The sequence below is a fragment of the Mustela lutreola genome, chromosome 4, assembly GCF_030435805.1.
Source record: "Mustela lutreola isolate mMusLut2 chromosome 4, mMusLut2.pri, whole genome shotgun sequence".
Classification (NCBI taxonomy): domain Eukaryota; kingdom Metazoa; phylum Chordata; class Mammalia; order Carnivora; family Mustelidae; genus Mustela; species Mustela lutreola.
In genome coordinates this window covers 47,183,064-47,255,152 of record NC_081293.1, presented here as the reverse complement: position 1 = coordinate 47,255,152, position 72,089 = coordinate 47,183,064, and positions in this window count along the sequence as shown.

The window sequence follows — 72,089 nt, the reverse complement described above, 5'->3', positions numbered from 1 at the left end:
TCTAATTTCACGATCAGGACTGAGCTTTGTGACTTCAAATGGCTATAGGACTTTATAATAAGCAGAAATGACCAGGAAAGTCTTGGGAATTAATCCTAGGGGCAGATGAAAAAACTAATCCCACTGAGCAAATTTAAAGGGCATTAGACAATTTTAGCTAAGGGAAAGCAATTGCTGTTTTATGTAGGTTTTGGTCTGGATTCAGACAGAGCGTGGATCGAAAACTCCAGGAACTGTGCACACTTGGGTCTGGGTTTTGTCATCTTCTCCAACGTCGGCGATGATGTCTGTAGAAGGTCATGGTGCCCGAGAACACACATGTGTGGTCTTCATGTAGCAAATTGCAGATGCTGATGTTAATCAGATCATGGTATCATGTTAATGTAACGATGACGTAGGGATTGGATCGGCTGTCAGCAAATAGTGACTGAGGACAAGCTACACGTCAAGTCCTAGAATGAGTTCAGAGGACTTGGAGGAAGGTCTACAGGATTGAGAGGGAGAAGGGAGGGGGAGAGGAGGAGATTATGCTTGTACCTTGTGAACTGTGCCTATCAATAAGCAGGGCACTCGCAGGGGACCAGCAGTAAAACTTGAACGTATTCGGAGCCTGGGGGCATGTGTTTAGAGCAATGTCCCACGCAGCAGCACGGGTTGTGTGTGTGCTGGGAGGCAGGTGTCCTCAGCTCCTGGGAAGGTGAGGATGGCTGAACCCCCTGGGCTGTGAGGAGGACCAGCTCCTCTGGACCTATGTAGAGAAGATTCTGCCTTTACCAGCCCCACTGGGTGGCCACAGTTCCACTCTGTCCAGCCGTGCGGGCCCCAGGACTTATTTCTGTTCTCAATTCAAGGGGGAGAAAGGGAAGGAAGGAAAGCAGAAGGATCTCAGAGGAGATCGTCTCAGCACATCACAAAGCAACAAAATTGAACTTAACCCTCTGAGGTCTATCTCCTGGAAAGGTCTGCAGAATACACTAGAGAGAAATCCCCAACCTGCCACGCTTACTGTTAGGAAATGCTGATTATGGACTCCAGGGAAATTCATATCTGGGCTCGGCAGTCCACAGTGTGGTGAAAGGTTTGCCTTGATGGATGGGAGGGGTCCCATGGCAAGTCTCGGTCTCACGGTGTGTACTCAGGTGTGCAAGGAAGTATGATTTTATTTCTAAAATGAGTTTCATTTAGAGCCTTTGCCCTATTGGGCAACTGGGAACCCTAATATCACGCCTTCTGGAGATTTCCTGACATCCAAAAATTAAGTTGAAATCCCAGGGTTTCCATAGGCCCAATGTGTGGCAGTGGGTGTCCACCTTGTCCTTGCATGGTTTGACCTTGGAAGGCAGGTAATCCTGGTCACTGAGGTTTTCACAGGGCATGGCCTTCTGGGTCCTGCCCTCTGCTTTGCACCCGTGTGCCCCTTGCTGCATACGGTCCTCTTGGGGGCCTGTCCACTCTGGCCCATAGTCAGTTCTTTCTGGGGCCTTTCCAGGACTGGCCATTCTTTCTGAATGCCTCCTGCCTTGGGACCCACCGATCATGCACCTTTTCTCACTGTTCATCCTCTGCAGACTCGATTTTTAGTCTGGAAGTGGTCACAACAGGTTTGGGGGAACCTTGCTCTAGAAACTGAGCTTTTGGAAATAAACTCCGGGAAGGCTCACAGGTTAGTTTTCCTTCTGATCCTGCTACAAAGAAGACTAGCTCTCCTCGTAGAAATTATGGTAAGTCCCAATAGGCAGCCTTCTCAGAAGCAAGGGCCCTGTCTCCTATTTGGAATGGCCACAAATTAGGCTATTCCTCAGCTGATTTGCAGCCTCTCCTTACCCTGACACACCTCTGCCAGCCGAAGGGAGGACGACTCTCCGATCGCACTGACCTAAGGAATGATTATATATCGGATTCAGCTGAAGTCTTTTTCCTTTGAATTTCATTAATAGTGTGATTAGCAATGAAATAGTTCCGTTAGACATTTTTATGTAGTTTTTTTTTTTTTATTACAAAGTTAATCGAAACACATTGTGGAGAATTTAAAAACTGGGAAGGGAGAGGGACAAGGAAAGAAGGCAGGTAGAGGGAGCAATGAAGACAACTAGAGACAAATAATTCAGGAACACTTCTTGTGTGCTAGACTCCTGGGTGTTTTCTGTGCCTACTTATTTAATCCTCACCACATCCGTATGGGGAGGGCTGTTATGAGCATTTTGCCATGGCGAGAACACTGGAGCACAGAGAGGTTTGGTAACTTTCTCGGGATCACACAGGTCCGGGCAGTCTGACTCACCATCAAGCAATACAGACTTCCAGATGTTCTATTCCCACGTCAGTTGGATTTAATTCTATTCTTTCTATCTATTTGAAAAATAATTTGTAGCTTTGATTTTGACTTCCTTTTTAATCTAGCCCAAGAGATTTTCATAACTTTCAAGAATTCTATTTTTTTTAATTTTTTTATTTTTTATAAACATATATTTTTATCCCCAGGGGTACAGGTCTGTGAATCGCCAGGTTTACACACTTCACAGCACTCACCAAAGCACATACCCTCCCCAATGTCCATAACCCCACCCCCCTTCTCCCAAACCCCCTCCCCCCAGCAACCCTCAGTTTGTTTTGTGAGATTAAGGGTCACTTATGGTTTGTCTCCCTCCCAATCCCATAAGAATTCTATTTTTTTCCCAAGATTTTATTTATTTATTTGACAGACAGAGAGATCACAAGTAGGCAGAGAGGCAGGCAGAGAGAGAGGGGGAAGCAGGCTCCTTGCTGAGCAGAGAGCCTGATGCGGGGCTCGATCCCAGGACCCCGAAATCATGACCTGAGCCGAAGGCAGAGGCTTTAACCCACTGAACCATCCAGGTGCCCCAGGAACTCTATTTTCCTATGATGATATTTGAATTGTTGTTTTGAGTCATGGTCAGACTACAGTTTGTAGATTTTTCAGTTTCACCAAGCTTTACTTTTGGCTAAAGACGGAATAAGTATTTTAAAAGTGTCCCTAGTTGTAAGACGGGAGTCAACCAACCAATCAATCAATGAGGATATCCTTAACCAAATCTTAATCCTTTGTCATTTTTTGCCAACTTAATCTGTAATATTTTAAAGGCATATTTATATTTTAAATTCAAATTGAGCTGGACTCAAGTTTTAGCATATTTATAGAAGATTTTGATTCAGATGCTACATTATTTGCTCTAAGGCATATATGACTTTTATAATTCTGTTTTGGATTTCATCTTTTACCCTTATACCATCTACCCTGGGGGATGCTTTAGACTTGAAATTGAGATTTGTTTGATGCTGAGATTACTGCTATTGCCTTTTGTTGGCTTGCATATTTTCATTCATCAGTACTCTTTCTGTCTCCCTCGTGTTTAACATTTGTTGCTCTCCTCTAGGGGTTTCTCATGAATAACACAGGATATGGTGTTGTTTTTAACACAGCCTAATCATCTGTGTATCAGTCTGGAAATTCCAGGTCATAGGTGGGTGATATCTTTGATTTTATTCCTGTTGCTTTTTTTAGAAAAAAGATTTTATTTTTTTATTTATTTGAGAGAGAGGGCACACACATGAGCGGGAGGGAGGAGCAAGGGGAAGGTGAGGGAGGCTGGGGTTGGGGGGGGTGTGGGGAGGTGGGCGGGTGGCATAGGGTGTGTGTGGGGGGTCAATCTCATGACCAAAGATCACCAACCGAGCTAAAACCAAGAGTTGGGTGCTCAACTGATTGAGACACCCAGGTGCCCCAATGTCATTTTATTTAAAGATTACCATTTATTTTATTTTACTCTTTCCTTTTTCTCAGTCTGTATTTCGGCTGACTCAACAGAATGTAGTTCTTATTCTCCTGTTCCCTCATTTTAATTGGGAAATTCTGGTAGACCCTTACATTGTCTACTGCTTTCCCTCTCCATTCTAAGGGAGATAGTAACCCTCCCTTCCTATTGTTTTTCCCCAACAATCGGGGTGATTTTAGACACTGGAATACCTTAAAATTTTTGATAAAATTTGATATAAAATTTCCCCCAAACCGCATGTATGCTTGTTTCAAGACCCTCTTGGGAAAGGGGGTGCCCTGTGAGAGGGCCCCATCCGGCCTGACTGTTCCGTACTCTGAGGAATAGGGAGAAACAGTGACCTCTTCTTAAACTGCTGTCTTTAAAGTATTAAAGTACTAAAATTAATTTTCCTTGAATACGACAGCAGAAGGAAACTGAAGAAAGAGCTGAATTGCAGATGAATGTTTCTTTATTACACGCTATTACTCCCTTCCCAAAAGATCTGTCCAGAGTTAAGAAACAGCTAATAAAATATTAACAGGTGGGAGTTACCTTTTAAAATTACACCTTTTAAACTGTAGACATTTTATCCTTGCTATACGGCATAGAAAAAATGAGCACTTTTTTCTGTCTCCATTTCCTTCATGTCTCAGCTTTTGTTGGTTATAGTATTACTTTTCCTTGGTTTATGACATTTGCATTCTGGTCTTTAAATTGCATAATAATTGAGTCTTAGTTCTATATTTAAATAGATTCCATAATTACCACTTGTCTCTTAGCACAGCTTTTTATATCTGATTATAAAAATTTTTTTCATTATTTTTTTTTGGAGATAGAGACAGAGCATGAGCTAGCATATGGGGGTAGGGGCAGACAGAGAGGGAAAGAGAGAATCTCATGTAGGTGCCCTTCTGAGCATGCAGCCCAGAGGAGCTCTATTCCATGACCCTTAGATCATGACTTGAGCCTAAATCGAGAGTTGGAGGACCATAGGGGAAGGGAGGGCAATCCAAAGGGGGAGAAATCAGAGAGGGAGATGAACCGTGAGAGGTTATGGACCCTGAGAAACAATCTGGGACGGAGCGGAGGAGGGTAGGGGAGGGGTAAGAGGGTGATGGGTCTTGAGGAGGGCTTGTGCTGTGATGAGCACTGGGTGTTATATTTAACTGAAGAATCACTGACCACGACATCAAAAACTAATTATGTACTATACAGTGGCTAACTGAACATAAAAAAATAAAATAAAATAAAATAAAAAGAGAGTTGGATGCTTGACTGTGCCACCCAGGAATGCTTTTGTATCTGATTTTTAATTTTGATAATTTACTAGGCGTCAAAGCCATTACCAAGAAGTTTTTACAAAAAGAGCTCAGAGTCATATATATTCAACACCTACCATAATTCAAGGCAGTGATCATTGTTAAATACTATCTAATAATCATAAATAGAATAATAGAATAATGATAATAATACCTTTTATTCTATTGAGAATATTTTACTTATTCATCTACTATTTAATTGTTTTCTTTTTTAAAATTGATGTTTCTTTGTTCCTCACAGAATAAAATTATTACCTCTTTGTTTTTTCTAAAGATATATTTACAGAAGCATTTCTTTTCTCATCTGCCTTTTTATTTTGGTTTCTTTCACTACGCAGAAATTTTAATTGTATGCAATTAAATCTGATGATCTATTCTTTGTGATTTCTTCTCTTACTTCTAAATTTATATACTTGTTACTCAAGTTCATAGTCTATTTATTCTATAATTGGAATTTAATATCTTAACAGGTAGCTCTGTAATTCATTTAAAGTTCATTGAGTATATGGTTTAAGGAGAAACTCAAAGTTAATTTTTTTTCCCAAATTCATAACTAACACAAATTTTGGCAAGTTCTTCCCTTCCTATATTTGGTGACTATGAAATTCAAATAACCACCTTCCCACATTTTCTGTCTTCTGACTTCTTTTGTCTTCTTTTCGGATGCCTATTTTCATCTCTTACTTTTGTGATATAGGACATCCCCCCTGCATTGAGATAATTCTCTTGATCAGCCTTTCCCAAACTGTGTTTCCCATGTTTCAACAAGGTCTCTGCAAAAATCTGGCCACACCACTTATTTCTCCAACTTAAATTTAATAGAAGATCAAAGGCTGTTTTCCATATTTAACCAAGAACACTGGAAGTAGTTCTAAAAGGTCTCTGTGTGTGGCACCCACTCGTATCTTCACAGCAAGAATGGGAGACCCATGAACCTCTCAATTATGCAAACTGATTTGGTCCCCTCCTCTCTGAACAAACTTTTCACCCCAGAGATCTGAAGCATCTGCAGGACAGGGTCCCAAAAAAGGAGACTTACCATGACCCTAGGACACTGAGTGTAAATTTCTCCACATGTGTCACACCAAGAGAGCCAGTCTGGATAGTATCTGTAGGACAAACACACTGTTCTTTCCTCTATTATGGTGTCTAATCATTTGTTCTGCTAATTTATCTTTTTATAAGCATGAATCTCTCTTCCCTAACATAATGAGTTGCCGGAGGGCAGGAAATATATACTTTTAATTTTGCGTCTCTAGTGCTGAGCACAGAAGCTGCCTTGTGGTTAAGGCTTAATTGCTCTTCATTAGTGAGTGAACAACTTTCCTAAGCCCCACCTTCTTGCCAAACCGATGTAGATCAACCAGCCCACGGACGGACCATCACACAATTAAAGAGAAACAGTGACACAATTGTCAAGGGCGGTTCCCCCCGTTTACTTAAACCAGTCGTGTTTGTATGCAGTCTGGCAGTTTCAGATATTGGATCCATATTCTGTGACAAATCCAGAGGTGAATCAGACATGATTCCGTTCCTCAAGGAACTCAGAATTTCCGAGGCTAGATGACACATTAGCTTAAATTCAATTCAGAGGGAAACTGATTGGTGCCATACAGGCTGTGTATCAGGAGAGGGAAGAAAGGAGGCGAAGCATAATTTTTTTCCCCATTAGCCTTTGGGGATAAGAAACACCATAATTTTGGTCTTATTATAGACTGCCCCATGATTAATATTTCCATCTAAGAAGCAATTAAGGAATTATTATCCAGGGAGATTGTGACAAAGGAATTAAGCCACGCCAGCTCTGTTCAAGCTTGGCGTTGAGTATTGAAAATTAAGTCTGTTTAGAGGAAAGCCTTACATTTTGTCCTCGGCTTTTGCTCAGGTGCTGTGTAAGAACCACTGAGTGGATAAGTAATAAATTATCTAGAACTACCTTGCAAATGCAATCCACAGTGCTAAATGCAATGCATTATAATCATGGTGTGAAAATAAAAATAATAATAATTTAACATGTGGACTCCAAGGGGCAACAATCTGTTTTAGTCTGTTAAAGTACATGCATTTTGAGATATAAAACTATACTTTTCAGTGTTATAGGAAGTGCTTAATTATTTCCAACTATTATTGAAATAGTGGAGAAATCATCTTGCCTCAGTATTGGAAACATACTGCGTTCACAAGTGCATCTAATTATAAACGTTTTATTGAGATTTTTTGAAAACCTTGTTTTTTTTTTTTTTTTTGAGGTGCTAAATGGAAAGGCTCACTACAATTATAAAACAACTTTAAAAAATATATATAAGACGTCAACTCTAAATTTGGTACTTCCATATCTATAATTCACAGAAGAGTAGAGTAGTAAGGGGACCTCCTTTTACTTAGGAGAGATCAGTAGCTGAGAGAGGACAATTTTCTTGCCAAGTAGAAATAGGGTGAGAAACAAAACCTATGCTTTCTTACCTTCTGCCCAGGGCTTGTCTTTGAAGCTTTTTTTTTTTTTTTTCTATGTCCTTGTTTGAAAGGTGGAGACACTAAGGTTTCATGTCATGAAACCATCTAGCTGAGCCAAATAGGCAGCGAGTGGTAGGTCCCTGATCAGAATCAGAGTGCTTGTTACTCTCCTTCCTGGGCTCTTCTCATGATGTCCTCCTCTACTGTAGGAGCAGAGTCTGCATACCTTCGAAGAGGTTGTCTCCTCTCTTCTTTAATTTCCTGGTTGATCCATTCATTCCTTAGTAGGATGCTCTTTAGCCTCCATGTATTAGAGTTCTTTCCAACTTTCCTCTTGCAGTTCAGTTCTAGTTTCAAAGCACTGTGGTCTGAAAATAGGCAGGGGATGATCCCAAACTTTTAGTACCGGCTGAGACCTGATTTGTGACCCAGGATGTGACCTATTCTGGAGAATGTTCCATGTGCACTAGAGAAGAATGTGGATTCTGTTGCTTTGGGATGGAATGTTCTGAATAGATCTCTGCTGTCCTTCTGGTTCAGTGTGTCATTTAAAACTTTTATTTCCTTGTTGATCTTTTTCTTAGATGATCTGTCCATTTCAGTGAGGGGGGTGATAAAGTCCTCTACTATTATTGTGTTATTGTCAATGTGTTTCTTTGATTTTGTTATTAACTGGTTTATATAATTGGCTGCTCCCATGTTAGGGGCATAGATATTTAAAATTGTTAAATCTTCTTGTTGCACAACCCTTTAAGTAGGATATAGTGTCCTTCCTCATCTCTTATTGTAGTCTTTGACTTAAAATATAATTTGTCAGATAAAAGGATTGCCACCCTAGCTTTCTTTTGAGGTCTATTAGCATGGTAAATTGTTTCCCACACCCTCATCTGGAGGTGTCTTTGGGTCTAAAATTAGTTTCTTACAGACAGCAGGTTCTTCTTTTTTTTTTTTTTTATTCATTCTGATACACTGTGTCTTTTGATTGGGGCATTTAGTGTGTTTACATTCAGGGTAACTATTGAAAGATATGAGTTTGGTGTCATTGCATTGCCTATAAGGTGACTGTTACTGTATATTGTCTCTGTTCCTTTCTAGTCAGTTACTTTTAGAATCTTTCTTTGCTTAGAGAACCCCATTCAGTATTTCCTCTAGGACTGGTTTTGTGCTTGCAAATTCTGTTAATTTTTTGTTTGTCCCAGAAGCTTTTTCTCTCTCCTTCTATTTTCAGTGACAGCCTACCTGGATATTTTTCTTGTTTATTGCTCTGAATATAACTTGCCAGTCCTTTCTGGACTGCAAGATCTCTGTGGATATGTCTAGAATATTATTCTAATATTGTTTTGTCTTATGTTATCACTTATCTCTTGAATTCTCCCCTTATGTTCCAATAGTTGTTTATCTCTCTTTTTCTCAGCTTTTTTATTCTCCATCATTTGGTATTCTCTATCACTAATTCTCTTTTCTGCCTCATTTATCCTATCAGTAAGAGCTTCATTTTTCCATCTCATTAAGAGCTTTTTAGATTTTAGTTCTTTTATTTCTCCAGAAAGGGATATTATTTTTCCAGAAAGGAATTCTCTAGTATCTCTTGTGCTTTTTTTCAAGCCCAGCAAGCATGTTGCTAATCGTCATTCTGAACTCTAGTTCTGACATCTTACTGATGTCTGTATTAATTAGGTCCCTAGCTGTTGGTACTGCCTCTTGTTTTTTTTTTTTTTTTGAGGTGAGTTTTTCCTTTTTGTCATTTTATCCAGATAAGAATAGATGAATGAGAGAACAAAATACCTACCATGGGAATAGAAATGACCCCAGGAAAATATACAGTAACCACATCAGAAGAGACCAGAAACCAGGAGGAGAAGAGAGGATATATCTATCTATCTATCTATCTATGAATGACTGGTGAATAGAACAGAGCCACACACTTGATTTTAAGTGTATTTTGGTCTTTTAGGAGAAGCTGTCTTCCAAAATTTTAAAGAAAGAAAAACTTAGCTGGCGAGAATGCTGAGAAAGGGGAACCCTCATACACTGTTGGTGGGAATGCAAGCTGGTGCAACCACTCTGGAAAACAGCATCGAGGGTCCTCAAAAAGTTGAAAATACAGCTACCCTAGGAGCCAGCAATTGCACTACTGGGTATTTACCCTAAAGATACAAATGTGGTGATCTGAAGGGGCACGTGCACCAGGAAGTTTATAGCAGCAATGTCCACAATAGCCAAACTATGGGAAGAACCTAGATGTCCATCAACAGATGAATGAATAAAGAAGATGTGGTATGAATAAAGAAGATGTATGTATATATATGCATACATACATACACACCCAATGGAATTCTATGCAGGCATCAAAAGAAATGAAATCTTGCCTTTTGCAATGATGTGCATGGAACTAGAGGGTATTATGCTGAGTGAAATAAGTCAATCAGAGAAAGACAATTATCATATGATCTCCCTGATATGAAGAATTTGAGGCAACATGGTGGTTTAGGAGATAGGGAAGAAAAAATGAAACAGGATGGGATTGGGAGGGAGACAAACCATAAGAGACTCTTAATCTCACAAAACAAACTGAGGGTTTCTAGGAGTAAGGGGGGAGGGAGAGGGTGGTTGGGTTATGGACACCGGGGAGGATATGTGAGTGCTGTGAAGTGTGTAAACCTGGTGACTCACAGACCTGTACCCTGGGACTAAAAATATATTATATGTCAATAAAAAATTAAAAATTAAAAAAAGATAAACATATATATACAAAAATAAGGGTAAAGATGATGAAGAGGTAAAATCTGACTGCAAAAATGAACATTAAAAAAGATTCTAAAAAAGGACTTGATAAGAAATTGGTTGAAGAAAGAGGAAAAAAAGAAAAAAAGAGAATATGATAAGGCTGGAGACCAGAACAAAGCCATACACTAGATCTAGGATATATTTTGATCTGTTAGAAGAAACTATATCCTGAAAGGATATATTTTGATCTGTTAGAAGAAACTGTATCCCCAAATTTTTTTTGAAGATTTTATTTTTATTCATTTGACAGAGAGAGAGAGAGAGAGAGATCACAAGTAGGCAGAACAGCAGGCAGAGAGAGAGGGGGTGGGGAGCAGGATCCCTGCCAAGCAGAGAGCCCAATGTGGGGCTTGATCCCAGGACCCTGAGACCACGACCTGAGCTGAAGGCAGAGGCTTAACTCTCTGAACCACCTAGGTGCCTCTGTGTCCCAAAATTTTTTAAATTTTAAAGAAAAACTTATATGTATACAAAAAATAAGGTTAAATACAAGTAAAGGATAGAATATGATGATGACAATGAACATTAAAAAAGATTTTTAAAAAGGTATTGGTAAGGGCACCTGGATTTCTCAGTTAGTTAAGCAACTGACTTTGACTCAGGTCATGATACTGGAGTCCCAGGATTGAGTCCCACATTAGGCTTCCTGCTCAGCAAGGAGTCTGCTTCTCCCTCTGACCCTCTCCCTTCTCATGCTCTCTCTCTCAAGTAAATAAGTAAAATCTTAAAAAAGGATTTGGTAAGATAAAATAGTTTAAAAAGGTTAAGTTAAGAAAGAAGAAAAATTTAATCATTTCTTAAGTAGGCTCCATGCCCAATGTAGGGCTTGAACTCACAACCAAGACATCAAGAGTCCCAGGCTTTATGGACTGAGCCAGCCAGGTGCCCCAAGAAAGAAGAAAAATTAAAAAAAATAGAATAAGAAAAAAAGAAAATTAAAAAAATTAAACTTTGAAAGATTTAAGAATCATGGGGAAAAAGCCATGAATTGTATGTGCTGTATTCCCCTAACTCTAGAGTGCCGCAGTTCTCATTGATCGGTGGACTAGGTCTTGGCTGGATGTTCTTGCTGATCTTCTGGGGGAGGGGCTTGTTGCAGTGATTTTCCAGTGTCTTTGCCTGAGGCGCAATTGTACCGCCCTTTCCAGGGGCCAGGCTGAGTAATCTGCTCGGATTTGTTCTCTGGAGCTTTTGTTCCCTGAATGCTTTCTGTACCACTTTGGAGGACAGAAATGAACATTGTGGCCTCCCAATCGCCTGCCCGGAGGAGCCAAGAACTCAGGGCCCCACTCCTCAGTGCACCCTCAGAGAAAAGCTGTCAATCCCTCCTGTCTCCCTGGTCTCTGGCTGCACTCTGAGCTCACCTAGCCTGTGACCAAGCATTTCTTTCTCTGGCGCATGGCCCCGTTTGGAGTTTCCAAACCCAGCAGATTCCTGCTGTGCTCCTGAGATGCTCCTCCTGGAGGAGGAAGGTGAGTCTCTCTGGATCTGCCATCCCACCCTGGATCTTGTGGGGTCCCTGCTCAAAGACTGGTGGCTTGAATGTGCCACAGATCATGGTTTAAGGTAACCCTGAGCTGAGAGCCCCCTCCTTGGCTCCAGTCTCTGCAGCCGGCTTCCCTGCACTGATACCTGTGAGCTCTGCCACACTCAGACACCCCTGATCTTTTTGTGTCCCCGCAGATCCTGAGACCACACTGTCTCTGTGAGGACTCAACACCCCCCCCCCCACCCACTTAGCCTCTGGAGTGACATCCTTCAGTGGAACAGGCTTCTAAAAGTTCTGATTTTTGTGCACCACTGCTCTACCACTTACTGGGAGGTGGCCCCTACCCCGAGGTCTGTCTTCCTGTATGTCACCTTGGATTCACTTCTCTGCTCGTCCTACCTTCCAGTAAATTGTCCCTTTTCTGTTCCTAGAATTGCTGCTTTTCTTCCTGTTGATCTTCTGTTGAGTTTGTAGGTGTTCAGAATGATTTCATATCTCTCTAGAGGAATTCCTGGGATCTGAGGAATTTTAGGTAAGAGAACAAATCCATTTTGCTCCTCCCCTCCAGTCTTATTTCACGTTGTATTTTATTTTACTTTTTAAGATTTTTATTTATTTATTTGTCAGAGAGTGAGAAGAAGCACAGAGAGCTTCAGGCAGGGCAGGCAGAGAAGGCAGAGAAGGCAGAGGGAGAAGCAGGCTTTCTGCTGAGCAAGGAGCAGGAACCCTGGGATCATGACCTGAGCTGAAGGCTGATGCTTAACCAACTGAGCCACCCAGGCATCCCTTATTCCACATTTTAAATGGAAAGTTTCTTTGTCTGCATTTTTGAAATTCCCCAGATCTCAGTGTAGTGACCTTCTACTCATTCATTTAGTCCGCTGGCTTCGAAATACTTGATTGTCTCCACTAGCCATTTCTTACAGCCCTCTCCAGAAATTTTCCACATGATTAATGGTACATTTAAAAACCTCCACTCTGGATCCGCTTGCGGTAGATGCCACACAGCTGTAGCTGTCAACGGGTCACGCTGTGTGATAAATTAGCCAAATGTAGCTCTGGAAATGCTGTCACTTTCCTCCATTAATGCAAGAGCCGTGGATGAGTCCCTGCATTAACACTGCTCCAAATTACACCAGGGCTCAACAACGGAGCTCCGTGTGGGGAGGATTCTCCTGATGTGAGTCCCAGACACTTGAGGGATGGCAGGTACCAGTGGAGCTCCTCACAGAAGACTGATTCTCCTCCATAGGGGTCGGCCAACAGTGGGACCCTAAATCACTTCTTGGTTACAGATTTTTTTTTCCTTTCTTCCACTGTTTATGCCATGTTTCCATTTTTCTAGATGGTGCATTTGAATATGGTGTGGGGAGACTGCCTTCATTATTTTGAGGGGAAATCTGGAATCATCCCACAGTGAGTCAGAGTGTCTGGAGGTCATCCAGAGGTTGCCATCTCTGTGTTGACACAAATACGACCCATTCTGAGGAGGCTGTCGTTGTGGGTCAGGACAGTCTCTCCCTGGGGCTTGCCTGGGCACTCTCTTTTTCTGTTTTTTTTTTTTTTTTGTTTTTGTTTTTGTTTTTTTTTTAACATCACTGCTTTTATCCTATGCTATGCACAGCACTTTTCCAAAGAGGGAGCAAGGCAAGTTTCTGCTTACCAAACTGTAATCACAGCCATTTTTCCTTGAGGGGGCTCCTGGGACACCTCGGGCAGAGTCAGGTGGTTCATATTTTCTTCTGTTAAAGTCTCTTGGTTTGGTCCTGTGGATGGCCTGTCATAGTGTTCATGATGGTTTAACCTCTGGAGGGCCATCTTATTCTTGTATCTCCTGGTTCCAGAGTTTTTCCTACCCTGATAGGAAAAATAGATTGCATTCCTTTTCCATTTGTGTGTGTAATTGATAAGGAGGACCACAGAAGGCATCTGTAGCTGGTTTTCAATTCCTGCTCATTTGGCATGGGTGATACCATTATTACATAGGTATGGCCAACTGAGCAGTGTCCCTACATGTCCAGTGGGCCTTCATTTAAATCAGGCACTTCCTGTTTAAACCCTTGGGGAGACCTTAGAACAGTTACCTTTCCCCTTGGCCTGGCCCTGAATGTGTGCTCTCTCTGTCAACCAACTCATTTTGGCCACTGCTCTCTTGATTCTCTGCCTCATAGGGGATGGGGAGAGTCTCTCGGCCCCTTGTGGACAGGAAGACCAGTTGTCTGATTGATGTGGAGCTGAAAGCAGAGCCTTTTGGAGCAGAAACCAGGCTGTCATAAGCATCCCATCACTGGCATTCTATGAAATAGCAAAAAACTCTGACTTCTGCTCCCTGGCTGAAGCAGTTGGGGTTATATTGGTTATTATTCCCAGGCCACTCTTGAGTGGGTTGTGCATAAATGAGGTAGATGTTTAAAATGTAGAGAATTGCTGGTGAAAGACCAATGCTTGTCACTAGATGGACAGCCTCCACGGGAGTAGGCTTCCTTCATGTGGATCCGGATGGTCCCATTGGAGACACTGAAAGCAGAGCTCTTGCTTCCTTCCCACTGGCAGCTAGATGGACAGACTTTGACTTACCTCAGTGGAATGGTGCTGGTGGGCACTTTCTAGGCGAACACATCAGCCTCTCCATGTCCATGACTACAACTCTGGTCTGAGCCACCTCTAGGACTACTGCATGGTCTCCCAAACTCATTTATGTGCAGCTACTGGCTTTGCTCCTTTTTGTAGCAGGCATTCTGTCAGTGAGACAAGCCACTGAAAATCCTCCAGGTGCATCCCTGCTTCATATGACCCTCCACTAGTTCATGTGTTCTTCCCTGTCTCAGGCCCTTGGTACTTGCAGTTCCCTCTGGCTGGAGTGTTCATCACATATTTGGAACTGTTTCATTCTTCAGATTCACTTCAATGACCCCTCTTCAAATAAACCTTGATTGACCCTTATCTGTAGCATCCCTTACCCCACCCTGTCTTAGGTATTCTCTACAACATCATCTTTTCTATGGTCATTAGAGAACTGAGTATCTGCAATTATCTTTGCTGTGACTGTGACTGTTGCTCTGTAGGAGACCATCATATCCACAAAAGAAGCCTCTCATCTGCCTGGGTGAGGGCTGATCCTTGTAACTGTTCCTGCTGGCAACCGAATAGCACCTCAGAATATACTGTGGAATGAATCTCTCTGCTAAGTTTTAGGTTTGGGGATATTTAGGTGCAGCTTCTAGAATCATTCCAAAGCCCCACATGGTCAGGAGTATGACAATGGAAAGAGACTCCTCAAAAATGTTTTCTGTATATGGGGCACCTGGGTGGCTCAGTTGGTTAAGCATCTGACTCTTGTTTTTGGCTCAGGTCATGATCTTAGGGTCTTGGGATCCAGCCCCGGGTCGGGCTCTGTGCTCCATGGGGGAGTCTGCTTGCGATTTTCTCTCTCCCTCTCTCTCTACTCCTCCCCATGCTGCACAAGGGTGCTCTCTCTCTCACTCTCTCTCTAAAATAAAAATAAATAAATCATAAAAAAAATCTTCTTTCTGTATATTTGCAGGTTTAGTTATCTCTTGCAGGCTGGGGTCTGTTTTCCCGTCTCTAATAAGAACGATTTGAAATGGGCTGGGAAACTGCCTATGATCTTTCTTGCTGTCCTCTGTTCCCTGTCTCTCAGAGATCTCATCCTCTCAGCTTCTAGAAGAGAATAATTGCACACAGATATTTATGGCATTCCTATAGATGATATGTATTTATGAGATGGCTGTATTGACTAATACTTTTTTTTTTTTTTGTCTTGGAGGAAAAGTTATGTCTGATTTAGAGAAATTGAAATTCTTTTTGAAGAGTAAGGGACTTGTGTATGGAGTGTGTCAGCACTGCATTCAAGAATTGTGAGCTGTTTTCTCTTAGAATGTGTGGCAGTTTCCATCTGGTCACATAGGGAGTGGGAGCGGCCCTTCCCCTGCTCTGCTCTCACAGGCCCGAACCTGTGGGGGCAGGAAGCTAATTATCACCTCCTAGATGGTGGGAACCTTGTCTCAGTCTTGAAAGAACTGTCCTCATGCTGTCCTTAGAAGGGAAAAGACCCACACAGATAATTATTTCCTTAGCTCCATTCTACTCTGTGAGCATATGTGCCAGACATACTTGAACTTTGATCATGAGATTCATGCAGAATTCAATGTGAAGAGAAGTATTGGCTGAGGTGACACCACAGCCCCCCTACTTGGTGATTATAATGAACGTGGCTGTCCCTCCCTGTGCTGAGTCACTGTGGGAGCAAAGTGGGTTTCAGCAAAGGCCACCACATGGAGCCATGTCCCTACCATTGTTAAGATCAGACTCTCCAGAGAGAAGGGGGTGTCACGCCTGAAAAATCCCTACTCTGCTATAGCTTCTCTCATCCCACCAGGCAATCAGCTGCAGCAAGGCTGAGAGAAGGTGGTTTGAAAGGTCTGCCCTGTGTAGTATAAGTCCTGGGAGGGTGCGAGGGGGGATGTCTGACAGGATGGAAGATGCAGGGCCCTTGTCAGGACAACGAAAATCTCTTTTTCATCTCACATGGAAACTCACACCCATGCTGTGCTCTGTGCCAAGTGGTTCACATTCTCTGTCTCATTTTGTCCTGACAACATCATGTGAAGCAGGATTTTATTTTTAAATAACTATTTTGTAGAAAGGGCTCTTTAAAAAGGATAACTGTTTTGCCCAAAGTCACATAATCAGTCCCTAGAAGTGAGATGATCTGGTTTCCTTTTGCAGTATAACAAGCCATCTCCAAATTTAGGGGTATGAAATGGCAACCACTTACTACACCTATGAATTCTGTGGGCCAGGACTTCAGAAAAGGCACTGTGGGATATCTCTGCTCTACCAAGGACCCCAGTGACTGTAGTTTTGCCTGACTGTAGAGGTGGGGGCTCTCTGGAAGCCTGGGGTTTGCTGGAACTGTTGTCAAGAGCACCTGCATTTGGCATCTCCATGTAGTTTGGGCTTCACCAACATGGTGACTGGCTTTTGGAAGAAGAATCTGAAGAGAACCATCAGAGACCAAGCATTCTTAAGGACCAAATCAGGAATTCTAAGGCTTCTCCTGACCTAGAAAATCATCCAGCTACACCCTCCCCACTCCATACACTGAAGAAGTCAGAAGTCAGTCCCATTGTATGTGGACCCTCCCCTGTCCCCCATGGAATGGGTGTCAGAGAATTTATAGCTATGTTTTAAGATGGCCACACAAAATTTGAATCCTAATTGTATAACCAATGCCTTTCCCATGAGACATGTTGCCTGGGTATAAGAGGCAGTGTGTCCTCAGGGGAAGCTTTAGGAGGGACATGAAGGATATGTTTTTAACATGGCTACATCACTAAGTCCCTTTGGCCCTTGAAGAGAAAATGCAGCAAGTAGCAGCTTGACTTGGGAGACAGTAGTCCAAGGTAGAGCTCCAAGGGACCCAGCTGTACAGCTATGGATGACCTGCTCCAACTCTCCTGCTTCAGGCCCTCCATGTGAAGGGGGTAATCGCAGCCTCTCCTGGCCCATCTATAGGGTGCAGTGCCCAGGAGATGTACAAGTCTCACGGATTTTCCAACCTGCTCTTTGGACAGGAGGAAGGGCTCTGGGTCCACAGGGAGGCCCTGCTACTCATTCCTTCAACCTACTGCTCTCAGACACACTCAGGGGACAGGCCAGCCTTCTACACCCAGCCGGAATCCCAGAAGCCTAACCAGACCCCCTCAGACTACATGGTTTTTCCCTTCCCTGACCATCTACATATATTGATTCTGTTATACTTTGTTCAGTTGCCAATTCCTCACATCCTGGAAAGGATACTAAATGTGGAATCACAATTTCCTTTTGAAGTCTTGGCTCCAGGGTATCCTAGGTGAGTAACCACGGGCATATCACATAGCCTCTTATGACCTCGGTTTTCTGCTAATCAGTGATCAGTCTACCTGTTCAAGGAATGTTATGGGGATTGAATGAGCTGACATGAGGAAGTGTTTTCTGACCTGATAAACATAACACATGCTCGGTGATTTTAATATGATCATTTCCTTTAGCACTTAGCAAGCAGGGTACTTTGCCAACAGCAGGTGCTTAATAGATATGTGGACTTTAGTCTTGATTTACACCAGATCTCAAACGAAGTGTTTGTGTTAGAGGGAGATTGGAACTTTTATCTCCTGTCCTGCTCAGAGACATATGTCGCAAAAGCCCTTCTGAAAGAATTGGCCACACTGTACTTTCTCTCCCTGCCAGGCTTGAAGAGGGATTGCGGGCTTTTGTAACTGACATAATCACAGCATTGATTAAAGGGAAATAACTGACTCCATTCATTTAATTGAAGAGCTAGGTGTATGCAACCCATTCTCAGGCTCTCTGTGTCAGGACAAAGTCGGCCTGGGAAACATCCAGGCACTCCTCTTACAGGAGATTCTGGAAGCTGAATAAATTTTTGCAACAACTCACTTCATCCATCAGGAATTCAATTACATTAGTCTAGGAAATGCATGGAAATAGTACTCCCCATGTCAGGCTTCTGCAAAAAGAGTGACCAGACCAAACTCACAGGAGACAAATCTTGGTGTATGGCATATTTCTTGTAATTTTTAGTCTGCTCTATTTTTATTGTGATAAATGGGTCTGTGTTTTAAACATCAGACATTTATTAGGTTCCCACTGTGTGCTCTGTGCTATTTTAGAAGCTATGCGGGCTATAGATCAGAAGAAGCTGTCCGCGCATTTATGACAGTTTTTTGGTATGTGTTCGGAGATGAGCATGCAGAGCACAACACTGAATTTATGTGAAGACCAGACAGTGAGGCTGGAGGGAAGCCACAGGGCTGGGCTGGGCTGGCCTGGGCTCTGGGAGGGCAGACAGTATGGACAGCCAGCATGTGAGTTGTATTTAGTTCCACTTTTTTCTAAGTAGATATGCAATGTCAGGCAAGTTGCCTAACCAATTTGAGGCTCAGGTCTCTGTATGAGACCTATTTACCTGTTAAATAGGTCTCATACAGAAGGAGAGAAGCCAGTGAGGTCTATACAGTAAAGCTTTGAACTCACTCAATCCAGTAAACAGCGACTAGGCTCATTTGAAGGGACGTCCAGGAGAAGCGGCTTGGAAGGTTTATTGATGAGCTACTTCTGTCTAAAAACTACCCCAAACTTTGTGACTTAAACAACAGCCATTTAATGGTAGCTCACAATTCCATGGGTTAGGGGGGCTCAGCTGGGTGATTCCTCTGCTGTTTCTTTTGAGACTTCTCAAGCACTTGCAGTCAGATGGGGCTGGACCATCCATGTTACTCCATGCAGCCTCTATCTCTATGTGACATGTTGCCCTCTGGGTCCTCTCCCTAGGGCCATTCTTTCTTTTATGGACTTTTCCCATGGTCAGCTTTGGGGATCCAAGTGGAAGAGTTGGAAGCAGTCAGGCTTTCTAAATGCCTGGGCTTACAAGTCTCAGGATGTGGTTTCCTCCATAGTCTGGTGGTCAAAGAAGCTGCAGGTCCACCCCAGACTCCAGGTGAGGGGCAGAAGTTCTGTCTCTTGAAGGCAAGGTGGAGATGTTTGGGGCCATCTTATGCATCCAACCCCCAGCTCCGGAGCCCTCCCCCAGCAGCCTCCTGGGGATGGGAGGTGCAAGTCACAGTTTCAGAAGACCCCCTGCTGACAGGGAGGCAGACAGGTGGGTCAGCCACGGAAAGGAAGCCTCTTCTCCGTGCACTTCTTTGGCGTACAGACTTTCAAATTTGACTTTGTCATGCAGCTAGCAGTTCTCTGGGCTCTCAAGGCTTTGTTCATACAAACAAGCTTCACGGGAGATGGATGTGTAGCCTAGATTATGACGTGTTTGTTTACAATGGCACATTTACTTTTCCCTCAGTGAAGCATCTAGGAGGCTGAATTCTTTGTCAGAGTTTCAGCCCTGGGCTCAGGTGGAAGGATTCTTGAGGCCTGTCTTATCCAAGGTAGGAAAACATTGGAGAACCACCTCAACCTACATTCTCCTCGACACAGCTGACTTTTGGCTTTCGCATTCTTTTTTCCAAAGACTATATAGATCCTGCTTCTGATCATACATTTTTTCCCCCAGCTACATTAATACCATCGATAAAGGTGTAGACTATCATATCGAGGCAGGTCTTGATCAGATCAGAAGTAGAAGGATACATGGGATTTAGGGAATATGGTAGATTGGTATGAACTAAAGAGCCATATATAGGCAGCTTGTGATGATTGGTGTGATTATTGATTATGTTTTGAATTCCCCAACTAAGGTAGATGTTCTTTGAAGGTCATGATATTTCTTAGGCTAAAGGCTTTTGGCCTTGACTTATGAAATTAGATAGCAAGATGATGGACACACGAGGGGAGAAAGCAGGTGTAGTAGGCAGACTCATGACATCTACAGGATTCCACCTGACTCCTGGGGCTGTAAATGTGATGGGATACCTTGCTTCCAAACATGTTACCTTACAAGGAAAAAGAAACATTGCCGATAGAACTAAAGTTACTAATTAGAGACTTTAAGATAGGAAGATTAGTTATCCTGGATCGCCTGGGTAGACTAAGCAGAGGATGGAGAGGAAATCAGAGATTTAAAGCCCAAGAAGGCATGTCAGCCTCTGATATTGAGGAAACAGGGATCAGTTCTACAACCACAAGGAGCTAGCAGTAACCTGAATGAGCCTGAAAGTGGGGTCTCCCTCAGAACCTCCAGAGAAGAGCCCAGGCTGGCTGACTGACTCCTTGACTTCGGTCATATGAGACCCTAAGCAGAGAACGAAGTCCTACTGGGCTGGACGGATATTGGACCTGCAGAAACAATGAGCTGATAGACTTGTATTGTTTTAGCCACTAAACTAGTTGTAAACTGTTCTCCGCAGCCTTCAGGAGGAGGCAGATACCATGATGGGTGATTGTCTTGATCTAGGAGGCAGTGGATGCCAGATCATTTGAGGAGCCGGGCTAAATGCTGAGTCCTGGGAAGCTAAGAGAGCTGGTCCAAGATCCTCAGGGAATGGCTTCTGCAGAAAGACTCCAGAGCTACTTTCATTGTGCCCGTACCACCTTGGGGGGTCTGAGCAGGAATCAGTGCTCTGCAAGCTCATCCTGGGTCCCTTTGTCATCCTTCTTCCTCACGCCTACCTCTTGGTCACTCTGTCAGCCTTCCTTCCCATGAAGTACCTTGAGGATGAAGTGGGATTTGTCACTCACACCTCCTGCAGAACTTTCCCTGGAGACTGTCTTAGCTTGGTTCTGGTCAGATTTTGGGAATTAACACTAACATCTGAATGCAGTTCGTACAGTTCCTATAAGGAGGATTGCGGACCCTGAGAGGAAGTTTGCGAACTCCATTTTTTGCTTCTTACACAGGTATAGGATGTTGTTTATTCCTTCCTTCCTTTGGTTAATGGGGAGTTTCTGTTATTCATTGCCTTTTACAAAATAATCACTCCCCCATGTGGTCAAGGAGTTCCTTACGGCATGAAGCCAGCTCCTCTGGCAAATCTTTCCTGATTTCCTGCAGTTTGCTTGTCACTTTTCCTATTTTTGCACATCCCACATGTATAATCCTCATCAGGCTGTATGGAGTTCTCTTGCTATGTCCTCTTCTGGACTGTAACTCCTTATGTGTCTGTCTCCCCAGTACCCTCGATAATGTTGTGGGTGCCCAGGGGTTGCTTAGTGAGAGGACGGGAAAGGAGCAGGAGAAGCTGAAGTCTGCTGAATCACAGACAGATGGGGCCCGCCAGATTGCAAAAAGCAGCTGGATGTGAGGCATAAACACCAAAGCAATTAATTAAAAACATTTTTATTTGTCCTGATTAAAAAGAAGTTAAAGCTGTTGAGAAGTTTCTACAGAGGAATTCAGGAGGGAGAGGAGTCTGGTGGAGGGTTCATATGTGCTCATCAAGGAGGAGAACCTGGGGAAGCCAGGAGTTCTGACTGGAGTCTGACAATGGCTGCTGAGTCATGGTGACCTTGGACTTTGGGCTTTCCACCCAAGGTGATGAGGATTTATATTCCTTGAGTCCTTCCTTAAAGCTCTTTCAGCAAGTACCAAACGGGCTGACTGAGCAGGTCTTGACAGCAGGCAGTTAGCTTTTGTGTCTATGCTAGATGAAGTCTCATTCAGGATCCAAAGGAAGGGAGATGGGAATTGAAGTCCCCACTAATCTTTTCAAGTCACACAGTGAGTCACTCTTCTTACTTAAAAGCGTGCTTATTATGGGCTCCAAGTTTCTTTATGGAGAACAAATGTACCTTCCAACAGTTATCTCCTCTCACTGGAATCTCTGTTGCTACGTTTTTTGTTGACATGGCCTGTACCTTTAGGGAGAGAACAGGCCATCTAATTCGGTTTTGCTGTAGTCCCCAAAGAAGAGAAAACCAGCTGAGTTGGAACCAAGCAGAGCTCGGTTTTCAGAGAGCTGATAGGGAAGCAGCCCAAGTTTATTTGTGCCTTTCTCCTGAAACTGACCCCTTCCATTCCTCTAGGTGTAGAATTCACTCATGGGAGGGACCTCACCTGCTGGAGAACACTTAGGATGTGTCCTTCATTTTGCAGGTGGAAGAAAACTGAGATCCTGTGAGGGAAACCAAGCAGCCTGAGTCCAGAAGAGCCAAGATTTTATTGCATGTCTCTTTTTGCATCAAAAGGGGGTTGCATTCTCACAGTGACACCTTTTTGGGCAAAGAAGCAGCCGAGGTTTCTGGACCTTGCTTGGTATGGTGGGTCTTAGACTGATGGAGGATATGAGAAGGTTTTTGCTTTGATATTGGAAGGAAAAACAGTGAGACCAGAGGTACATAGTACCTGGTGCTGACAGGCCTAAGCAGGTGGAGAAATATAGGAGACATTAAGACCATCACCCCGACGGGAGCTAGGAGGTCTTTGTGAATTGAAGTGCCTTGTTTCAGAGCAGGCTACAGATGAAGTAGATAAGGAACAGCATGTAAGGCCTTTTACCTGGGAGCCCAGAACTGCTACTCTTCTGGACATCAGGATTCCAAATTCCTTGCAGAGCTTTCCTCCTAGGCACAGGGAATCTTCTTGTTAGGGTAAAGTAGAAGGAAGCTTTTAGGAATTCAGCCTCTGCCACTTAATAGCCAGGTGACGTTGGTCAAATTTTCTCTAAGTCAAAGTTCCTTACTTGACAACTTGGAGAATTAACCTTGGCCTCGTTGGTTTGTCGTGAAGATTAAATTATTTAAACATGTAGAGGACTTCTACTTTATTTCAAAAAATTAATTATTTTAAGATTATTTATTCATTTATTTGAGAGAGAGAGAGAGAGAGAGCAAGAGAGCTAGTGTCAGTGGGGGTGGGAAGTACCAGAAGGGGAGGTAGAGGGGGAGGAAAAAAAAGGGGGAAAGAATTTCAGGCAGACTCTTCCCTGAACTTGGAGCCTGATGTGGGGCTTGATCTCATGACCCTGAGCTCATGACCTGAGCCGAAACCGAGTGAGACCCTCAACTAACTGAGTTTCACCCAGAGGACTTCTACTTTAAATGACTCCAGGTAATCATCTCCCAGCTGCCCTCAGAATGTTAATGGAATTATAGAAAAACAGCTCTGAAAATAGAAAGAGTAAATTATCACCAATTTGGAGGAAATTTCCCTAACTACTATTCTGATGAAAGAGTGACCAGGTACCCATTGTCTCCTGGCCTCAGTGCAAGTGATTTATAACATTTTGATAATTTAATATCTACTGGGCACTCCAAAATGGCCCCAGAATTCTCAGCTACTTTGGTTGGCACAGATTCTGCCTACTGTCCTCTCTGAAAGGGATGGTGTCAACTGCTGGGAAATAAGTAGGAATAACTGTTAATCCGTAATTTTCATATACAACCTAGGGAAGGATTGGTATTGTGCATTGAATCCTGGAGGCTGTTGTGGAAAAACATGGACAAAACTCTGGGAATATTGGAAGTGGGTAGCAGTTTACAGATTTTTATGAACTGCATTTGGTAAAAAAAAAAAAAAAAAAAAATCCCCAACTTACTCTTACTTTTACTAGGAATTACATCCTTTTCTGTAAGTCATACCTAAAGTCAGAACAGGAGATACCTTAAAAATATCTAAAAAATGAACAGAAGACATGAACAGACATTTCCCCAAACAAGACATCGAAATGGCCAACAGACACATGGAAAGATGCTCAGTATCACTCATCATCAGGGAAATGCAAATCAAAACTACAATGAGATATAATCTCACACTTAGCAGATGGCTAAAATAAAAAACACAAAAAACAACAAGTGTTGGTGAAGTTGTGGGGAAAAAGAAACCCTCTTGCACCATGGTGGGAAGGCAAACTCATGCAACCACTCTGGAAAACAGTATGGAAGTTCCTCAAAAAATTAAAAGTAGAATTATTCTATGACCCAGTAATTCCACTACTGGGTATTTACTAAGAGAATACAAAAACACTAATCCAAAGGGATACATACACCCATCCCTATATTTATAACAGCATTATTTACAATAGCTAAAATATGGAAGCTGTCCAAAGGTCTGTCAATAAATGAATGGATAAGGAAGGTATGGTGTATATATATATATATATATATATATACACACACAACAGAATATTAGCTATAAAAAAGAATGAAATCTTGTCATTTGCAATGACATGGAAGGAGCTAGAGAATGTAATCCTAAATGAAATAAACCAGTCAGAGAAGGACAAATGCCATATGATTTCACTCATATGTGGAATTTAGAAAAGAAAACAAATGAACAAAGGAGAGAGAGAGAGAGAGAGACTGAAGCCAAGAAAGAGACTCTTAGCTCTGGTGAACAAACTGATGGTTACCAGAAGGGCGGTGGGTGGGGGGATCAGTGAAATAGGTGATGGAGATTAAGAAGTATGCTTCTCATGATGGACAGTGGGTGACGTGTGGAATCGATGAAGCACTATATTGTACACCCCTGAAATTAATATAACACTGTGTATTCAGTATACTTGAATTAAAATAAAAAATACCCACATACTAGGTTCTAGATGGAAAGAACCATGTTTAAAGATGAAATAGCAGAAAAAAAAACAATAAGGAGAATGGAGCCTTTCAAATATTCCTGAAGCAAAAATTATTTATTTATTATTTATAATTATTTATACAGAAGAACGTCTACTTAACATCTGAATTTTAGAAAGCATAGCCTTCGTGATATAAGAATAAGTAGAGAATAGGAGATAAGCAAATGAGATATGAAGTCAGCAGATGAAATGGTAAGAAAACTAATTGAACTTGAAAAAGATTCTCAGACAAATGAAACAAATTAATGTGTGAATCCAACTGTTGGTATAACCACACAGAATGGAATTACTCTAAGTGACACTAAAACACAGTACTTGAACATCTCTAGAGGAATAATTTCTAGGGATGAAAAGAATTGCAAAATATCTTAAATTGTATTCAGTAATTTTTTCGCTGGTGGTAGTGTTGATATAATTATTCTGGGACTAGGTGCATATCATGGAACAAATCAAATGAGTGATTATGTTGCTAACATTGAAAGCTGAGATTTTTGGCATGTTGAAGGAAAGAAGGATGTAAAATGGATGAGGTTAAGCAAAAACTCTGTAACTCTGAATTTGAATCATCAACGTGAACTGTATTTTACCTTAAAGCATTTTTCTATCTGTTGACTGAAAGGGCCAGGAAGTGATGACTAACCCTGTAAACAGTGACCATCTTTGTGGTTTAGATTTTAATCTCTAATACCATTTATATAGAGAGGAACTAAGAGCTTCTTAGAGAACTGTCTGATTCCAGCTCTGGGGAAGAAAACATTCAAGATAAGCCTAAAATAACTTGTTACACTAGATAGCAAAGAAGCTATTAAATACTACTAGAGATGGGTCAAAGGGCTTAGGAGACCACCTGAATAAGTTCCTCCTGGTTAAAGATGGAGCAAATTGGTCGTCCATATGTATAATAGTGGTGACAGACTAAAATACATCAAATAGGTTTCAGTGCATGTGTTCATAATCATAATAAGAAAATAAAACTTATCTGTAGCTTTTGGAGGATGCTCAGGGATCATCTTATTGTTTTAAAATCTAGAAAATAAAGGGAAAATGTCAAACACTTATCCTATCTTTATTTTCAGATTTCTTCTTCTGGATAACGAGTTGAGGAGGAGTAGCTTCTCTGTATAGAATTTCAGCTGATATTCAGAGAATGATAGAGTTAGATCATTTTGCAGTGTCTAAAGCTTTAATGAATCCAGGCAATGGATCCAGATAATGCATGTAAACGGGTGATAGCATCACAGTAAGAGAGACAATCAGACATTTCTGTATGTCCTGATAGAAATAAACACCACCACTTTTGAAATAGTCATGCTTGTGTGTGTATATGTGTGTGTATGTACACAAAAGAGGAATGTGGAAAAATAAGTATAGACTTCGTGTTGCTCCTGATGTCACAGTCTTCCAGTAGAAGCTTTCATTTTGCTTGTAGGCCCACTGGAAAATGACCTATTTTCCTAGAATTTCTTTCTAACTCTGACTCTGATGAAGCTTCTAGAAGCCCATTCAGCTAAATACCATTTTTAGGAAGCACAGAGACTAATGGAACACGTTAATGATACCACTGTAATGCAATCAGAAAGTCCAATGTGTAGGAACCTCTACAGGACAAACCCTGATTTCCATAGAAAAACAAAATGATGACAACAAAAGCATATAAAAAGTTGAAGGAAAGTAAGAAAAATGGAGGAGATCTATAAATTACAAGAGATTTAAGGGATATATCAACCAAATTGATTTCTGTCTCAAACAAACCAACTTTTTAAAAAACACAACTGATAAAACATTTAGGGAAATCTGAACACTGATTTTAGATGTATTTATGCTAAGGAATTATGATGAATTGTTTTAGATATTATGTGGTATTGTTGATAATTCTTCAAAAGAAGGGTCACCTTTTAGAGATACATAGTGAAACATTAATACTTACAGATGAAATGATACCTGTACTTTTGTACAAATTTAAAACATTTCATAAAACTTTAATTTTTATAGTTGTACCCCATCAGCACTGAACGTTGCCACCCCATTGACTTTTGGCATCTCTGTTTTTAGGAGAATTGGAGGGTAACGGAGTCATCTTTTGGCTTCAACACTTCTCTGTGTCCTTGAGTTTCATATTGTCACCACAGCTTATTTACTTGTGGACTTATTTCTATTTCTCCTGTTTGGCTTTTGGTCCAAAAGCCTTCTACCCTTTTAAATGCAAGAAAATTCTTGGCTATCATTTCTGTGTACATTGCTTCTCCTCTGTTCCCTCTGATTTTTACCTGGGAACTTATATTAGATTAATGTTGGAGCCTTTGGATCTTTCTCCAGATCTTTTACTTTCTTCCTCATGCTTTTTAATCTTCTACTTTCTCTCTGGGTAAAGTCCTCAGAGAGCTTCCAATTCACCAATGTCCAGTTTAATTTTCCAGTCCAATAGAACTCTGTCCCGTTTAGAGTTTATTGAGCCTGTCCCCATCCATTTAAAAAATTTCAATGACCATATTTTTATTTCCCAGGACTTAAAATTGGTTCTTTTTAAAAATAGTAATCTCTTCTGCCTGTTTTTTTTTAATGAAAAATGTTTTCTTTTCAGTTGATTATAAAAAACCTCAAATGAAAACCTTGACCCAAAGCTTTCATCACAGACCCTGTGTCCCCTCTACAGCCTGACTTGAGGACATCTGTACTATGTTGTCACTGCCCTTCTGGTAGCCACAGGCAGGGTATGGGTACTAGAGTATGACAGTCTATTAGTCATGCTCATACTCTGGCAAAGGTGTACACAGAGTTGTCCACGACCCTCAAAGCAACCCACATATATTTTTTTTTTATAATTTTTTTATTTTTTATAAACATATATTTTTATCCCCAGGGGTACAGGTCTGTGAATCACCAGGTTTACACACTTCACAGCACTCACCAAATCACATACCCTCCCCAATGTCCATAATCCCACCCCCTTCTCCCCAACCCCCTCCCCCCGGCAACCCTCAGTTTGTTTTGTGAGATTAAGAGTCACTTATGGTTTGTCTCCCTCCCAATCCCATCTTGTTTCATTTATTCTTCTTCTACCCACTTAAGCCTCCATGTTGCATCACCACTTCCTCATATCAGGGAGATCATATGATAGTTGTCTTTCTCTGCTTGACTTATTTCGCTAAGCATGATACGCTCTAGTTCCATCCATGTTGTTGCAAATGGCAAGATTTCATTTCTTTTGATGGCTGCATAGTATTCCATTGTGTATATATACCACATCTTCTTGATCCATTCATCTGTTGATGGACATCTAGGTTCTTTCCATAGTTTGGCTATTGTGGACATTGCTGCTATAAACATTCGGGTGCATGTGCTCCTTTGGATCACTACATTTGTATCTTTAGGGTAAATACCCAATAGTGCAATTGCTGGGTCATAGGGCAGTTCTATTTTCAACATTTTGAGGAACCTCCATGCTGTTTTCCAGAGTGGCTGCACCAGCTTGCATTCCCACCAACAGTGTAGGAGGGTTCCCCTTTCTCCGCATCCTCGCCGGCATCTGTCATTTCCTGACTTGTTGATTTTAGCCATTCTGACTGGTGTGAGGTGATATCTCATTGTGGTTTTGATTTGTATTTCCCTGATGCCGAGTGATATGGAGCACTTTTTCATGTGTCTGTTCGCCATCTGGATGTCTTCTTTGCAGAAATGTCTGTTCATGTCCTCTGCCCATTTCTTGATTGGATTATTTGTTCTTTGGGTGTTGAGTTTGCTAAGTTCTTTATAGATTCTGGACACTAGTCCTTTATCTGATATGTCGTTTGCAAATATCTTCTCCCATTCTGTCAGTTGTCTTTTGATTTTGTTAACTGTTTCCTTTGCTGTGCAAAAGCTTTTGATCTTGATGAAATCCCAGTAGTTCATTTTTTCCCTTGCTTCCCTTGCCTTTTGCGTTGTTCCTAGGAAGATGTTGCTGCGGCAGAGGTCGAAGAGGTTGCTGCCCGTGTTCTCCTCAAGGATTTTGATGGATTCCTTTCGTACATTGAGGTCCTTCATCCATTTTGAGTCTATTTTTGTGTGTGGTGTAAGGAAATGGTCCAATTTCATTTTTCTGCATGTGGCTGTCCAATTTTCCCAGCACCATTTATTGAAAAGGCTGTCTTTTTTTCATTGGACATTCTTTCCTGCTTTGTCGAAGATTAGTTGACCATAGATTTGAGGGTCTATTTCTGGGCTCTCTATTCTGTTCCATTGATCTATGTGTCTGTTTTTGTGCCAGTACCATGCTGTCTTGATGATGACAGCTTTGTAATAGAGCCTGAAGTCCGGAATTGTGATGCCACCAACGTTGGCTTTCTTTTTCAATATCCCTTTGGCTATTCGAGGTCTTTTCTGGTTCCATATAAATTTTAGCATTATTTGTTCCATTTCTTTGAAAAAGATGGATGGTACTTTGATAGGAATTGCATTAAATGTGTATATTGCTTTAGGTAGCATAGACATTTTCACAATATTTATTCTTCCAATCCAGGAGCATGGCACATTTTTCCATTTCTTTGTGTCTTCCTCAATTTCTTTCATGAGTACTTTATAGTTTTCTGAGTATAGATTCTGTGTCTCTTTGGTTAGGTTTATTCCTAGGTATCTTATGGTTTTGGATGCAATTGTAAATGGGATTGACTCCTTAATATCTCTTTCTTCTGTCTTGCTGTTGGTGTAGAGAAATGCAACTGATTTCTGTGCATTGATTTTATATCCTGACACTTTACTGAATTCCTGTATAAGTTCTAGCAGTTTTGGAGTGGAGTCTTTTGGGTTTTCCACATATAGTATCATATCATCTGCGAAGAGTGATAATTTGACTTCTTCTTTGCCGATTTGGATGCCTTTAATTTCCTTTTGTTGTCTGATTGCTGAGGCTAGGACCTCTAGTACGATGTTGAATAGCAGTGGTGATAATGGACATCCCTGCCGTGTTCCTGACCTTAGCGGAAAAGCTTTCAGTTTTTCTCCATTGAGAATGATATTTGCGGTGGGTTTTTCATAGATGGCTTTGATGATATTGAGGTATGCGCCCTCTATCCCTACACTTTGAAGAGTTTTGATCAGGAAGGGATGTTGTACTTTGTCAAATGCTTTTTCAGCATCTATTGAGAGTATCATATGGTTCTTGTTCTTTCTTTTATTGATGTGTTGTATCACATTGACTGATTTGCGGATGTTGAACCAACCTTGCAGCCCTGGAATAAATCCCACTTGGTCGTGGTGAATAATCCTTTTAATGTACTGTTGAATCCTATTGGCTAGTATTTTGTTGAGTATTTTCGCATCTGTGTTCATCAAGGATATCGGTCTATAGCTCTCTTTTTTGGTGGGATCCTTGTCTGGTTTTGGGATCAAGGTGATGCTGGCCTCATAAAATGAGTTTGGAAGTTTTCCTTCCATTTCTATTTTTTGGAACAGTTTCAGGAGAATAGGAATTAGTTCTTCTTTAAATGTTTGGTAGAATTCCCCCGGGAAGCCGTCTGGCCCTGGGCTTTTGTTTGTTTGGAGATTTTTAATGACTGTTTCAATCTCCTTACTGGTTATGGGTCTGTTCAGGCTTTCTATTTCTTCCTGGCTCAGTTGTGGTAGTTTATATGTTTCTAGGAATGCATCCATTTCTTCCAGATTGTCAAATTTATTGCCGTAGAGTTGCTCATAGTATGTTCTTATAATAGTTTGTATTTCTTTGGTGTTAGTTGTGATCTCTCCTCTTTCATTCATGATTTTATTTATTTGGGTCCTTTCTCTTTTCTTTTTGATAAGTTGGGCCAGGGGTTTATCAATTTTATTAATTCTTTCAAAGAACCAGCTCCTAGTTTCGTTGATTTGTTCTATTGTTTTTTTGGTTTCTATTTCATTGATTTCTGCTCTGATCTTTATGATTTCTCTTCTCCTGCTGGGCTTAGGGTTTCTTTCTTGTTCTTTCTCCAGCTCCTTTAGGTGTAGGGTTAGGTTGTGTACCTGAGACCTTTCTTGTTTCTTGAGAAAGGCTTGTACTGCTATATATTTTCCTCTCAGGACTGCCTTTGTTGTGTCCCACAGATTTTGAACCGTTGTATTTTCATTATCATTTGTTTCCATGATTTTTTTCAATTCTTCTTTAATTTCCCGGTTGACCCATTCATTCTTTAGAAGGATACTGTTTAGTCTCCATGTATTTGGGTTCTTTCCAAACTTCCTTTTGTGGTTGAGTTCTAGCTTTAGAGCATTGTGGTCTGAAAATATGCAGGGAATGATCCCAATCTTTTGATACCGGTTGAGTCCTGATTTAGGACCGAGGATGTGATCTATTCTGGAGAATGTTCCATGTGCACTAGAGAAGAATGTGTATTCTGTTGCTTTGGGATGAAATGTTCTGAATATATCTGTGATGTCCATCTGGTCCAGTGTGTCGTTTAAGGCCTTTATTTCCTTGCTGATCTTTTGCTTGGATGATCTGTCCATTTCAGTGAGGGGAGTGTTAAAGTCCCCTACTATTATTGTATTATTGTTGATGTGTTTCTTTGATTTTGTTATTAATTGGTTTATATAGTTGGCTGCTCCCACATTGGGGGGCAACCCACATATTTTGATAACATTATTTTTTTTACTCTCCTTTATTTGAAGAAGTGTGCTTGGACCACATATATTAAAACTACAAAAACTCCAACCCATAAATCTATTTTTTTCTAAGTTATTAGACCTTATATGGCTGTGCATTAATTTTATCTATATGTATCAAGTGTACTAGAAGCCAAATTATTTTGTTTAAACTCCTACTTTATCTGTAAATTAAGTGAAAGATCACAAATAATTTTTAGTAAATGAAACACATCAACTGAAGTTGTCAGATTTCTTAATGGCAAGAATGTTATTGGAAGTACATCTACAAGACTTAATAAAGAATTATGTCTATTTATGACATCTAAAACTTCCAATTGCCTCTGAACTAATTTTGTCTTATTTTCAAGTAATTTAGAAATAATTGAGATTGTTTGTGAAAGCCAAAGTTTTGGTGATAGTTTGAATCACACTGAAACTCTGTAGCTCATCTGGACCTAAGCAGGTTGTTGCCTGAAGTCCTCCTGTTAAGTTATATTGAGGGCTCTGTGGTCCCGGCATATTCTTCACTCATTGCACACATGAAGAAAACCAAACTTTCTACATTACATTTTCTTTCTTTGCTTGGTACAGTTCACTCTCTGGAAGTATCAAATCATTATAGTCCTTCCCAGTTGCTGACTGTAAGGAAAGGTAACCACAGTAGACAATATTTGAGCTCTGCCTAAATCCATTGAGATGCCTTTTACTTTTTCTGTTTCTCCCTTACCATAGACATGGAGAGAGTCCAGTGCTTGGGAGTTTCTGCCAATGACCAAGGGATAGGCGAGTGTGACAGCATAGCTCCCCTGCCTTAGGGCAGGAAAACCTCTTAACCTCTTAGTTGCAATTATATGGGAATAGGATGAGACAGACACTCTGCCTGAAATTGGACCAATGTATTGTGTCTTCTTGTTTACTATCCTGTTCCCCGCTGCTCCCTTATGGGGTCTCCTTGGAGGGGGGGTCCTGACCAGATCACTTGTGTATGATTCCTATCTCAGCGTGGGCTTCAGGGAACCATGTCTATATCAGTAACCCTTCTGAGTGCAAATCAGGTGATGCACATTTCTCTTCATATTTTGAACATTCATGTTGTAAGGAGAAGGATGAATGTTTTCAGATTTTTCTTGCCTATGGAAAAAAAATCAATCAGGTGCAATTTGGCACCACTGGGCTGGCCATGATTTTTTGAAATTGTCCTTTTAATTGCTAGGAAGCCATTCTGAGCAGGGTTGGGCACTGTGTGGGGTCAGAGCTGCAGCATCCCTGGAGGGAGCTCAGCTTTATCCATGTGAGCTGGAGAGGTGCTCTGTTTTCCATGGGGTCTCTGAGCCACACAAAGGTCCTTTGCTTGGTCACTTTCTCTGGGTCCTTGTCCGGGGGGACCCGATCTGTTTTGTTTCATAATTTTTTTTCCTTTTAAAAGTATTCTTGTGGGGCTCCTGGGTGGCTCAGTGGGTTAAAACCTCTGCCTTCAGCTCGGGTCATGATCTCAGTGTCCTGGGATTGAGCTCTGCATCTGGCTCTTTGCTTGAGCCTGCTTCCCCCCAACCTGCCTCTTTGCCTACTTGTGATCTCTGTCAAATAAGTAAACAAAATCTTTTAAAAAAGTATTCTTGCATTACCACTTTGAGGATCTTAAACATATTAACTGTAAAGCCAATACGTGATTGTTCTTGGTTTTTGCATTTTGTTGGGAGTGAACTCAGCCTCTGACTGTTGATTTTGTGGCCTGGTCTTCTTAGCATTAGTTTTGCCCTCCAGGGTAAATAATAAACTTATGGAATAAATAATTCATCTTTGGATTATTGAGTGTTTGGGTAGTTTTCAAACTTAATCTTCAGCACTGGAACTTCCTTCCCAAGTAAAACCTTACATACAACTCCCCAGTATACAAACATGTAGAAGTGACATTTTATTAATATATGTTATTTTTTGAAGTTCACATTTATGACATTTACTTATCTAAAAGTCAGTTACTGAATTCAGGTAGACTTTGGAAAAATGAACATTTAAAAAATTTCTGTGGGTGAGAAAACCTATCATCTCACCTTCCAATTTCTTTTTCTTTGTTTCATTCTCTTTCTTTTTTACTTTCTTCTTTCCTTCCTCTTTCCTTTTCTATTCTCTCTCTCCCCCTTCTCCTTCCTTCCTTCCCTTTCTTTCTTTTTTCCTTTCTTGTTTAGTTCTATTTGTTTTTCCATCATCCCCAAAAACTTGTCTACAAGTGGTAGGGTCTATTAACCAGCCATTGTGTGAAGCCCTCTGAGGTAGTGTGGTCACTTGTGACAGCAGTTAGTGCCTTATTTTCTAGGTCACATTCAGTGTCAGAGGTAGAGCCAGACCTGGTTTTCTGGTCTCCTTCCCACATGGCAATCTTTCTCTTACTATGGTGTCATTCCCAAAAGAGACTAAGCAGCAGTGGGGGCAGGGGCAGGTTCACCACTTGTCTCTGTCTCACACAGCCAAACCACAGGCAAGTAAAGCCTTTCTTTTCCATGCCTTTCTGTTCTCACCCTCCTCCAAGACTGTCTTTCTTGGTGTAGACACCAGGAAGGAGCTAGAACAAGAACCAATAGCTGCTGTCTTCAGATGGTGGCTTGGCCATGAGTGTCAGTGGAGGACCATTGCTGGACATCCTTCATGTGTAAAACAGTCCTTGAACAATCTTTGTGGTTAATGACCAGTGATGGGGTCACACTTTCTTAATATTCCTTGCTGCTTTCTGAATAGATTTTAGATGCAAATATTTAGGGGACAGAGATGTGAATCTTTCATTCCCATGGGCTTTTAGCTTGAGAGCAGCAACGAAAGCACCAGTGGTGTGCTGGTAAAGGTTTAACAACTGGCTCTCTGAAAACAAAAGATCTGGGTTGTAACATTTGTGATTCTACAGTGTAAATTCTCCCACATGGCTAATTTCAGGCTACCAACAACTTAATACCTGGTTTGCAAAATTCCTGAAATTTGAACCATCTGTTTTCTCACACTGGTACAAGTTGGCTGTAGCACACCACTGGCCCGGAGACCTGTGGACAAGGGGTGCCTGGACGGTGTTCTCAGGGCTCTCATTGTCGTGCTTCAGATCCATGTGTGAGCCTCTTGCCCTATTATCAGACTCTGTTTTAAGATGACCAGTTGGTCCCAGTATCCTCAACCTTTATCCCCTGCTGCTCTTCTGCTTTTTAGTCGAGCTGGTGTGACTTTCATCATTGGATAAGTTGTGTTTACTTGAAGGTTCATGGTGGCAGGTGTCTAGATAAGGAGTCATCACAGTTGAAGCATGAATCTGGTTTTGTTTGCAATTCAGAAAGAAGGAAATGAGTCATTATGAAGGGAAGCCTTGTCTTTATTCAGGACCTATTTAGGAAATGATGAGAATAGATGAACTGATGCTTGCCTGCTTGGATTACCCATGATTATATCCTCTGGCTGAGTAACACGGTGGAAGGAAGAGGGAGGGGAGGGATTAATAATGTCTTGTCAGTCTGTAAAGATGGCGTCCAAACTCAGCAATGGAGAGAAAGTTTGACTAAATAGGTGAGTAACACTGCCTTGGGAAAATGTTGCACCTCAGCAGTTTCTTTTCTGGTTTTTTAAATTTTATTTTTACAGAGAAAAACAGCCACAGAAATCCAGCTGTTTTGGTCACTGCATGATGGAGCCTCAAGTAGAGGCAATGACTCAAAAGGAGACAATTCAGGAAGGAAAGTAAAGCAGATGATGGCTCAGATGTAATCAGGCAATAAGTCTTGAAATTCATTTTGCTTTTGCCAACACAGGTCGGTTCAGGGTAAGGTCTTTAAACGAGGAAGATATATTTGATTGTTGGCTATAATGACCAAGAAAGCCCTGATGAGACTTGGATTCCTACATTTTGGTGCTGACTTTAAAGCAGACACACAAAATATATTTATTAAAAATTTGGAAGGATACAGGAGAGACCTGTACTGTAAATTCTGTAAGATAACAATGGGCAAATTAGGTCATAACATTTCCTACATGGCCTCCACTTTGGAAATTAAGAAACACTCTGATGATTATTTTTATTATCTTTTGTTGTTTCATTGTTCTCATTCACTGGCTGCAGATACTATCAGTGAAATTATAAAATACTGAGATCTCAGTGTTGTGAAGGAAAAGGGAGTGGGAGGGAAATGAAAAGAAATAAATGATTATTTATTAAGTAACGCCCATGTTCCAGGAACTGTAGGAGGCCTTTTTACAAATTAAATTCTCATACTTGTGAAGGAGATGTGGAACACTGTACTACCTATCCCATATATTTCTTTCTTTTTTTTTTTTTTTAAGATTTTATGTATTTATTTGACAGACAGAGATCACAAGTAGGCAGAGAGGCAGGTAGAAAGAGAGAGAGGAGGAAGCAGGCTATCTGCGGAGCGGACAGCCCGATGCGGGGCTTGATCCCAGGACCCTGGGATCATGACCTGAGCCGAAGGCAGAGGCTTTAACCCACTGAGCCACCCAGGCGCCACCATATATTTATTTCTTCTCCCCCTCCCCCGAGGCCAGTCTCTGCAGGACCCTCCTGGACCTTTCCAAGGGAAGAGTCTTCTTGACTGGTTCTCTTGTTGAGTTAGGCTTGATTGTATGACTTGCTTTGGCCACAGGAACTTGAGTGTAAATGATGTGTACCTTCTTCTAGCAAAAGCTCTGCAAGTCGTTCTGCCCTCACTCTTTCCATCTGTCTTAGAGTAACAGGTTTCAGATATAAGACCTGTCCTTCAGCTTAGATCCTAGAATGAAGAAGACTTGGGGAGCAGAGCCATAGTTGATCTGCCACCAACATGAGCATGAATGAGAAATAAACCCTAGCTGCTGTAAGTCCCTGGGATTTGCAGGTCTGTTATAATAGGAAAACTTAATAAAACTTTGCCCAGTATAAAAATTAGTACCAGAAGAGCAGTGCTGCATAACAGCAAAAGCAACATAGAATCTAAAATATATGGCAATGTTAAAACACTTGGTAAAACTATTGCCTACAACAGATTGACTTGGAGGAGGTCATTGAGAAGATGGGACCACTGCCTGGGAGCTGGATTCTGGCTATTAGAGGATCCTCATCCCTTCTCTGTCCTTGAAATGTCTGTTCTGCTCACAGTTCCCACAATGGGAGCCCTCTCAAGGATATGGTTGGAAAGAACAAGGTCTTGTTGTGACCAACTGGGTGATACATGTGCATGAACCCAGGGGAAGCCTCCATATAAACTTGAAGATTGTGACAGGAAGTGTAGACTTCTGTTCCTCTTCAAGTTGTCCAGAACAAGCTTTGTAAGTTAAGTTCCCTTGCTCTTTAAACCTGCCACCTACCCATCTGGAGCGGCTTGCTTCTATCTTCACTCTCTCTGTGTATGGGGACCAGTTTGTGAACTAATAACTTAGAAAGTAGATAATGAATGAAATGGACTCATGGTTTTAGGAGAAACTGGGAAAACAGAATGTGAGTTGGCTGCTCTTGGAAATGTGCAGAAGCAATGAGGTTAGCTCAGAAAAGAATTGGCAAATCTGTAAGCAGAATCGAAAGGGAATATGATGTCTAGAAATTCTAGGATGTTCATGATTGAAAGATGCATTTAATTTTCATTTAAGAAGTTGAGACATGCTTTGGTATGTCTCAAAAAAGACTTGTGGGTGCCACTTATATGTGTTGTCAACCGAAGAAATAAATAGCTATGTTTTTGAGAGAGTGTTATTGCCAAAAAAAGATATCAGCTTGGATTAAAGAGACTGAGACCTTTAAAGACTTATTTATTTCTTTTTTTTAGATTTTATTTATTTATTTGACAGAGTGAGAAAGAAATCACAAGTAGGCAGAGAGGCAGACGCGGTTGGGGTGGGGGGGGGGAGCAGGCTCCCTGCCGAGCAGAAAGCCTGATGCGGGACTTGATCCCAGGACCCTGAGATCATGACCTGAGCCAAAGGCAGAGGCTTTAACCCACTGAGCCACCCAGGTGCTCCACATTTAAAGACTTACAATGGCCTTAGGACACCTAATTTTCTATAAGAAGAAATAATTTTTCAGTCCACAAGAGGGTCATATTCTCCAGCACTATCCTCAGAGGTGCAATTGAAAAGGGAGGATTTTCAAGAGGGCACAGCTATGAAGCACAAAGAATTCCCAATCTCAGGTTAAAGGGTGTTTTAGACATCTGTCCCATAGGACTTCAGAATTTTGTGGACCAGTGACTAATGTGTGTCTATCCTTTCCCTTTCCACATGGGAGTATTTGTTTTGGTTACCCTGTCCTTGACCCATTGTGTGCCACTTGTAGTTGAGCAGGTGTATGTGTGGTCATGGTGGTGCAGGTGACTTGTCTCTAGTTCATAGTTTTCCATGTCAGGAGGAGCCACACAAACTGGGTGCAGAAGTACTTCAAAAGATATTTTGGACTTTGGGTCTGAAGCCATTATTAGATAGGACTTTGGGAGAGACTTTTCCTTGATGTTCAGAGGAGGGTATATTTCATGCAAAAGGGAAAAAAGTGAATATTTGTGATCAAGAGAGAAGATCATGAAATATTGTATAATTTGTGCATAGTATTTGCTCTTCTCCTTTCAGATGTCTATATGAGCCCTCTCTTTGTACTCTTCTATTCATTTATATCAGGCTTGGACACATGACTTGCATTAATCAATGGAGCATGACTAGAGGTGGGTGTGCTGCTTTGTAGCAGAAACTTTGAGAACTGTTGCTGTTTCCAGTACTGGGCTTTTCTTGATGACAGATAGCAATACATCCCTATTAGGAGTATGGAACCCAGAGGGTGGAAATGTGGAGCAATGCCATGGCCAAGTGCACAGGCTGAAATGTACCAGGAGTAATAAACCTTAATTGATGTAAGCCATGGAGATTTAGGCATTGTTTATGACCACAATACGACCTAATGAAAGCTGACAGACAAAGAAAATGAGACTCATATATGTGACAGTTTTAACTGCCAAGAGCAATGTGAGAAGGCACTGATGGAACTGCACTCTTGCCAACCTTGGCTTTCATTCCATTTGTTTTCGTATTTAACATCTTGATAGCCACACAGAATATTTTATCCCAGTACTCTCCAATTCCATGACTATTAGAGAAGTCAACAGCTTTCCACATACTTACACTTGAATTTGGGGAACTTATTTTCTTTGCGGACCATCCATGTCAACTCCCCATTTTCTATTACTATTCCTTTCCTCATGAATCATAAGATTTTTTTTTTAGCTTATTAAAGATATCCTTTCTTTACCACAGACATTGCAAATAGCTTTTTCTAGTTTGCTTCTAAATATTGCATATGATGACTTTCTATATACAGACGTTTCAACATCTCATGTAGCTCCAATGCATGCACCCGGTAGTGCCAGTAAACATTTGTTTAATGAATCAATGAATCAATAAACAGCTTATTTCTTTGCTTTTATGTATTTAAAATGTCCCCCTCATATTTACATGAGAAAATTTCACCTGAATTTTCCTCTCATTTTATTTCATATGTTTTGTTACAAACTCTGGATTAAGAGTTCCAGCTCGAGTTGAATGTTGGTATCAATAATAGTTGGGGAGGGGAGGAGTCAAGATGGTGGAGAAGTAGCAGGCTGAGAAAACATCAGGTAGCAGAGATCAGCTAGATAGTTTATCAAACCATTGGGAACACCTACAAATCCAACAGGAGATTGAAGAGAAGAAGAGCAACAATTCTAGAAACAGAAAATCGACCACTTTCTGAAAGATAGGACCAACAGAGAAGTGAATCCAAAGTGACGGGAAGATAGACCGCGGGAGGAGGGGTTGGCTCCTGGCAAGTGGCGGGACAACAGAGCACAAAATCAGGACTTTTAAAAGTCTGCTCTACTGAGGGAGATTGCTCCAGAGGCTAAACCGGGGTGAAGCCCACATGGGGTTGGTGTGGCCCCAGGTCCCGTGGGGTCACAGGAGGATTGGGGGTATCTGAGTGTCGCAGAGCTCACAGGTATTAGAGCAGGGAAGCTGGCAACAGAGACAGAGCTGAGGAGTGAGCTCTCAACTAGGGGTTACCTTGAACCGGTCACAGGCCACATGAACTTGGAGTGTGGCTGGAGGCCAGGAAGATGGGAGTGATTGAGTACTTTTCTCTGAGGGCGCACTGAGGAGTGGGGCCCTGAGCTCTTGGCTCCTCTGGGCCAGAGATTGGGAGGCTGCCAATCTCTACGTCCTCCGGAACTCTACGGAAAGTGTTTAGGGAACAAAACCTCCGGAAATTGAACCCGAGCAGATTATTAGCCCGGCCCCTGGTATGGGCGATGCAATTCTGCCTTGGGCAAAGACACTTAAGAATCACTACAACAGGCCCTTCCCCCAGAATATCAACAAGAAATCCAGCCAATACCAAGTTCACTTACCAAGGAGAACAGCAGAATTCCAGAGGAGGAGAAAGCAAAGCATGGAATTCATGGCTTTCTTCCCATGTTTCTTTAGACTTGCAGTTAATTAATATTTAAATTTTTTTTTTCTTCTGCTAAATATTTTTAACTTTTACCCTTTCCTCTTTTAATGTTTTTTAACTAGTTTATCTTAATAACTTTCATAAAAAATAATCTTTTATGAACCTTCATTATTATAGTCATATTTTATCCTTCATTGTATCTAACTTTAGGGTTTTTTTTCTAAAGAATTTGGGGTGCAACTTCTTCTAATAGATCAACATATACCCTAAATCTAGCTCCAGGCTTGTTCTAGTCTCCAGCCTGAGCAAATTCTACCTTCTTTTTCTTTATTCTCCCAACCAACTAACTTTATCAACTCTTTTTTTAGAAATTAAAAAAAATTTTTTTTCATCTTTACAGGCATATTCCATCCCTTCATTGTGTTTACCCTTATAGATGTTTTTCATTTTTTAAAGCTTTGGGAGGTAGTTTCTTCTAAGAGACTAAAATATTCCCAAAATTAAGAGGGTGATCCTGTTCTAGTCACCAGTCTAATCTATCTATCTATCTATCTATCTATTTTTTCTTTATTTGTTTTCTTTAAAATTTTTTTTTCTGAACTTCTTTTTATCCCCTTTCTCCCTCCCATGATTTGGGGTCTCTTCTGATTTGGTTAAGCACATTTTCCTGGGGTCTTTGCCACCCTTTTAGTATTTTATTTGCTTCTTCATATATTTTTATCTGGACAAAATGACAAGGCAGAAAAACTCACCACAAAAGAAAGAACAAGAGGCAGTACCAAAGACTAGGGACCTAATCAATATAGACATTGGTAATATGTCAGATCTAGAGTTCAGAATGACAATTCTCAAGGTTCTAGCTGGGCTCGAAAAAGGCATGGACGATATTAGAGAAACCCTCTCTAGAAAGATAAAAGCCCTTTCTGGAGAAATAAAAGAACTAAAATCTAACCAAGTTGAAATAAAAAAAATCTTTTAATGAGGTGCAATAAAAAAATGGAGGCTCTTACTGCTAGGATAAATGAGGCTGAAGAAAGAACTAGTGATATAGAAGACCAAATGACAGAGAATAAAGAAGCTGAGCAAAAGAGAAACAAACAAATACTGGACCACAAGAGGAGAATTTGAGAGATAAGTGACACCATAGAATGAGACAACATTAGAATAATTGGGATCCCAGAAGAAGAAAGAGAGAGGGGAGCAGAAGGTATATTGGAGAGAATTATTGTAGAGAATGTTCCTAATATAGCAAAGAGAACAAGCATAAAAATCCAGGAGGTGCAGAGAACTGCCCTCAAAATCAATAAGAATAGGTCCACACCTGTCACCAATAGTAAAATTTACAAGTTTTAGTGACAAAGAGAAAATCTTGAAAGCAACCTGGGAAAAGAAGTCTGTAACATAACAATGGTAAAAATATTAGATTGGCAGCTGACTTATCCACAGAGACCCGGCAGGCCAGAAAGAACTGACATGATATATTCAGAGCACTAAATGAGAAAAACATGCAGCCAAGAATACTATATTCAGCTAGGCTATCATTGAAAATAGAAGGAGAGATAAAAAGCTTCCAGGACAAACAAAAACTGAAAGAATTTGCAAACACCAAACCAGCTCTACAGGAAATATTGAAAGGGTCCTCTAAGCAAAGAGAGAGCCTAAAAGTAGTAGATCATAAAGAACAGAGATAATATACAGTAACAGTCACCTTACAGGCAATACAATGGCACTAAATTCATATCTCTCAATAGTTACCCTGAATGTAAGTGGGCTAAATGCCCCAATCAAAAGACAGAGGGTATCAGAATGGATAAAAAACCAAAACCCATCAATATGCTGTCTACAAGAAACTCATTTTAGACCCAAAGACACCTCCAGATTTAAAATGAGGCAGTGGAAAGCAATTTACCATGCTAATGGACATCAGAAGAAAGCTGGGGTGGCAATCCTTATATCAGATCAATTAGATGTTAAGCCAAAGACTATAATAAGAGATGAGGAAGGATACTATATAATACTCAGAGGTACTATCCAACAAGAAGATCTAACAATTTTAAATATCTATGCCCTTAACATGGGAGCAGCCAATTATATAAACCAATTAATAACAAAATCAAAGAAACACATTGACAATAATACAATAATAGTAGGGGACTTTAACACTCCCTTCACTGAAATGGACAGATCATCCAAGCAAAAGATCAACAAGGAAATAAAGGCCTTAAATGACACACTGGACCAGATGGACATCACAGATATATTCAGAACATTCCATCCCAAAGCAACAGAATACAGATTCTTCTCTAGTGCACATGGAACATTCTCCAGAATAGATCACATCCTGGGTCATAAATCAGGTCTCAACTGGTATCAAAAGTTTGGGATCATTCCCTGCATATTTTTAGATCACAATGCTCTGAAGCTAGAACTCAATCACAAGAGGAAATTTGGAAAGAACCCAAATACATGGACACTAAACAGCATCCTTCTAAAGAATGAATTGGTCAACCAGGAAATTAAAGAGGAATTGAAAAAATTCATGGGAACAAATGATAACATTTGTTATCAGTTCAAAATCTGTGGGACACAGCAAAGGCAGTTCTGAGAGGAAAATATATAGTGATACAAGCCTTTCTTAAGAAACAAGAAAGGTCTTAAATACACAACCTAACCCTACACCTAAAGGAGCTGGAGAAAGAACAACAACAAAAAGCCTAAACCCAGCAGGAGAAGAGAAATCATAAAGGTCAGAGCAGAAATCAATGAAATAGAAGCAAAAAAAAAAAAAAAACCCAATAGAACAAATCAACGAAACTAGGAGCTGGTTTTTTGAAAGGAATTAATAAGATTGATAAACCCTGGTCATACTGATCAAAAAGAAAAGAGAAAGGACCCAAATAAATAAAGTCATGAATGAAAGAGGAGAGATCACACCAACACCAAAGAAATACAAACAGTTAGAAGAACATAGTATGAGAAACTCTACATCAGCAAATTTGACAATCTGGAAGAAATGGATGCCTTCCTAGAGACATATAAACTACCACACCTGAACCAGGAAGAAATAGAAAACCTGAACAGACCCATAGCCAGTAAGGAGAATGAAACAGTCATCAAAATCTCCAAACAAATAAAAGCCCAGGGCCAGACAGCTTCCCAGGGGAATTCTACCAAACATTCAAAGAAAGAATTAATTCCTATTCTCCTGAAACTGTTCAAAAAAATAGAAATGGAAGGAAAACTTCCAAACTCATTTTATGAGGCCAGCATCACCTTGATCTCAAAACCAGACAAGGATCCCATCAAAAAGAATTACACACCAATATCCTTGATGAACACAAATGCGAAAATTCTCAACAAAATACTAGCCAATAGGATCCAACAGTACATTAAAAGGATTATTCACCATGACTAAGTGAGATTTATTCCAGGGCTGCAAGCTTGGTTCAACATCCGCAAATCAATCAATGTGATACACTAATAAAAGAAAGAACAAGAACCATATGATACTCTCAATAGGTGCTGAAAAAGCATTTGACAAAGTACAGCATTTTTTCCTGATCAAAACTCTTCAAAGTGTAGGGATAGAGGGCACATACCTCAGTATTATCAAAGCCATCAATGAAAAACCCACTGCGAATATCATTCTCAATGGAGAAAAACTGAAAGCTTTTCCGCTAAGGTCAGGAACACTGCAAGGATGTCCATTATCACCACTGCTATTCAACATAGTACTAGAAGTCCTAGCGTCAGCAATCAGACAACAAAAAGAAATTAAAGGCATCCATATTGGCAAAGAAGAAGTCAAACTATCACTCTTTGCAGATGATATGATACTATATGTGGAAAACCCAAAAGACTCCACTCCAAATCTGCTAGAACTTATACAGGAATTCAGTAAAGAGTCAGGAATCAATGCACAGAAATCAGTTGCATTTCTTTACAGCAACAAGACAGAAGAAAGAGAAATTAAGGAGTTAATCCCATTTACAACTGCATCCAAAACCATAAGATACCTAGGAATAAACCTAACAAAAGAGGCAAAGAATCTATACTTAGAAAATTATAAAGTACTCATGAAAGAAATTGAGCAAGACACAAAGAAATGGAAAAATGTTCTATGCTCATGGATTGGAAGAACAAATATTGTGAAAATGTCTATGATACCTAAAGCAATCTACACAATTAAGGCAATCCCTATCAAAATCCCATCCATTTTTTTTCAAATAAATAGAACAAATTATCCTAAAATTTATATTGAACCAGAAAAGACCTCAAATAGCCAAAGGAATATTGAAAAAGAAAGCCAAAGTTGGTGACATCACAATTCCGGACTTCAAGTTCTAATACAAAGCTGTCATCATCAAGATGGTATGGTAGTGGCACAAAAACAGACACATAGATCATTGGAACAGAATAGAGAGCCCAGAAATAGACCCTCAACTCTATGGTCAACTAATCTTCAACAAAGCAGGAAAGAATGTCCAACGGAAAAAAGACAGCTTCTTCAACAAATGTTGTTTGAAAATTGGACAGCCACATGCAGAAAAATGAATATGGACCATTTCCTTACACATGAAAATAGACTCAAAATGGATGAAGAACCTCAATGTGAGAAAAGAATCCATCAAAATCCTTGAGGAGAACACAGGCAGCAATCTCTTCGACCTCAGCCACAGCAACATCTTCCTAGGAACATTGTCAAAGGCAAGGGAAGCAAGGGCAAAAATGAACTATTGGGGCTTCCTCAAGATCAAAAGCTTTTGCACAGCAAAGGATACAGTGAACAAAACCAAAAGATAGCTTACAGAATGGGAGAAGATATTTGCAAACAACATATCAGATAAAGGGCTAGTGTCCAAAATCTGTAAAGAGCTTAGCAAACTCAACACCCAAAGAACCAATAATCCAATCAAGAAATGGGTGGAGGACATGAACAGACATTTCTGCAAAGAAGACATCCAGATGGCCAACAGACACATGAAAAAATGCTCCACATCACTTGGCATCAGGGAAATACAAATCAAAACCACAATTCGGTACCACCTCATGCCCGTCAGAATGGCTAAAATTAACAAGTCAGGAAATGAGAGACGCTAGCGAGGATGTGGAAAAAGGGGAACCCTCCTACACTGTTGGTGGGAATGCAAGATGGTGCAACCACTCTTGAAATTAGCATGGAGGTTTCTCAAAAAGTTGATAATAGAGCTACCCTATGACCCAGCAATCGCACTACTGGGTATTTACCCTAAAGATACAAACGTATTGATCTGAAGGGGCACGTGCACCCAAATGTTTATAGCAGCAATGTCCACAATAGCCAAATTATGGAAAGAACCTAGATGTCCATCAATAGATGAATGGATAAAGAAGAGGTGGTATATATACACAATGGAATACTATGCAGCCAGCAAAAGAAATGATGTCTTGCCATTTGAGATGACGTGGATGGAACTAGAGGGTATTATGCCTAACAAAATAAGTTAATTGGAGAAAGACAACTATCATATGATCTCCCTGATATGAGGGAGTGGAGATGCAATGTGGGAGGTTTGGGGGGTAGGAAAAGAATAAATAAAACAAGATGGGATTGGAAGGGAGACAAACCAAAAGAGACTCTCAATCTCACAAAACAAACTGAGGGTTGCTGGGGGAAAGGGGGTCAGAAGAAGGTGGTGGGGTTATGGACATTGGGGAAGGTATGTGCCATGGTGAGTGCTGTGAAGTGTGTAAATCTGGTAATTCACAGACCTGTACCCCTGGGGCTAAAAATACATTATATGTTTATAAAAAATAAAAATTAAAAAAATAATAGTTGGGGAACTTTAGAAAAGCACAGCTTTCATATTCTCTGAGGGTATGATGTGGGATCTGTACTTGCACCCAGCCCCCCTTCTCTCTCCCAGGGTTTTCAAATGCAGTTAGTCTGCATTTTGGAGAGTGCTTTGGTACAGTCCGGTTCACCTACTTTTTCTTTTGTTGCTTCTGCTTTTGGTGTGTTATCAAAGAAACTTAATCTTAAACCAAGATTAGGAAGATTAACTTGTATTTTTTTTCTCCTAAAGGATTTGCAGTTTTATCTCTTGCATTTGGGTCTATGATTTCTTTCAGTTGATTGGTGTGAATTAAGGGTCCAACTTCATTTTGTGGATAGTCAATGATCCCAACATCATTTTTGGAGGATATCAAGCCCCCTGTCCCTTTAATTTTCTTGGCATGCTTGTCAAAAGTCAGTTGTCCATAAATATGAGGGTTTCTTTCTAGACCCTCAGTTTTACCCGATTGATCTATTTATCTACACGTATGACAGTATCACGCAGCTTTGTGTAGCTATGTAGTAAACTGTACAATTGGGAAATGTGGGTTCTTCACATTTGTTCTTTTTATTATTTTAAATATTTCTTCCATTTTATTTTATTTTATTTTATTTCTTTACTTTGTTCCAGCATTCATTGTTTATGCACCACACCCAGTGGTCCATGCAATATGTGTCCTCCATAATACCTACCACCAAGCTCAACCATCCCCCCAACCCCCTCCCCCTCAGTTTGTTTCTCAGAGTCCATAGTCTCTCATGGTTCGTCTCCCCGTCCAATTTCCTCCAACTCCCTTCTCCACTCCATTTCCCAATGTTCTCCGTGTTTTTCCTCATGCTCCACAAATAAGTGAAAGCATATGATACTTGACTCTCTCTGCTTGACTTATTTCCTCTGCATAATCTCTTCCTGTGCCGTATATTTTGATACAAAAAGTTGGGTATTCATCCTTTCTGATGGAGCCATAATACTTCATTGAATATATGGACCACATCTTCTTTATCCATTTGTCTGTTGAGGGGCATCTTGGTTCTTTCCACAGTTTGGAGACTGTGGCCATTGCTATTATGAACACTGGGCTACGTTTGGCCATTCTTTTCAGTACATCTGTATTGCAGGGTCATAAGGAAGCTCCATTTTTAATTTCTTAAGGAACCTCCCCACACTGTTTTCCAAAGTGGTTGCATCCCCACCAACAGTGTAAGAGGGTTCCCTTTTCTCCACATCCTCTCCAACACATGTTTTTTCTGTCTTATTAATTTTGGCCATTGTGACTGATATAAGGTGGTATCTCAATGTGATTTTGATTTGAATCTTCCTGATGGCTAATGATGATGAACATTTTTTCATGTGTCTGATAGCCATTTGTATGTCTTCTTTGGAGAAGTGTCTGTTTATATCTTTTGCCCATTTTTTGACGTGATTATCAGTTTTGTGAGTGTTGAGTTTGAGGAATTCTTTATAGATCTTAGATATCAGCCCTTTGTCTGTGGGGTCATTTGTAAATATCTTCTCCCATTCTGTGGATTGCCTCTTTGTTTTGTTGACTATTTCCTGTGCTGTGCAGAAGCTTTTGATCTTGATGAAGTCCGAAAAGTTCATTTTGGCTTTTGTTTCCTTTGCCTTTGGAGACATATCTTGAAAGAAGTTGCTGTGGCTGATGTTGAAGAGGTTACTGCCTATGTTCACCTCTATGATTTTGATAGATTCCTTCTTCACACTGAGATCTTTTAGTCATTTTGAGTTTATCTTTTTGTATGGTGTAAGAGAATGTTTGAGTTTCATTCTTCTACATGTAGCTGTCCAGTTTTCCCCAGCAGCACTTATTGAAGAGACTGTCTTTTTTTCCACTGTATATTTTTTCCTGCTTTGTTTTTTTTAATTAAATTTATTTATTTTCAGCATAACAGTATTCATTATTTTTTCACCACACCCAATGCTCCATGAAATCCGTGCCCTTTATAATACCCACCACCTGGTACCCCAACCTCCCACCCCTCTGCCACTTCAAACCCCTCAGATTGTTTTTCAGAGTCCATAGTCTCTCGTGATTCACCTCCCCTTCCAATTTCCCCCAACTTTCTCCTCTCTAACTCCCCATGTCCTCCATGCTATTTGTTATGCTCAACAAATAAGTGAAACCATATGATAATTGATTCTCTCTGCTTGACTTATTTCACTCAGCATAATCTCTTCCAGTCTCATCCATGTTGCTACAAAAGTTGGGTATTCATCCTTTCTGATGGAGGCATAATACTCCACAGGGTATATGGATCACATCTTCCTTATCCATTCGTCCGTTGAAAGGCATCTTGGTTCTTTCCATAGTTTGGCGACCATGGCCATTGCTGCTATAAACATTGGGGTACAGATGGCCCTTCTTTACACTACATCTGTATCTTTGAGGTAAATACCCAGGAGTGCAATGACAGGGTCATAGAGAAGTTTTATTTTTAATTTCTTGAGGAATCTCCACACTGTTCTCCAAATAGGCTGCACCAACCTGCATTCCCACCAACAGTGTAAGAGGGTTCCCCTTTCTCCACATCCCCTCCAACACATGTTGTTTCCTGTCTTGTTAATTTTGGCCATTCTAACTGGTGTAAGGTGATATCTCAATGTGGTTTTAATTTGAATCTCCCTGAGGGCTAGTGATGATGAACATTTTTTCATGTGTCTGATAGCCATTTGTATGTCTTCATTGGAGAAATCTTTGTTCATATCTTCTGTCCATTTTTTTTCTATATGATTGCCTATTTGTGTGTGTTGAGTTTGAGGAGTTCATTATAGATCCTGGATATCAACCTTTCGTCTGTACTGTCATTTGCAAATATCTTCACCCATTCCATGGGTTGCCTCTTTGTTTTTTTGATTGTTTTCTTTGATTTTGATGAAGTCCCCAAAGTTTATTTTTGTTTTTGTTTCCTTTGTCTTTGGAGACATTTCTTGAAAGAAGTTGCTGTGGCTGATATCGAAGAGATTACTGCCTATGTTCTCCTCTAGGATTCTGATGGATTCCTGTCTCACGTTGAGGTCTTTTATCCGTTTTGAGTTTATCTTTGTGTACGGTGTAAGAAAATGGTCAAGTTTCATTCTTCTACATATAGCTGTCCAGTTTTCCCAGCACCATTTATTGAAGAAACTGTCTTTTTTCCACTGTATATTTTTTCCTGTTTTGTCGAAGATTAATTGACCATAGAGTTGAGGGTCCATATCTGGGCTCTCTACTCTGTTCCACTGGTCTATGTGTCTGTTTTTATGCCAGTACCATGCTGTCTTGGTGACCACAGCTTTGTAATAAAGCTTGAAATCAGGTAACGTGATGCCCCCAGTTTTATTTTTGTTTTTCAACATTTCCTTAGCGATTCAGAGTCTCTTGATTTCATACAAATTTCTGGGTTATTTACTCCAGCTCTTTGAAGAATACCAGTGGAATTTTGATTGGAATGGCATTAAAAGTATAGATTGCTCTAGGCAGTATAGACATTTTAACAATGTTTATTCTTCCAATCCAAGAGCATGGAATGGTCTTCCATCTTTTTGTGTCTTCTTCAATTTCCTTCATGAGTGTTCTGTAGTTCCTCAAGTACAGATCCTTTACCTCTTTGGTTAGGTTTATTCCCAGGTATCTTATGGTTCTTGGTGCTATAGTAAATGGAATCGATTCTCTAATTTTCCCTTCTGTATTTTCATTGTTAGTGTATAAGAAAGCCACTGATTTCTGCACATTGACTTTGTATCCTGCCACGTTGCTGAATTGCAGTATGAGTTCTAGTAGTTTGGGGGTGAAGTATTTTGGGTCTCCATATAAAGAATCATGTCATCTGCGAAGAGAGAGAGAGTTTGACTTCTTCATTGCCTATTTGGATACCTTTTATTTTTCTTTGTTGTCTGATTGCTGTTGCTATAACTTCTAATACTATGTTGAACAAGAGTGGTGAGAGTGGGCATCCTTGTCTTGTTCATGATCAGAACGGGAAGGCTGTGAGCTTTTTCCCATTGAGGATGACATTTGCTGTGGGTCTTTCATAGATAGATTTGATGAAGTTCAGGAATGTTCCCTCTATCCCTATACTTTGAAGCGTTTTAATCAGGAACGGATGCTGGATTTTGTCAAATGCTTTTTCTGCATCAATTGAGAGGACTCTGTGGTTCTTCTCTCTTCTCTTATTGATTTGTTCTATCACATTTATTGATTTGCAAATGTTGAACCATCCTTGTAGCCCAGGGATGAATCCCACCTGGTCATGGTGGATAATCTTTTTAATGTGCTGTTGGATCCTGTTTGCTAGGATCTTGTTGAGAATCTTAGCATCCATATTCATCAGTGATATTGGTCTGAAATTCTCCTTTTTGGTAGGTTCTTTGCCTGGTTTGGGGATCAGGGTAATGCTGGCTTCATAGAAAGAGTCTGGAAGTTTTCCTTCTGCTTCAATTTTTTGAAACAGCTTCAGGAGAATAGGTGTTATTTCTTCTTTGAAAGTTTTCCTTCTGCTTCAATTTTTTGAAACATCTTCAGGAGAATAGGTGTTATTTCTTCTTTGAAAGTTAGAATTCCCCAGGGAATCCTTCAGGTTCTGGCCTCTTGTTTTTTGCGAGGTTTTTGATCACTGCTTCAATCTCATTACTAGATAATGGTCTATTCAGGTTGTCGATTTCTTCCTGGTTCAATTTTGGGAGTTTATAGTTTTCCAGGAATGCATCCATTTCATCTAGGTTGCTAAGCTTATTGGCATATACCTGTTGATAATAACTTCTGATGATTGTTTCTACTTCCTTGGTGTTCGTTGTGATCTCTCCCTTTTCATTCATTATTTTATGAATTTGGGCTTTCTCTCTTTTCTTTTGGATTAGTGTGGCCAGTGGTTTATCGATCTTTGTTTGCTTGTATGTTTTTTAAAAGATTTTATTTATTTGTTTGACAGAGAGAGATCACAAGTAGGCAGAGAGGCAGGCAGAGAGAGGGGGAAGCAGGCTCCCTGCTGAGCAGAGAGCCCGATGTGGGGCTCGATCCCAGGACCCTGGGATCATGACCTGAGCCGAAAGCAGAGGCTTTAACCCACTGAGCCACCCAGGTGCCCCTGGTTTATCGATCTTATTGATTCTTTCAAAAAACCAGCTTCTAGTTTCATTGATACTTTCTACTGTATCTCTGGTTTCTACCTCATTGATCTCAGCTCTAATCTTGATGATTTCCCTTTTTATGTGTGGAGTTGGTTTGATTTGTTGTTGATTCTCCAGTTCTTTAAGGTGTAGAGACAGCTGCTGTGTTCTGGATTTTTCAATTTTTTTTGAGGGAGGCTTGGATGGCTATATATTTCCCCCTTAGGACCACCTTTGCTGTATCCCATAGGTTTTGGACCCAAGTGTCTTCATTCCCATTGGTTTCCATGAATTGTTTCAGTTCTTCTTTGATCTCTTGGTTGATCCAAGCATTCTTAAGCAAGGTGGTCTTTAGTTTCCCGGTGTTTGAGTTCCTTCGGAACTTTTCCTTGTGATTGAGCTCCAGTTTCAAAGCACTGTGATCTGAGAATATGCAGGGAATCATCTCAGTCTTTTGGTATCGGTTGAGTCCTGATTTGTGACCCAGTATGTGGTCTATTCTGGAGAAGGTTCTGTGTGCACTTGAGAAGAATGAATATTCTGTTGTTTTAGGGTGGAATGTTCTGTATATATCTATGAGGTCCATCTTGTCCAGTGTGTCATGCAATGCTCTTGTTTCTTTATTGCTTTTCTGCTTCGATGATCTGTCTATTTCTGAGAGAGGCATGTTAAGATCTCCTACGATTAGTGTATTCAAATCAATATGACTCTTTATCTCGATTAACAGTTTTCTTAAGTAATTGGCTGCTCCCATATTGGGAGCATAGATATTTACAATTGTTAGATCATCTTGGTGGATAATATAGGATCATGTAGTGTCCTTCTGTATCTCCGACTACAGTCTTTAGTTTAAAATCTAATTTATCTGTTATGAGAATCGCTACCCCAGCCTTCTTTTGAGTCCCATTGGCATGAAAGATGCTTCTCCATCCCTTCACTTTCAGTCTGGGTGTATCTTTAGGTTCAAAATGGGTCTTTTGTAGACAACATATGGATGGGTCCTATCGTTTTATCCAATCTGCAACCCTTTGCCATTTTATGGGCGCATTTAGGCCGTTCACATTGAGAGTGATTATTGATAGATACGTTTTATTGACATCGAGTAAGTTTTGAAGTCTTTCTTTCTGTAGATTTTCTCTATATTTCTGTTCAATGTTATTCTTAGGATTTTCCTCTTTTATAGAACCCCCCCTTAAAATTTCCTGCAGTGTCGGCTTGGTGGTTGCATAGTCTTTTAAGCCTTGCCTGTCTTGGAAATTCTTTATCTCTCCATCCATTTTGAATGTCAGCATTCTGGATAAAGTATTCTTGGCTGCATGTTCTTCTCATTTAGTGCCCTGAATATATCTTTCCACCCTTTTCTGGCTTGCCAGGTCTCTCTGGACAGGTCTGATGTTATTCTGATAGGTTTTCCTCTGTAAGTAAGGAGCCTCTTTGCCCTAGCGGCTTTCAAGAGATTATTCCTACAATTATAATTCCTCAATTTGACTATCATGTGTCGTTATTTTTTTTTTTTGGAATGTATAATCTTGGGTGGAGACTGTTCAGCCTCTAGTACATGAACGCTGGTTCCATTCGCGAGATTGGGAATATTTTCATAAAGGACTTGTTCCACTATATCTATAGACTTCTTTCTTTCTCCTCCCCTTCAGGGATTCCAATAATTCTGACGTTGGAACATTTTATGGCATCATTTATTTCCCTGATTCTGTTTTCGTGGTTTCTAAGCTGTTTGTTCCAGGTTTCCTCCTGATCCTTTCTCTCTATCTGTTTGTCCTCCAGATCACTAATTCTATCTTCCGTCTCAGTTACCCTAGCTTTGAGAGAGTTTAGATTAGATTGGAACTCATTGAGAGCATTGTGCACCTCCTCCCTGGTAGCTTTTAAGCTCCGCCCTAACATTGTGAACATCCTGTCTGGTCGCTTTCAGCTTGGCCCTAATCAATTCTGTTTGGTCTTTTTCCTGCTTTGTTAAAGATTATTTGACCATAGAGTTGAGGGTCCATATCTGGGCTCTCTACTCTGTTCCACTGGTCTATGTGTCTGTTTTTCTGCCAGTACCATGCTGTCTTGGTGATCACAGCTTTGTAGTAAAGCTTGAAATTAGACAATGTGATGGCCCCATTTTTTTTTTTTTTAACATTTCCTCAGCAATGCAGGGGTATCTTCTGGTTCCATACACATTTTAGGATTGTTTGTTCCAGCTCTTTGAAAAATGCCAGTGGAATTTTGATCAGGATGGCATTGAAAATATAGATTGCTCTAGGCAATATAGACATTTTAACACTGTTTAGTCTTCCAATCCATGAACATGGAATGGTCTTCCATCTTTTTGTGTCTTCTTCAGTTTCTTTCTTAAGTCTCCTGTAAATGAAATGGGTGCATTCCTGGAAACCTATAAACTTCCAAAACTGAATCAGGAAGAAGTTGACAACCTGAATACACTAATATCTAGTAATGAGATTGAAGCAATGACCAAAAACCTCCCCCAAAACAAGAGCCCAGGACCTCACAGATTCCCGAAGAATTCTACCAAGAATTCAAAGAATCAATAATACCTATTCTCCTGAAGCTTTTTCAAAAAATTGAAGCAGAAGGAAAACTTCCAGACCCTTTTATAAAGCCAGCATTACCCTGATCCCCAAACCAGGGAAAGACCCCACCAAAAGGGAGAATTTTAGGCCAATATCCCTGATGAATATGGATGCTTAGATTCTCAACAAGATCCTAGCTAATAGGTTCCAACAGTACATTAAAAAGATTATCCACCATCACCAGGGTTTTACCCATGGGATTCAAGGGTGGTTCAACACTTTTGTGTTTTGTAATAGAACAAATCAATAAGAGAAGAGAGAAGAACCACATGGTTTTCTCAACTGATGCAAAAAAAGCCCTTGACAAGATATAGCATCAGTTCCTGATTAAAATGCTTCAAAGTATAGGGATAGAGGGAACATTCCTGAACTTCATCAAATCTATCTATAAAAAACCCACTGCGAATATCATCTTCAATGGGGAAAAGCTGACAACCTTCCTCTTGAGATCAGGATCAGGACAAGAATACCCACTCTCACCACTCTTGTTCAACATAGTATTAGAAGTCCTAGCAACAGCAATCAGACAACAAAAAGCAATAAAAGATATTCGAATTGGCAATGAAGAAGTCAAACTCTCTCTCTTCGCAGATGACATGATACCTTATATGGAAGACCCAAAAGACTCCACCCCCAAACTACTAGAACTCATACAGCAATTCAGTAACATGGCAGGATACAAAATCAATGTACAGAAATCAGTTGCTTTCTTATATACTAACAATGAAAATACAGAACAGGAAATTAGAGAATCGATTCCATTTACTATAGCACCAAGAACCATAAGATACCTGGGCATAAACCTAACTAAAGAGGTAAAGGATCTGTACTTGAGGAACTATTTTAAATATTTTATTTATTTATTTGTCAGAAAGAGTGAGAGAGCAAGCAGAAGCAGGGGAATCAGTAGGCAGAGGGAGAAGCAGGCTCCCCGCTGAGCAAAGAGTCTGATGTGGGACTTGATCCTAGGATGCTGGGATCATGACATCAGCTGAAGGCAGAAGCTTAACCAACTGAGCCACCCAAGCATCTCGCCTTTGTTGTTGTTGTTGCTCTTCTTCTTCTTCTTCTTCTTTTTTTTTTTAAAACATTTTGATTATTTATTAATTTGACAGAGAGCATGCAAGAGAGCACAAATAGGCAGAGCTGCGGGCAGAGAGAGGGGGAGAAGCAGGCTCTCTGCTGAGCAGGGACCCTGATGCAGGGCTCTATTCTAGGACACTGGGATCATGACCTGAGCCTAAGGCAGACGCTTAACCATCTGAGCCACCCAGGTGACCCCAACCTTTGTTTTTAAAGATTATTTGGACTCTTCTGGGTCCATACAAATTTCCTTATAGATTTTAGGATCAACTTTTTTCTGCTGCTGCAAAAACCACTGATGATCCATTTCTGCTCCCACCCCTATCACAGTGTTCTTCTTTTCCCCTGGCCACAGGTGTGGTCAGGTCTGACATGTTTTTTACTAACATGAATTGTTTCCGAAGGAGATAAGGAGGTTAGAATAGCTTTGAGTTCCACAGTGTTATGGAAAACCTAAAGACTTAATCTCTCAGGATTCAATTCTCTCTCTACAACTAGGAGGTGGGAACAGATCAGTAAGCCCAAGTGCCTATGTACACATTGACAGACTAGTTAGAGCTTTACCATTTGCTCCTTTCTACTCAATTCAGCAGTGATTCCTGGTTATGCTCCTCCTCCTCCTTCTCCTTCTTCTTCTTCTTCTTTTTTTTTTTTTTGTCACTTTTCTTCTCCCTGCATGTGTGCTGATGTCCCCTGGACTAGATCTTTTCTCAGGTTCCTTGGGCATTTTGAGGACTGTGATTCAATGAAGAGGTCAGCATTCCCCGTTTCTCAAGAGCTGAAAGCCATTTCCAACTACTGGGTCTACACAGTTTGTTCCAGTGTTATATTGCTTGGAGACCTGATGTGTTGGCTTCTATGGAAATGGTCATCAACTAAAGACTGTGTCTTTGCCTCAGGGACTTTAGTTACATCGTGCAGCATGAGTAGAGCAAGCATCAAGGGATAATATTTTATTTTCTTAGCACTGCATGCTAATTTGTATTATTAATACTAGGTTGTCTTTGAATCACCCATAAAAGAGTTAAATGTAAATGGGATTTGCAGCTCTGAGAAGGGAAAGGAAACAGGCTCTAAGTGTATCTTTTTAGTCTGTTGGTGGGCTAAAGGATTCTGTACCACGGAATCTGGCCTCTAACCACCCTGAAGAATTCCTCTAGCTATGAACCTCTCATCTAATTTTTACTTCTCCATCTGTGACAGCACAGTAGTATTAGTGCATGGTATCTAATAGGAGCTTAATAAATATTCATTGGATGAATAAATGGATGATTAATTCTATGATTGAATCTTGCCTTATGCCAAGTATCATGCCATGCACATTTCACTTAACCTGCACTATAACCCCATAAATTCTTAATCCATTGACTGATGTTAATATTTGTCATCTAGACAACACTGCCACATTCCTTATATTCTTTGAATCTCATAATATACTGAGATCGTCACAATTGGCTTTATCCCTATTTTACAGATACAGGATATAGAGACACAGAAGATGTTTAATGCTTCAAATCAGTATTTCTCCAGCTTAAATGTTACACAAGTCAGCTGAGATTCTTATTAAAACAGAGATTCTGATTCAGCAGAAGATCTTGGTGGGCCTGAGAGTAGTAGTTCTAATGAACTGACAGGTGATACTGTTGCTGCTTTCCTACAAATTATACTTTGAGTAGCAAGGCTTTAAATAGAGTTTTCCTTTGCTTTTGTGAAGAAGAGGGATTAAAAAAATATGCAAGACAAACACTATCTCCTCCCATCCCAAAATAGAGCTAGGAACTAAGAAACCTAAAAGCAAGGTATATTCATAAAGAGCACTCAAATGAAACCCTAAAGATAAGGCCTGATAAATAAGTAATCCTTTGAGACTATAGTATAGTAAAGCATAAAAGATATTGTAGACTAACAAAGTTGGATTCATTCTTTTGGTTCCAACATGCACTACAAAGTTACTTTTAAAATCCAAAACAGCGGGGTGCCTGGGTGACTCAGTGGGTTACAGCCTCTACCTTTGGCTCAGGTCATGATCTCAGGTCCTGGGATCGAGCTCTGAATCGGGCTCTCTGCTCAGTGGAGAGCCCACTTTTCCCTCTCCCTCTGCCTGCCCCTTGCCCCTGTTTGTGCTTTCTCTCTCTCTTTCTCATGAATAAATAGAATCTTTAAAATAAACAAATAAATAAATAAATGAAATCTAAAACTAAAGTTATAAATAGGAGATAGAAGACTCTGTCATTATCTCTAGAAAAGACTGTTTTTCACCCATATAGTGCAGATTAACTCCATAATATGCCTAGATATTTCCTTACAAAAAGGGGCTTGCAAGTTGTATATAGTAAAAACTGTTTGTTTATTACACGTGGAAACAGAAACATTAACATCACTCTTAGGAAATCTTGATCATCTTCTTGGGTTGCCTAAGAAAGCAAGGTTGTCCCAAAGCATGAAGATAAAGGCTGGCTATTTATGGCTGTGCACTTGATCAGTTATTGCAGCTTTCTATGTGGGACTCAGCAAACATTCATCACTACTGCTACCTCTCACAATCAGGATACCTCATCTGCCTAGACCAGATAATTTCATATCTCTTTGGGTACTAAAGAGCTCACCATTTTCCATGGCTTTTGCTCCTTGAAGCAAGTAGATACTTGGGGACGTTAAGAGCAGGAGGCAATGAAGAGATGTGGGCAGCAGATATCTTAGTCCTGGGCTAGCAGTTATAGCAGAAAGCAGAACTCTAAGTGACAACTATTGGACTATTGGTTTTTGCCTACTGTGCAAAGATTTTTTATTTTTATTTATTTTTTAGAGAGAGAGAGAGCATGTGCAAGGGAGAGTACAGAGAGAGGGAAAGAATCCTAAGTAGGAACCACACTTAGTTGATCCCACAACACTGAGATCATGATCTCAGCCAAAATCAAGTCAGGCACTTAACCAATTGAGCCACCCAGATGTCCAAAGATTTTAAAGCTAAAGATTTTAAAGCTAAAGGTCATTGCATCCTTTTTCATCATAGTAATTGCTAGAGTTGTTTTGCAGCTAGTAGGCATCCATGTTCCAGATCATGGGTATGTCCCTGATTGAAGTAAAATGGGACAATGTCACCTTCAGGAGGTTGGGATCCTGGTGACTGGAGCTGAAATGATGGGGGGACTATGGACTGACGATCAGTAGACATCTTTATTTCTTACAATCACTTCTTTTATACCTTTCACAAGATACGATTACAGGGATGCCTGAGTGGCTCAGTGGGTTAAACCACTGCCTTAGGCTCAGGTCATGATCCTAGGGTCTTGGGATCCAGTCCCGCATCTGGCTCCTTGCTCAGCAGGGAGCCTGCTTCTCTCTCTGCCTCTGCCTGCCACTCTGTCTGCTTGTGCACGCTCTCTCTCTTTCTCTGACAAATAAATAAAAATCTTTAAAAAAAGATCTGATTACAAACAGGATATTGATTTATGTGCAGGGCGTGGGCTACGTGGGAGATGTGATTTACGTGTAGGCAATCAAGTGAACAAGTGAACAATGATGATCTCTTAGCTTTAAATGACAAGAGCAAGTTAAGGATTCTCCACACTTAATCAGATCCATCTAAAGGAGGACATGAAAACACTGCAGGGTCCTCCCATGTTTAATCCAGGCATTGGCGCAGGAAGACTCTTGTCCTCCATCTCCTGGAGTTTTCTCACAGGATTCAACATGACCCCAGTCACATTGGCAAGGATCTGGGTTGTGTTCCAACAGGACAACCCTTAAAGGTACTTGGGATTGAAAGATTTGGAAGAATTATTGGCTCAGAGGATTCAGAGGGAAGAGCATAATTAGAAATCAAACTTGAATTTCTAGTTTAAGATGGCATATAAATCCCATGAATGGGTTCTCCCTGAATCCTGAATTCTATCAAATGACTAACAGAACACAGGAAACCATCAAAAGGTGCTGCTCATTTGCCAGAATGTTGGAGACTTTTTGCACGATAATGTGTAGCCAAGACCACACCGAGTAGTCTGATTAATTTGTGAGACACTGCATCAAAAATAAAGTCTGCATGAGAATTAATGGGTGGTATTTCTGGTAAAAGCTTTCTAATGTTAATGAGAGATGAGAGCAGAAGGGCTAGAGGTACCTATTATGTGTGGGGCACTTGGAGGTAATTTTCATCCCTACTTAAAAATCCCAAGGCAAATTTGCACTGACAGAGATCCCTAACATGGCTGCCTTTGGTGCTTACTCTCAGTGAGACCAGCTGAGTTCTCTTGAACACTTGGCTCAGCAGAGATTCTCTGTGAACTGGAGACCACAGGGATGGCCAAATTGTCAAGGAGGTCATTGTCCAAGTTAGAGAAGAACCACACTTATCTTTGGATTGCAGTGATAAACAAGGGGAAGTAACCTGCTCTATGTAGGAGAAGCAGAATGTCATCGGGCTACCTCTTTGGATGCTAGCTCCCTTCTTTCCAGAGCAAAGCAGATTTCTCATCTGACAAGGTACAATTACAGTACTTGAGTATTCAGCAGGAGATGTCAGAGGGACAGTTGACTACGTGAATCTGGGCCATAAAGAGATCTGAGTAGAGTCAGCCGTCCATGGGTGGTGACTGAGAGCTTGCTGTGGGTGAAGTCACTGGAGAGGGATTAGGCTCTGCAAAGGAAGGGCCTAGAACTGAGCCCAGAAGAATTCCAGCATTGAGAAGGATCTCTCGGAGACTGGACTGAGGGAAGAACTACAAAGCACTGTGAGGGCAGGCTCCAGAGAGGGAGGAAGAGAACCAGGATTATGGAGTATTTTGGATAAATAGACATGAGTGTTTGAAGAAAAGAGTGGTCATTTGTGTTAAATGCTACTGGAAGATCAAATAAGAAGACTCTGACAAATCTTTGTATTTCACAGCATCCATGTCTATGTGAAATGAAGAACTGGTTCATCTGAAGAGAAAGTGTGTGTGTGTGTGTGTGTGTGTGTGTGTGTGTGTGTGTGTGAAGGATGGTAGCAAGGAGTGGGGAGGATTATTATAGTAGTTAGAGTTCTCCAGAGAAACATAGCCAACAGTGTGTCCCCATGTAGAGAGACAGGGAGAAACAGAGATGCAGAAGGAAATAGAGAGAAATCCAAAACCCACAGGGCATACTGGCTGATTGGAGACTTAGGGAAGAGTGGATATTTTACCTTGCATCTGAAGGAAGTCAGCTAGTAGGATTTCCTGTTCCTCGGAGGACTTCACAGTTTTTCCTTTAAGGACTTCAACTGATTGGATGAGATCCACCCACATAATCTGTGTTACTCAAAGTCTACGTGTTTAAATGCTACTCTTGGGGCACCTGGGTGGCACAGTCAGTTAAGTGTCCAGGTCTTGGTATTGGCTCAGTTTGTGATCTCAGAATTGTGAGATCAAGCCCAGAGTTGGGCTCTGTTCTCAGTGTGGCGTCTGCCTGTGACTCTCCCACTCCATCTATCCCTCCTGCCTACTCCCAATGCTCTCTATCAAACAAACAAAAACACAAACAAATAAATAAATGCTACTCTCATCTAAAGAATACCTTCAAATTAGCATCCAAATACATCTGACCAAATACCTGGGTACCATGGCCTAGCCACGTTAACACCTACATTTGACTGTGACCGTGGTGCGGTTTGGATGAGGGTGGAGACATTCTGAAGTGTTCGTGGAAGAGACGCAGGGCCAGAGTAGTGTAGAAAGAGAGCCTGGAGTGTCACAGGCCCGCCTGAGGGAGGCAATCGTGAATTTATGGCAATTCCTCTTTGTCCAGGTGTCTGAGTTCTCTGGCAGCAATTAGCTGTCTGAGTGTGGGAGGCAGAGAAGAATGGTTGTCACCAAAATAAAAATTCAAATTTTGTACTTCATGTGTGGGGAGGAATTTATCTTTTAACAGGTATGTCATTTTGTGTGTGTGTGTGTGTGTGTGTGTGTGTGTGTGTGTTTACGCACTGGAAAGCCTTTCTTTCTGGACTGATTGCAATGCTCTTGCATCTTCTTTCTGCCCCGTTGTTATGTCTGGTACTTTCCCCCTTTCTTGACTTTGTCTTCATTGGCTTATCTAATGACTCCTTGCACATCTTAAAGCACATCAAATAGGTATTGCAATGAAGTCATAAGATAAAACCTGAAAGTGTAGAATAAAATATTTACCCAGCCCCAAACTCTTCCTGCACTACCCCAAATCTCTGCTTCTTTTTCCATGTTTACTTGTCACACTTTTAGGAGGCAGGCAGGGTGGGTTTTAAGGGTTACAATAGTTCCCAAGGTTAGCTTGTCCATAACTCACTTACAATTCAAATCTAGGGATCCTGGCCCTAAATCTTTCTATACCACCCCAATGTCTTTAAGATTTATTAAAAAAATTAAACAATGCAGATTTGTTGATCTTGGGATTGAGAGGTACAGGAATAAAGGAGAAAGAAAATGGATGAATTTTCCATTGTCTGATGAAATATCAGGAGCAGGTAGCTCCACAGGTCTCCTAAATCCTGTGGAGGCACCAGGGTGTAGGGACTGTAGAGGGCTCTCTTGGCGGTAGGATTTGGGCACAGCTCCAAGTCTAGGTTCTGCAACCACCATGTTACAAGTGAATTTATAGGGAGGAAAGTCTTACAACTGTCTTTTTTTTTCAAATAGAAAACAATAAAGATTTTTAAAGGACAGTAAAGGTTGATATGGGTCAATTTTCTTTTCTTTTCCTATAGAGTCTTGTAATATTTTGACAGAAGTAGAAAGGAAAAAAAAAAAAAAAGATCGAAGGAAGGTTATTGACATTCTCTTCTCTGTTTCTGTAAAATTCACCACTGGTCTGAATGCCACAGTGTCACAGTTGACTACTTACATTTTGCTGGGACATTCCTTGAAGGAATCACTATCTAGGATGTCCACTTCCATCTTGGAAAAGAGCTTCCTTCTCGAAGGAGAGAATACATCATGATTGACATAGAAACATCTACAGTTGCATAGTTTTTCATTTTGCAGATATTTTAAACATCAAAAGAGATATAAATGGTACACATGCATGCATACAGTTTTCTTTGGTATTTCTAAGTAAACCTCAATGTATTAGTGCCTACTTTGTTTTCTGATTAATTTATTATGCTTTTGATGGTGAAAATCTTAGTTTTGGCCTACTAGATACAGACCAAAAGTGAAAGCAATGGCTTTTATGAGTCTCAGTTTGCCCATTTGTCAAATGAGGATGACTTTATGGAAGGTCTTTGACGACTAGGCCACACAATAAAGCTCTAGAAGTGTAAGAATTGATGCAGGTACTGCACCAGGCTCTTGTACTCATAGTCTGAATGTTTATTTCCCTCTGAGATTCATATGTTGAAAACTAAGCCCTGAGTGATGGTGTTAGGTGGTGAGGACTTTTGGGGGGTGATTAGATCAGGTCATGATGGGGGAGCCCTTCTGAATGGCCTTAGTGACCTCATATAGAAAGCCCCTTCCATGTATGAAGCCCAATGAGAAGATGGCTACCTAGGAGGTCAGTTCTCATCAGACATCAAGTGTGTTGGTGCTTTTATCTTGGACTTCTCAGCCCCCAGAACTGTGAGGCACAAATTCCTCTCATTGATAAGCCACCAGTCTCTGCTATTTTGTTGTAACAACCAGAATGGACCTTGTGACTGACAGGAGTTGGCAAAGAGTGCTGTTATCTGTTCAGCACCGGAGAGCCATGGCTGTGCTAGGGTTGGGGGGAGGTCCTCTGTGTGGTGTGCCATGGACCCTGGGTCCAGATTTCCCCCAGCGAGGGGTTCTGGAGGAGTGCAGGATGATGAATGAGGTTGACACAGCACGCTTGTCAGGGAACCTAGCCTATGTCTGGGGCAGCCATCCATGGTGCCCAGTAAAGGAGGAAAAGGAGGAGGCTGGGCCTGCCCTCCTCACCCTGGCCCACCTTTGTTGGCACTTTGAAAATAGAAAGCTCATTTTCTGAATCACTCAATGTCTTTTCTGAAACCTTGAGCTGCAGTGTTTTTGTTTGCATTGGAGCGCTGCGCACGGCTGTTTTGTTGCATTCACTCCTCTACGAAAATAGTCTTTCACAATATTTGCTTAACTAAACATTCATCTGATCTAGCATTAAAATGTGGATAGAACAAACCAAGCCTTGGGATAATTTCCAGGCCGGGTGCTGAGCTCCTTGTTGACGGGATGACATCAGAAGCAGTATACCCTGCCCTTGCCCCGTGGTCTTCTTAGATGTGAGGCCCCATTCAGAGAAACACACAGGCATGCAGCCTCTGGTTCTCCTGCTTTTGCTCTCCCTCATGCACCCTGGCACATGGTGCCGGATGAGTGGACCCCTGGGCCCAACGTGTCCCTGAGTTTCTGCACTATGACCTCCAGAAACATGCCTTCTTTTGGGAGTTCATTTTCAAGCGCTCTAAGTCTTAACCTAACCAGCTGAAAATCTTTAAGCTTTGTGATGAAGAGGTAGAACTTCCCCCTAATTTTGAATTCTGGAGCAGGTTTTCCAGTTTTTCAATGGGTTTGGTCCTACCATTTACCTTGAAGTACGGAAGGCATTGGAATATTATTTTTTAAGTCTCGTGGGCCTCTCGTGGGCTCATCTTTCATTAGGGTTTTGTGGTATTTCCCACCTTGCCTGTCTACCCCAGTGTGAGATCTCATGGGCAGAGACCCAGGCTCATGCATGTCTGACACTTCAGTATACATTTATTAAAACATACATGGCACTTGTATGCTGAAAATCACAAAGCCCAGTTTTTATTTCATTCATTTTCTCTTTTATCTCTCTATTTTTCCCTCTGTTTCATTGATTTCTGCTGTTTGTTATTTTCTTCCTCTTGCTTGCAGTGGGTTTATTTTTGCTCTTTCTTTCTTTCTTTTTTTTTATTCTTAAGGTGGGACTTTAGATTATTATTATTATTTTTAAAGGTTTATGTATTTATTTTAGAAAGAGAGAAGGAGAGTGTGAGAGTATGTAGAGCATGTGGGAGCGATGGAGGCGGGAGAGGGAAGGAGACAGCACCCCCACCCCGCAGACTCCCTGCTGAGTGCGGAGCCTGAATGGGGGCTGGATCTCACAACCCTGAGATCATGACCTGAGCTGAAATCAAGGCTGAATGTCTAACCCACTGAGCCACCCAGGCGCTCCAGTACTTTAGATTATTGATTCGAGACTTTCTTTCTCTCTCTCTCTCTTTTTTTAATACATGCCTTTAGAACTGGGATTTCCTTCTAGTCATGCTACGGCTATGTCATACAAATTTTTATATGCTGTATTTCCTCTTTCATTCACTTTGCCATATATATTTTTAAATTAGCCTTTGACCCATGGATTATTTAGAAGGATGTTGTTTAGTTTCCAAAGTATCTGGCAACTTCCTATTTTCATTCAGGTACTGACTTCTGGTTTGCTTTCACTGTGCTTGGAGAACATACGCGGTATGATTTCCATTCTTTTACCTTTGCTTTTGGTTTGTTCTGTGGCCCGGCGTATGGTCTATCTTGCTATGCATTTTGTGGGCACTTGACCATAACGCATATTTGGCTGTTGTGTGATGGTGTGTTCTGTAAATGTCAGCAGGATCTTGTAGGTCAGTCGTGTTGTTGGGCTCTGGATCCTTGTGATTTTCCATCAAGCTCTTCCACCAGTTGATGTGAAAGCAGCGTTGATGTCTCCAGCCATATCTCTGGATTTGTCTCTTCTCCTTTCATTATATCAGCTTTTCCTTCACATATTGTCTTGATGTTTGGTGAATGTGCATTAAAGATTGCTACATCTTCTTCATGGACTGACCCTGTTGTCATTCTATAATGTTCCTCTTTTTCTATGTTAATTTTCTTATTCTGAAGAACAAAAAAACTTCTCTGATATTAGTATCAGCATACCTGCTTTTCTTTGGTTAATGTTTGCACAAGATACTTTTCCCATCCTTTTACTTTCAACATGCTTGTATTATTATATCTGAAGTGATTTTTTTTTATAGACAGCATAAAGTTGGTCATATTTTTAAATCCACTCTACCAATCACTAAATGGGATGTAGAATACATAATGACATGAAAATGTTCAAAAGTCATTGTTAAGTTTAAGACAGCAAGTGAAAAACCATGTTTAGAGTGATTCCATTAAAAATATTTGAAATGGTACATATGGGGGCTCCTGGGTGGCTTAGTTGGTTAAGTGTCCAACTTTTGATTTTTGGCTCAGGTCATAATCTCAGGGTCGTGAGATTGAGCCCTTTGCGATCATGCTGGGCGTGGAACCTGTTTAAGATAAGATTCTCTGTCTCCTCCCTCTGTCCCCCCTGATCATGCAGAGTCTCTCTCTCCCTCTCTCAAAAAAAAAAAAAAAAAAGTGCATACAGATCTGATTCGACCTATGATGGGGTTATGTATGTCTTGATAAACCCAGGGTAACTTGAAAATATCATTAAGTCAAAGTCCATTTAATACACTTAACCTACCAAATAGCCTAGCTCAGCCTGGCCTACCTTGAATGTGCTCAGAAGCATACATTAGTCTATAGTCAGGCAAAATCATCTAACAAAAAGGCTCTTGCATAAGAAAGTATGGAGTATCTAGTAATTTATGGAATGTTGTATTGAAAGTGAGAAACATAATGGCTGTGTGGGTCCAGATGTTTGTAAGATTAGTGGTTGTTTACCCTTGTGATCTCATGGCTATCAGGGAGCTTTGGCTCACTGCTCCTGCCCAGCAAAACAACAGGATTGTGCCATATATTGCTAGCCCAGGAAAAGATCAAAACTGACAATGCAAAGTGCGATTTCTACTGAATGCATATTGCTTTCACACCAATTATACAGTCAAAAAGTTTTAAGTTGAACCACCATAAATCAGAGACTGCCTGTATTGGAATCTTAGGCCCATTTAAATCTAGCTCTGTAATCTTCAGCCAATTATTAATATATTTATACTTCAGTTTTATTTCTTATGAGATGGGGATGGTGATAAAATTTCCTTTGTGAGGTTTTTGTGAGAAATTAGTGATTAATATTCATCAAGATTTCAGAATAGCTCCTGGCACAGAGTAAGTGATACAAAGAAGTTAAATCATTATTGCCATTATTACCACTATGACTGAAAGGTATACTATAGGTCAAGATGTTTGACAATAGTTACAATGACCTGGGTGTAAGATGCCAAGGTGTTTCTTTCTGCACTTATTTTTATTTCTAAATTTTTTACGAATGCTATAAGAAAAAGTTCTTAAAAGAAAACAAACATGCATATATCTGCCAATATTTGAGGAAAATACTGGTAAATGTTATATAATTGTGCTTGTAGATATGGGTGCATATGTGTTAGAAAAATAAAAGTCCAAGTCACTCATAAATCTTAAAGTTTGATTCACCAACCCTTGCCCTCCCTCTCTCTTATTTTTTCAGAGGAATGTCTGTGCATAGTTATATGAATGGATATGCAGAGTGGAAGCATATTAATCTTGCTTTCTCACAACTTATTATTCTTATATTTTAATGTTAGAAAGTATACACATGATATTTTACATAATAAAATAGTTATTTATGGAGTAGATATAGCATACACTAATCTCACAGACAGGCTTCTATTATTATTGTAATCTTTGGATATTTACAATTCAAACCACTATAATTATCTTATACCTGTCAGCTCTTTCTGTATTCTGAATACAAAGAAGTCAGATTATTGGCCCAACTCTAAGACTTAAAAAAAAACCAAAAACCCTGTGAAATTTATTGCCAAATTTCTTTCCAGAAGCCTATATCAATTTATACTGCCTCCAGAAAAAGCAGGAGTGTCCTGAATGTTCCATATCCTCTGAGAGCCTTGGATACCTTTTTTTAAAGTTTTGCTAATTATTAGGTGAGAACTGGTAACTTGTTATTATTTACATTTCTGTGCTTCCTATGGGGTCCCCAGCTGGTTAGTTCACAAGTTATATTTTCTCCTTTGTAAATCTGCTGATAGCCATTTATCTTGATGTTTTTCTCATTGATAGGCATACCAGATAGAGACTGTTTAATAAGGGCACTTACCTGGGGCGCCTGGGTGGCTCAGTGGGTTAAAGCCTCTGCTTTCAGCTCAGGTCATGATGCCAGGGTCCTGGGATAGAGCCCCACATTGGGCTCTCTGCTCAGCAGGGAGCCTGCTTTCTCCTCTCTCTCTGTCTGCCTCTCTGCCTACTTGTGATCTCTGTCAAATAAATAAATAAATCTTTTAAAAAAAAAATAAGAGCACTTACCCTTGTCACATTTCCTGCAAGCATTTTTTTTCATTCTGCTGTTTGTCTTCATATTTTAGTTGCTTTTTATGTGCAGAAGTTAAAATTTTTCTTGGTGGTCAGATCCTTCAGTATTTTCCTTTGTTTTTTTCTTGTGTTACTGCTAGGTTCAGAAAATGATGTTTTTTTGAGAGCCTTGAAAAATATGTCACTATGTTTTTTTCTAGCTTTTTCATTGATTTTTTTCCTCAAGGAAAATATTTAACTCTTTAATCTACCTGAAATCTGTCTTGATGAATTGAGAGGGGTGGAAGCAAACCTCTTGAATGAACAGAGAAGAATAAAAACTTAACGAGAATGTGATATTAAATGAATGAGAAATATCTTCCTTGGATACTGCCCAGATTTTCCTTGGAGAGCGGTTTTTATTTCATTCTAGACTCATTGGCCCGAGTTCGGAGAAAAATGCCTAGGGACGACAAAGGGAATGCAGTCTGTGCATTATGAGAAAGGGTTTGAAGACCCTAAAATCAAATGATGGTAGTTTACTAATGGATGCTAGCCAACATGTTGTGTAGTCTTTAAGAGCTGATGCTCTCAGGACACAGGGACTTGGACACATGTCCCGGCTTTGCCACTTATGGAATATATGCTTTAGGGATAGATGCAGATCCATGTTAAGCCTCAAGATCTTCGTCTGTTAAATGGGAATAATAATGACCTTCCTCACAGTGATGGCCATTATAAAGACAAAACGAGAAAATGCAGGTAGGCATTTCATGAGGTGCTTGGGTCAGAGAAGCCACTCGAGATACCGGTTATTGGTATCATGAATTTCGGTTTTTATTTTGTTTTGTACAAACCAAAGAAGAGAATGAGGATGAATAATGACAGATTTTAGCTTGTATGAGGCAGGATTTTATAAGATTCTGGGTTGTTTCAGGGGACAATGGCTGTTTCATCATGGCGCATTTCCAGGCAATGCGATAGGGCCAAGGCTTTCACAGAGTGGCTAGATCATGTGATTTTCCTCAGTCTTCCCAGCTCCCTTTCTGTGAGGCTATCTTCACCAGAGGCCCCGCAGAGCAGTAGGAAGATTCGTTTCTTCCTGCCCCTGCATTCCCTTGGCATGTTAGCTCAGGGATATAAATGAAATTGAGGCTTAGACCAGCCAGTGCAGAGTATTGAATGCTAATTAGCTTGTCAACACTGCAGGTGTTTTTGAAGAGAGGAAGGTATGGTGCAACCTATACTTTCAGAGGAAAATGCAGGGTGGATTGCTTGGGAGACAGTTGTGAGTCTGAGGGACATAAAGGAGGTGGTTATTCCATTGGTGGCAACGCTGAAGACTGAGGGGAGAGGGCAGAGGTGGGGTCTTGGGTCAGATACATGACATAATGACATAATGAAGAGGAGACCTGACAGGATTTGACCACATTCTCCTGGGGGCAGACTTGTGTGTGTGTGTGTGTGTGTGTGTGTAAGAAAGATAAACAAAGCCAGACAATAAAGTGGTGAAAACAGATTTGATTCAGTAACTGCTGACAGTAGGGGAAAGAGCCGAGCACCATTCTGGTTTATCCAGAGCTAACAGTGTTTTAGAAGAAAAATGAGCAAACAGTGAGGGGGAGTGAGCCGGGCTCAAGAAGAGCCAGAGAAGTAAACAATCACAAAAAGCCTGTTGCAAGGTGGGCCAGTATAACTGTGACTAGACCTGTCTGCTGGCAGACTTATCTAAGTTAGAATTCTATCCTCCCACAGAGACAGGAACACAGAGGCCTCATCCTTCCTGATGATTGCATTTCAAAGGAATGATTTTCAAGTCCTTGAGAAAGATAGTCTTGGGTTGTAGGAGACACACACATACGCATCTGAAAGGGGTAGAGGACAGATTTATAATTGTAAGCTTTATTCTTTAGATAGGAGAGTGTCTGGGGTCAGTGCTAGCTATGGTCAGGCGCTGGCTAGAATAAAATATGCATTTTTCTGACAGCCTTGAGCTTTTTTAGTTAGGAACTCGAAGTCTCAGCTATCGCCCCAGGGATGTGGCCTTGGGCTGGAAGAAGGCATGCTAGGTCTGTCAAGCCTCTTAGTGTGGGGGTTTGGGGGGGGTCGCTGTGTGACAAGAGTTCTTGTGCGGTTCTCCACACCACGGTGTCGAGGAGCCCTCTGCCTCTGCACAGGGTATGGGGCAGTAAACATGGGTGCCGGGATGGAATGCTGGGTGCTACTCCTGTCTCTGTGATTCCTGAGTGAGAAAAACATTGCTTCCCTTATGTTGTGATGGTCACAAAGGATAATACATGTGAGAGGACCTGGAAAATTGAAGTCCTTATTTTTGATACTGGAAATCCTAATTGGAGAACTTGGATCCCTCTCGGATGGTGAAGGCATGTAGCAGCGGAAATGGCCAGGGTCTGGGAGGGAGGGATTTTGAGGGGGAGACTGCTAGGCTCTGCTTTGTAATTCTCTTTTTAAAGTGATTACTTTTTGCCTGATGCTTGTTTCCTTCATTTTCTTTAAGACGGGCTTTCTCAGTTTAAGGCTCAAATTCACTGCCCACAGAGAAAATTCTCTGAACAGAATGCTCTGTACAATCAAGGGGTGACCAGCATTATTAGGTTTTTTTTTTTTTTTAATTTTAAAGGCTTTCTCAGTATGAAAGATAGAGTTTGATATTTCTCACTACTTTTCTGTCCTGTATCCAGGAATATATCACTTCGAAACATTCAGTTCCTGGGCAAAGGCTGTGACTCGATTTCTCCCTTTATAGGACTGGTGGAAACGGTTGAATGATGCAATAGTATATGAACTTCAGATCTTAATTAATGTAAAACACCTTTTAAATTTGGATGAAAACGCTAGTTGGAGTTTTGTTTTTGCTTTGTACTTAATCTGCTTTCCCCAGAGGGCTGGTGGCTGAAAGCTTTCAGAAAGGAATGCGAAGAGATAATATCCCGAGTTTCGATAATGCCTTCATCTTTTCCAAGTGCTTTTCATGATCTCATTTGAAGGCCATGACACACTGCAGGGCCTGGAGCAAAGGCGAGTGTGTCAAGTGCATGCATCAGGACTCAGAGGCCTGGGGACGTGGGAGCCTATTAACTTGAGTGCCCCAGAGTACTGCCACCCCAGTCAAAGGAAACGAAATTCGTATGGGCCACAGGCATAGTGGGTGCCTTGTAAATCCAGCACAACTTCCTCGTTAGGCTGTACAGGTCCAGTTGAAGACTGGGGGATCCTTGTTTGGGGTTCAAGTAAGACTACTGTTCAATACTAAGAATAGCATTGAACAGAAATATAGAGACAATCTACAGAAAGAAAGACTTCAAAGGTAACACCATGTCAATAAAAACGTGTCTATCAATAATCACTCTCAATGTGAATGGCCTAAATGCGCCCATAAAATGGGACAGGGTTGCAGGTTGAATAAAATGACAGGACCCATCCATATGTTGTCTACAAGAGACCCATTTTGAACCTAAAGATACACCCAGACTGAAAGTGAAGGGATGGAGAAGCATCTTTCATGCCAATGAGCTTCAAAAGAAGGCTGGGGTAGCGATTCTCATAACAGATAAATTAGACTTTAAACTAAAGACTGTAGTCAGAGATACAGAAGATCACAACATAATCCTTAAAGGGACTATCCACCAAGATGATCTAACAATTGTAAATATCTATGCCCCCAATATGGGAGCAGCCAACTACATAAGAAAATTGTTAATCAAGAGAAAGAATCATATTGATATGAATACACTAATAGGAGGAGATCTTAACACACCTCCCTCAGAAATAAACAGATCATCGAAGCAGAAAATCAATAAAGAAACAAGAGCATTGCATGACACACTGGACAAGATGGACCTCATAGATATATACAGAACATTCCACCCTAAAACAACAGAATACTCATTCTTCTCAAGTGCACACAGAACCTTCTCCAGAATAGACCACATACTGGGTCACAAATCAGGACTCAACCGATACCAAAAGACTGAGATGATTCCCTGCATATTCTCAGATCACAATGCTTTGAAACTGGAGCTCAATCACAAGGAAAAGTTCCGAAGGAACTCAAACACCTGGAAGCTAAAAGACCACCTTGCTTAAGAATGCTTGGATCAACCAAGAGATCAAAGAAGAACTGAAACAATTCATGGAAACGAATGAGAATGAAGACACTTGGGTCCAAAAGCTATGGGATACAGCAAAGGCGGTCCTAAGGGGGAAATACATAGCCATCCAAGCCTCCCTCAAAAAAATTGAAAAATCCAGAACACAGCAGCTGTCTCTACACCTTAAAGAACTGGAGAATCAACAACAAATCAAACCAACTCCACACATAAGAAGGGAAATTATCAAGATTAGAGCTGAGATCAATGAGGTAGAAACCAGAGATACAGTAGAAAGTATCAATGAAACCAGAAGCTGGTTTTTTGAAAGAATCAATAAGATCGATAAACCAGGGGCACCTGGGTGGCTCAGTGGGTTAAAGCCTCTGCTTTCAGCTCAGGTCATGATCCCAGGGTCCTGGGATCGAGCCCCACATTGGGCTCTCTGCTCAGCAGGGAGCCTGCTTCCCCCCCCCCCTCTACCCGCCTCTCTGCCTACTTGTGATCCCTCTCTGTCAAATAAATAAATAAATAAAATCTTTAAAAAACAAACAAACAAACAAAGATCGATAAACCACTGGCCACACTAATCCAAAAGAAAAGAGAGAAAGCCCAAATTCATAAAATTATGAATGAAAAGGGAGAGATCAGAACTAACACCAAGGAAGTAGAAACAATCATCAGAAGTTATTATCAACAGTTATATGCCAATAAGCTAAGCAACCTAGATGAAATGGATGCATTCCTGGAAAACTATAAACTCCCAAAATTGAACCAGGAAGAAATTGACAACTTGAATAGACCGATATCTAGTAACGAGATTGAAGCGGTGATCAAAAACCTCCCAAAAAACAAGAGCCCAGGACCTGACAGATTCCCTAGGGAATTCTACCAGACTTTCAAAGAAGAAATAACACCTATTCTCCTGAAGCTGTTTCAAAAAATTGAAGCAGAAGGAAAACTTCCAGACTCTTTCTATGAAGCCAGCATTACCCTGATCCCCAAACCAGGCTTGGATCTTCCGATCCAAGAGCATGGAATGGTCTTCCATCTTTTTGTGTCTTCTTCAGTTTCTTTCATGAGTGTTCTGTAGTTCCTCAAGTACAGATACTTTACCTCTTTGGTTAGGTTTATTCCCAGGTATCTTATGGTTCTTGGTGCTATAGTAAATGGAATCGATTCTCTAATTTTCCTTTTCTGTATTTTCATTGTTAGTGTATAAGAAAGCCACTGATTTCTGCACATTGACTTTGTATCCTGCCACATTGCTGAATTGCCATATGAGTTT